This window comes from Thalassophryne amazonica, chromosome 2, assembly GCF_902500255.1.
Source record: "Thalassophryne amazonica chromosome 2, fThaAma1.1, whole genome shotgun sequence".
Classification (NCBI taxonomy): domain Eukaryota; kingdom Metazoa; phylum Chordata; class Actinopteri; order Batrachoidiformes; family Batrachoididae; genus Thalassophryne; species Thalassophryne amazonica.
The window spans coordinates 92,290,728-92,362,816 of NC_047104.1; the positions used below are offsets into that span (position 1 = coordinate 92,290,728).

Sequence of the window (72,089 nt, forward strand, 5' to 3'; positions counted from 1 at the left end):
TGCTGCTTCTGTAGTTGGTTATATGATTTATTCCCTGCCACATCCTTCTGGGGTCATTTACAGCGAAGTGGTCCTCTATCTTTTTCTTGTAGGTAGGCTTGGCCTCTCTGATGCCTCTTTTCAGATTGGACTTGGCCGCGCTGTACAGGGCCCTGTCCCCTGATTTAAAGGCGGTGTTGCGGCTTTTTAATAGGGACCGGACTGCACTGTTCATCCAGGGTTTCTGGTTTGGAAAAAGCCTGACCCTTTTGTTGACGATGACAGTGTCAACACAGTTCTTAATGTAAGCAAGTACGGTGTCAGTGAAGTCCTGCAGGTTGTGGCTGGAAAATAAATCCCATACAGTCCATGAGAAGCAGTCCTGTAGCTGGGAGAACGCTCCCTCAGGTCAGGTTTGGATAGTTTTTCATTGTGGCTTTGTTCGCCTCAGCAGGGGGGTGTAGGTGGGGGTGAGGGACAGGCAGAGATGGTCTGATCCAGCGAAATGGGGGAGGGGAGTGACTTTGTATGCATGTTTTATGTTTGAGTAGACATGGTCCAAAGTATTTTCCCCTCTGGTGACACACTTCACGTACTGGGCGAACTTAGGGAGCACAGTCTTTAAACATGCTTGGTTGAAGTCACCAGCAACAATACAAACACCATGCGGATGGGCCAGCTGCTGTTTATTTACACAAGCAAGCAAGAGGCTAAAGGGGCTTTTACAGTGGCGTATTCATGGAGCTGCTCATTACAGCGTATCATCTATGCTGTAATGAGCAGCTCTCCGCCCACTTCACGAGGAGTTTTTTTCTCGATACGTAGCAGTATGTTGAGGGCTACCCGCGTAGGATGGAAGAAATTAAACCTGTTTAATTTTCTTCGGCGTACAGCACAGCATGGAGCCTTCACGTGAGTACACGCAGCGCCGTGCTACTGTCCGCTATTGTGAGCCCGCCCACGCTTAAACACGGTACTGTGCGCCACTTCACATCTCCCTGTTGTTCTTCTGGAGCTATATAGATACAGATACTGCAAGATCGTTGCTTCACTTTATCATACTGGACTAATTATATAACTGTTTCACTGTGTCGCATCATTTCATAAAAGCGCTCTCTCTCACTCTCTCTCTCTCTCTCTCTCTCTCTCTCTCTGAGAGAGAGTGTAAAACTGCTCTCTCTCCTCTATCAGACTCCTTATAATATTTCGGGCATATTTAAATGAAACACAACGCTGCAATGAGCAGCTCTACGAATACGCCACTGTGAAAGCCCCTTAAGGGCGGTGCTAATGTTAGCATTGGGTGGGATGTAAACAGCAAACACAACGACTACTGTGAAGTCCCTTGGGAGATAAAAAGGTCTGCACGAGACTGCACCTCTAAATCAGGAGAATAGTGAGAGTCAATGACCCTGCTGCTACAGCACCACTCGCGGTTCACATAAACACAGAGCCCTCCACCTCTGCACTTACCCGAATCACTGGTTCTGTCCTGTTGGTGTAGCGTGCAGCCTGCTAGCTCAACTGCAGCATCAGGGATCAGCGGGTGAAGTCACGTCTCCGTGATGAAAATAACGCTGCAGTTCCGCGCAAAGCTGTTTGTGGCCATCTGTAACTCCAGTTCGTCCATTTTGTGGGTAATGGATCTGGCGTTTGAGAGGAAGAGGCTCGGTAATGCTGGCCTGTGAGGTTGTTTATGTAGCCTAGCATCGGAGCCGGACCGACATCCTCGCTTCTGCTTTCTGTCTCTACGCTGCCTTTTCCACCTGCTGGGCAGGCTGGTAATCCACAGAGAGCCCAGTGTTCTTGCTACGTCCTCTGGGATGTTGTGGTACTGGTGGAATTCACTCATAACTGTTGTGTGGGCCGCCAGAAGAGGAGGTACTGCTGGCCCACCACCAGAGGGCGCCCTTTCTGGAGTGCGGGCTCCAGGCACCAGAGGGCGCAGCCGCCTCACAGGAGCAGCCAGGGTGACAGCTGTCACACATCACCTGCAACAGCTGTTACCAATCACCTGATCAGCAGGGGTACATCAGCAGGACGACGTCTCCACCTCTTTGCCGAGATATCGTTCTACCTGGAAGGTAACGTACCTCAGCTGACTGTTTTGACAGTATCCTTTGTGACTTTGTGCATTATATTGTGGACTGCTTTTCCAACAAGAGGTGGAGGTAGCTTTCCTGCCGAACTGATTCCTGGGTGCAAACGCATCCTCAGTTAATTGCTTTTTTGTTCCTCGCCAGCAGTACCAGGTCCGACACGCGGAGGCAGTGGCCACCTGGGAGTTCGGGACTTGGCGGCTCCAGTATTCCCGGGGTCTGGTGGCGGAGGAAATCGTGTGGTTCCGGTTCTGCTTTGGACAGGCATCTCCTATCTTCGAGCCTGCCCACACGACACCTTTGTGAATTGACTCTTGTCTATTGTTGCAATCTGTTGTATTTGTTGTGCACATTCACAACAGTAAAGTGTTGTTATTTGACCTACTCCATTGTCCGTTCATTTGCGCCCCCTGTTGTGGGTCCGTGTACCTACACTTTCCCAACAGGATATCTTGGCCACCATGACGGACCCCGTGGGGTGTCAACCGGCTGTTGAACGGCCAATGGAAGAGCAGGGCGCACAGGCGTCTGCAGGAGGAATGATCGGTGAGTTGCAGCGAATCCTCACCGCTTTTACGGCTCAGCTGGATCTGATGACCGAGCAGAACATCCTCCTTAACCGCAGGGTGGAGGCTCTCGCCACGCAGGTGGAAGCGCGCCCTCAGGGCGCTGCTGCGGCTCCCCCTCCTGTCGATCCTGTGCGCAACAGTGACGTTCCACAGGTCGTTCAACGACCCCTCCCACCTTCCCCTGAAGCATACATAAGCCCTCCAGAGCCGTACGGGGGTTGTGTGGAGACATGCGTGGACTTTCTTATGCAGTGTTCGCTCGTCTTCGCACAACGTCCCGTCATGTACGCGACTGATGCTAGTAAGATAGCTTATGTAATTAATCTGCTTCGCGGCAAGGCACGCGCTTGGGCTACAGCGCTTTGGGAGCAAAATTCACGGCTCCTTCTGATATATGATGGGTTTGTGAGGGAGTTCAGAACAGTGTTCGATCACCCAAATAGAGGAGAGACCGCTTCAGCCGTGCTGCTGTCAATGAGACAGGGGCGCCGGAGCGCAGCTGTTTATGCAGTCGACTTCCACATCGCGGCTGCGAGGTCCGGCTGGAATAACACTGCCCTCCGTGCCGCCTTCGTAAACGGACTGTCGTTGGTCCTGAAGGAGCTCCTGGTGGCCAAGGACGAACCGCGGGATTTAGACGGGCTTATTGATCTCGTTATACGATTAGACAATCGGTTAGAAGAACGCCGTCGGGAACGAGACGAAGGGCGTGGCCGGGCACGCGCCGTCCCTCTCCCTTCCGGTTCTGACCGAGTTCCGCCCTCCCCACGCTCCACGGCCTCTACGCTCCGTGTGGTTACAGCTCCCCCTGCTGATGAAGCTATGGACACGAGCAGGGCCACATTTAGGGCACCAGATAAACAAGAGGAGGCTGGCCCGCGAAGCGTGCTTTGTTTGTGGCTCAATAGAGCATCAAGTGAGGGACTGCCCCGAGCGGTTAAAACACCAACGCCCGCCCCTAGAAACTGGGTTAGGGGTGGGTCAAAACATTCACGTGGGACATACCCATATTGCCACACGACTCCCAGTTACAATCCTTTATGAGGAGTTAACCCTGAAGGCCCCAGCACTGGTGGACACGGGCTCTGAAGGGAATCTGTTAGACAGCAGATGGGCCAGGGAGATAGGGCTCCCTCTGGTGGCGCTTACCTCGCCTGTGCAGGTGCTGGCACTAGATGGCTCCCTACTCCCTCCGATCACACATAAGACACCACCAGTAACTCTGGTGGTGTCAGGAAATCACCGGGAGGAGATCGAGTTTTTTGTGACTCCTACCACCTCCCGTGTGATTCTAGGGTTCCCCTGGATGTTAAAACACAATCCCCGGATCGATTGGCCGTCCGGGGTAGTGGTTCAGTGGAGCGAGACCTGCCATCGGGTATGTTTAGGTTCCTCGGTTCCTCCTGGTTCCCAGGCTAAGGAGGAGGTCAGAGTCCCGCCCAATCTAGGGACGGTGCCGGTGGAGTACCATGACCTTGTGGATGTGTTCAGTAAGGATCTGGCACTCACCCTTCCCCCCCACCGTCCGTACGATTGTGCCATTGATTTGGTTCCAGGAGTTGAGTTCCCGTCCAGCAGGCTGTACAACCTCTCACGACCTGAGCGCGAATCAATGGAGACCTACATCCGGGACTCTTTAGCCGCTGGGTTGATCCGGAATTCCACCTCCCCGATGGGTGCAGGTTTCTTTTTTGTGGGTAAAAAAGACGGCGGACTTCGTCCATGCATTGATTATAGGGGGCTGAACGAAATCACGGTTCGTAATCGATACCCGTTGCCCCTGTTGGATTCAGTGTTCACGCCCCTGCATGGAGCCCAAATATTCACTAAGCTAGATCTTAGAAATGCGTATCACCTGGTTCGGATCCAGAAGGGAGACGAGTGGAAGACGGCATTTAACACCCCCTTAGGTCACTTTGAGTACCTGGTCATGCCGTTTGGCCTCACAAACGCCCCCGCGACGTTCCAAGCATTAGTTAATGATGTCTTGCGGGATTTCCTGCACCGATTCGTCTTCGTATATCTAGACGATATACTCATCTTTTCTCCGGATCCTGAGACTCATGTCCGGCATGTACGTCAGGTCCTGCAGCGGTTGTTGGAGAACCGGCTGTTTGTGAAGGGCGAGAAGTGTGAGTTTCACCGCACATCTTTGTCCTTCCTGGGGTTTATCATCTCCCCCAATTCCGTCGCTCCTGATCCGGCCAAGGTTGCGGCGGTGAGAGACTGGCCCCAACCCACTAGCCGTAGGAAGCTGCAACAGTTCCTCGGCTTTGCAAATTTCTACAGGAGGTTCATTAAGGGCTACAGTCAGGTAGTTAGCCCCCTGACAGCCCTGACCTCACCAAAAGTCCCCTTCACCTGGTCGGATCGTTGCGATGCCGCGTTCAAGGAGTTGAAACGGCGCTTCTCGTCTGCACCCGTTCTGGTGCAGCCCGATCCTAGTCGCCAGTTAGTGGTTGAAGTGGACGCCTCGGACTCAGGGATAGGAGCTGTGCTTTCCCAGAGCGGGAAGACCGATAAGGTCCTTCACCCGTGTGCCTATTTTTCCCGCAGGTTGACCCCGGCCGAACGTAACTATGACGTCGGCAATCGAGAACTCCTTGCGGTGAAAGAGGCTCTTGAAGAGTGGAGACATCTGTTGGAGGGAACGTCCGTGCCATTCACGGTTTTCACTGACCACCGGAACCTGGAGTATATCAGGACCGCCAAGCGGCTGAACCCCAGGCAAGCCTGCTGGTCACTGTTCTTCGGCCATTTTGACTTCCGGATCACCTACCGTCCCGGGACCAAAAACCAGAGATCGGATGCCCTGTCCCGGGTACATGAAGATGAAGTCAAGGCGGAGTTGTCGGATCCACCGGAACCCATCATCCCGGAGTCCACTATCGTGGCCACCCTCACCTGGGACGTAGAGAGAACCATCCGGGAGGCCCTGGCACGAAGCCCGGACCCCGGAACTGGGCCGAAGAACAAACTATACGTCCCACCAGAAGCTAGGGCTGCAGTCCTGGACTTCTGTCACGGCTCCAAGCTCTCCTGTCATCCAGGGGTGCGAAGAACCGTGGCAGTTGTCCGGCAGCGCTTCTGGTGGGCGTCCCTAGAGGCCGACGTCCGGGATTATATCCAGGCCTGCACCACCTGCGCCAGGGGCAAGGCTGACCATCGCAGGGCATCAGGACTACTCCAGCCGCTGCCTGTGCCTCATCGCCCCTGGTCCCACATCGGCCTGGATTTTGTCACGGGCCTCCCACCGTCCCAGGGTAACACCACCATCCTCACGATAGTGGACCGATTCTCCAAGGCGGCCCACTTCGTGGCCCTCCCGAAGCTCCCAACAGCCCAGGAGACAGCGGAAACTGATCCGACACATTGAGATTATCATGACAGTATTACGGGTGTATTATGAATGCATCGCGCACGTGTTACGCGTGCACGGCATCTGCATTGCGGTCATAAAAGAAGCGCACTCGGGCCGTCGGCATCACTATTCATCACACCAACAATACAGCCTGTGGAGCATTTGCTGGACTTGGACAAGTTGATCACAGAGTGTTGTCATGCGAGGGTTAACTGTTCATGAGTTTGGGGAGCGGGAGTGGGGAAGCCGCTTGGGGTGTGAGATGGTGTTTTGTTTTTGTTTTTTTTTTTGTTTTTTTGAGTGAGTTGTGGGTAAACAGCAACTCTTCCTTTTGTTGGTGTTAAATAAAAGTCCTGGATTGCAGCAGCTATTACGTCTTTGTGGATTTACACAGCCGGACCGGCACTGACTGGCAGGTATGTCACTTTCTGTCACACTTTGGGTTTACGTGACGTGTTTGTTATGCATTCACAGATTGTCTGCAAATCAGCTGCAAAGCAGATGTAATAAAAACACTTTATTCGTGGCCAATTTGTATGTATTCGCTACAACATATTTTAGTTTGTGATGTGGACGTGTTAGGCACGATATATATCTGTTTTACACACTGCCCCAGTCCGCTGTCAAGTCACAAATCTCCGTCAGTTGCGGATATCAGTGGTTAACGGCAGATATGCAGCGCGTAGAGTGACACGGCGGCAACACGGAGTGACACTGCGGCAACACTTATTCATGGACAACCACTTGTAGTTCGTTCTCCTTTTACAGCACAAGATTTCCTGGATTACTTTGAGAAGAAAACAGAAGACATTAGGTTAAAGATATCCCAGCATGCCTTAACCCAGCTACTACACCCTGCTATTGAGGGCCCACCTCAATAGGTGGGCGCCATTACTGAGGTATTACCTAGATTTACAGAATTTGATAGTATCTCACTAGGCATGCTGACGAAACTCGTAACGTCAACAAAAAGCACAACCTGCTTATTTGATCCTATACCAACAAAACTGTTTAAGGACCTGTGGCCCACTCTTGGGCCGACTGTGCTGGAAATTATTAATCTTTCTTTAACTTCTCGATCTGTTCCTAAATATTTCAAATCTGCAGTGATTAAACCATTACTTAAGAAAACTAATCTTGACCCTAGTGTATTGAAAAACTAATAGCCGATATCAAATCTATCATTTTGCTCTAAAATTCTGGAAAAAGTGGTGTCACTGCAGCTCATGGACTATCTTACTGAGAAAAATCTCTTTGAGCCACTACAGTCTGCTTTTAGAAAATATCATTCCACAGGGACAGCTCTCAGTAAAGTGATGAATGATCTTCTGCTTACAATGGATTCGGACACCACTACGGTTCTGGTGCTGTTAGATCTCAGTGCTGCGTTTGATACCGTGGATCATCATATTCTACATGATAGGCTGGAACATCAGTTTGGGATTACTGGGAGTGCCCTTGCATGGCTGACGTCATACTTCTTTTCAAAATCTTTTTATTAAATTTCCCAAAGCGAACATATATATGTATACATATACATACACATACATACACACACTTACATATATATATATATATACGAGGACTGTCCGTAAAGTATAGGTCCTTTTTATTTTTTTCAAAAACTATATGGATTTCATTCATATGTTTTTACGTCAGACATGCTTGAACCCTCGTGCGCATGCGTGAGTTTTTCCATGCCTGTCGGTGACGTCATTCGCCTGTGAGCACTCCTTGTGGGAGGAGTCGTCCAGCCCCTTGTCGGAATTCCTTTGTCTGAGAAGTTGCTGAGAGACTGGCGCTTTGTTTGATCAAAATTTTTTCTAAACCTGTGAGACACATCGAAGTGGACATGGTTCGAAAAATTAAGCTGGTTTTAAGTGAAAAGTTTAACAGCTGATGAGAGATTTTGAGGTGATTCTGTCGCTTTAAGGACTTTTCACGGTGCGAGACGTCGCTCAGCGCTCTCAGGCAGCGTCATCAGCCTGTTTCAAGCTTAAAACCTCCACATTTCAGGCTCTATTGATCCAGGACATCGTGAGAGAACAGAGACGTTTCAGAAGAAGTCGGTTTCAGCATTTTATCCGGATATTCCACTGTTAAAGGAGATTTTTTTAATGAAAGACGTGCGGATGGGTCCGCGCGTCGGGATGCAGCCGACGCGGCGCGGCGGCACAGGAAAAACACCTCCGTGTTGATAACCATTTGTAAAATCCAGGCGGCTTTTGAGCTCTCTACTTTTAAGATTAGGCTTAAAACGTTCCTTTTGCTAAAGCTTATAGTTAGGGCTGGATCAGGTGACCCTGAACCATCCCTTAGTTATGCTGCTATAGACGTAGACTGCTGGGGGGTTCCCATGATGCACTGTTTCTTTCTCTTTTTGCTCTGTATGCACCACTCTGCATTTAATCATTAGTGATCGATCTCTGCTCCCCTCCACAGCATGTCTTTTTCCTGGTTCTCTCCCTCAGCCCCAACCAGTCCCAGCAGAAGACTGCCCCTCCCTGAGCCTGGTTCTGCTGGAGGTTTCTTCCTGTTAAAAGGGAGTTTTTCCTTCCCACTGTAGCCAAGTGCTTGCTCACAGGGGGTCGTTTTGACCGTTGGGGTTTTACATAATTATTGTATGGCCTTGCCTTACAATATAAAGCGCCTTGGGGCAACTGTTTGTTGTGATTTGGCGCTATATAAAAAAATTGATTGATTGATTGATTGAAAAAAATCTCCTTTAACAGTGGAATATCCGGATAAAATGCTGAAACCGACTTCTTCTGAAACTTCTCTGTTCTCTCACGACGTCCTGGATCAACAGAGCCTGAATTGTGGAGGTTTTAAGCTTGAAACAGGCTGATGACGCCGCCTGAGAGCGCTGCGCGATGTCTCGCACCGTGAAAAGTCCTTAAAGCGACAGAATCACCTCAAAATCTCTCATCAGCTGTTAAAATTTTCACTGAAGACCAGCTTAATTTTTCGAACCATGTCCACTTCGATGTGTCTCACAGGTTTAGAAAAAATTTTGATCAAACAAAGCGCCAGTCTCTCAGCAACTTCTCAGACAAAGGAATTCCGACGAGGGGCTGGACGACTCCTCCCACAAGGAGTGCTCACAGGCGAATGACGTCACCGACAGGCGTGGAAAAACTCACGCATGCGCACAAGGGTTCAAGCATGTCTGACGTAAAACATATGAATGAAATCCATATAGTTTTTGAAAAAAGTAAAAAGGACCTATACTTTACGGACAGCCCTCATATATATATATATATATATATATATATATATACACACATAAAAAAAAGGCAGCAGTTGCACCTTGGAACTGTATATTACAAATATAATAACAATAATAACAACAGAACATATCATTCCGGTATTAGGCAGGTACCAGTATGGAAAGTACAGTTATATGATCTACCCTCCCATATATTATGCAAACACCCGTGTAGGAAAGTATAACGACTCATCTTGATCATATCAAGATAGAGGTAGAACGTTGAACCTGCCCCCCCACCCCAAAGAAACACAGCTAAGGCACACACAGTAGTCAGCAGGCTTGTCGTTCTTCAGATCTTGAGCTACTCAAATGTCAGGGGCCTATTCCACAGTCGTATTTTACAACACGTGCAAGTCATGAAAGTAGGTCAGAAAGGATCCCCAAGTCTTATAGAATTTGCCCTCAGTGCCTTTAAATGAAAAACGCATCTTTTCTAGAGCAAGACAGCGCATAATGTCCCTCAGCCATTGAGTGTGTGTGGGCGAGGTCGCCTCCTTCCACCTAAACAGAATGGCCCGCTTGGCCAACAGGAGGGAGAAGGAGACCATGTGGCGCTCTGCAGAAGTCAGTCGGGGGTCGTCAGGTCCAAAGGTACCAAATAAGGCCATCATAGGATTTGGGTAGAGTTCACGCTTCAGGATATTTGAAAGAGTGTGAAAAATCTCACTCCAAAAGATTTGTAAGTGGGGGCATAACCAATACATGTGGAAGAGGGCAGCATCACCTAATTTACATTTGACACAGGTGGGGGTAACGTCGCGATATATGCTAGCTAATTCAGCCTTTGATCTGTGAGCTCTATGAACCACTTTAAATTGCATTAGGCAGTGTCTTACACACAGTGACGATTTATGAATCGAGTTTAGGATCAAGTCCCAGCGGTCGGCGGATATCGAGCATCCTAGGTCGTGTTCCCACACCTTTCTGGTCCTGTCTAGTGTCAAATGCGAGAGTGCGATAATGTTCCGGTACAGTTTAGAGAGTGTGCCCTTCAAGGTTGGATTAAAGGAGAGAAATGTGTCAATTGGATTAGCACCCGATTTATTGGGAAAGCATGATAAGGTACATCGCATAAAATCTCTGACCTGTAAATAACGAAAAAAGTGCGTTTTGGGCAAGTGGAATTTCTCAGAGAGTTCGTCAAAAGAAGAAAAACTGCTGCCCTTGAATAGATGTGAGAGTGAAATGATGCCCTTTTTATGCCAGTCCGTGAAGGAGGTATCACACTGAGATGGGGTAAAAAGGGGATTGGATGCAACAGGGCTGAGCATGGAAATTTCGGCAAGACTAAATGCCCTCCTAAACTGAGTCCACACCTTCAGAGCGGAGCGTACTACTGGATTTTTTATTTGTTTGGGTATTGGATAATTAAGTGGGGCACCAAGCAACGCAGAGAGTGATATGTTTTGGACTGAGTTCAACTCAACTGTTAACCATTCCGGGCCATTAGATCAAAGATTGTATTTATACCAAAAGGTGAGAGAACGAATATTTGCTGCCCAATAGTAGGAGCACATATTAGGTAGTCCCATGCCTCCGTTGATCTTCAAACATTGGAGCACAGCTTTGCTTACTCTGGGTTTCTTATTCTGCCAGATGTATGAAGAAATAGTCGAATCCAACAAAGTAAAAAAGGATTTGGGAACAAATATAGGTAGAGATTGGAATAAGTACATAAACTTAGGCAGTATGTTCATTTTTACGGAATTTATACAACCGGCTACTGTCAGTGAAAGGAGTGACCATTGTTGTAGAGACGTTCTCACCTGATTGTGGAGAGTTATGAAATTTTCACGGAATAGGTCCTTAAATTTACGGGTGATCTCTAATCCTAAATAAGTAAACTGCTGTTTCTCAATTTTAAGAGGGGTGCTACTGTAATCAGCAGCCAGGGCCTCGTCATTTATTGGAAAAAGCTTTGTCTTGTGGATGTTAATTTTGTAGCTGGACATATGTCCGAATTCTTCAAAAAGAGACAACACCGTGGCCAGAGAATTAATTGGGTCAGAGATATACAGCAAGAGATCGTCAGCGTAAAGAGAGACTTTATGCTCCACGCCGCACCTATGGATGCCTGGGATGTTAATGCTGTTTCTGAGCACGATTGCAAGTGGCTCTATTGCTAAATCAAATAGGATCGGGCTCAAAGGACAATGCTGTCTTGTTCCACGGCCTAATGCGAACGGTTGGGATGTTATGCCATTCGTCCACACAGTTGCAGTAGGGGCGGCGTAGAGCAACTGAATCCAGCCTACAAACATGGGACCAAAACCAAATTTACGTAATGCTGAAAACAGATATTTCCACTCGACACGATCGAATGCTTTCTCCGCATCAACAGAAACAATGCATTCCGGAGTTTTGTCTCGGGAGGGCGTATATAGCACATCAAGAAGGCGTCTGATATTAAAAAAAGCATGGCGGCTTTTGATAAAGCCAGTCTGATCAGTGGATATTATATGAGGGAGGGCCTCTTCTAATCTGAGAGCCAGGGCTTTTGCTAGAATTTTGGCATCCGTATTAGGGAGTGAAATAGGATGAAAGGAGGCGCAGTCAGCTGTGTCTTTTCCTTTCTTTGTGATAAATGATATGAAAGTCTCAGCTAGTGATGGTGGAAGTGAGCCATGCTGGTGTGATTCATGTAGGACCGTTGCAAATTGCGATGAAAGGGGTTTGGAAAACTGTTTAAAAAATTCAGTGGGAAAATCGTCAGGTCCCGGTGTCTTCCCAGACTGCATCAAAGAGATGGCCTGGGTTATTTCTGCTTGGGATATAGGAGCCTCTAGCTTCTCAATGAGGTCTACGGGAACAGAGGGAATAGGCAGTGAGTCGAGAAAAGTGCTAATACTAACCTCATCTCCATCAAATTCAGAGGAATATAAACTGGAGTAAAAATTTCTGAACGTAGTGTTGATCTCACTGGGGTTGGAAGTAATTTCCCCATTTTCAGAGTGGATGGCTGCTATGTGTTGTTTGGGTCTGCGTCCCCTTAGCAAGTTAGCGAGTAATTTCCCCGATTTCTCCCCGTGTTCATACAATGTGCAATTATTTTTCAGGAGAATGTTTTGTGTTTGGTAGGTTGTCAAGAGGTCAAATCTGGCTTTGAGTTCAATCTTTTTGTTATAAAGCTCAGGAGTTTGGTGTTTCGCATATTCCTTGTCAGTGTTATGGATTTCAGATAGGAGGTCCGATTGTTCTTTCCGGGATTTTCTTTTCAAGTTTGCTGTAAATGAAATAATTTGGCCTCTCAAATAGGCTTTGAGTGCTTCCCAGACTCAGAGTGCAGATATGTCAGGAGTGTTGTTAGTTTCAAGAAATAGAGAGATATGTTCCTCTATAAACTTGATAAAGCTATCATCTGAGAGTAGTGTAGAATTAAATCGCCAATGTCTTGAGGGGTTTGGGATCCCGGGGAAATTCACTGACATTGTTAAAGGAACATGGTCAGAGATAACTATACTCTGATAGTCACATGAGCTGACTTGGGGAACAATTTTGTCATCCACAAAAATGGTCTAGCCTGGTCAACATATTGTGCATGGGGGAGAAGAAGGAATATGCAGTGGTGGGCACAGATAACCAAAAAATTAACTTCGATAACAGATAATCAGATAACTGAAAAGTTATCTTTGATAAAGATAAACCACCCAAAAATGTATCAAAAGTTACAGATAACCGATAAATTCCAGTGTTGTTTCTGGTACATTTGCAACTACTAACAAGCTGAATTTGAGTTTTAACACCACGATCGCTTTTGGAAGCGATATAAGACTCAAACAATGAGTCAGCATTTCTATGTTTGAACATGCTGCCCCCTGCTGCAAGCTTCACAGCTGAAGCACCCTGAAAGCAGTCACAAAGTCACCTCTCTACCAATCACAATGCTCCGGTTAGGCGGAGGTCTTGAAAAATAAAGGCATCCTGACTTATGGTTTTGTGTGAATACTGATAGAATAATTCCATTAATGTCAATTTTGTCATTTGTACAAAGTTAAAATGTAACATATATCTTTTAATGTTGAATAATGCACTAATTCTGAGGTTTTGTAACACACACAGACAGATCGCAAAGGATTCTGGGTAAAATGTGCCTCTGCTAAACACTGATTGGTTCAATCATTCATTATGTGATTCATTATGTTAATCGCGCGTCCTGCATCGTGTAGTGTACATGGAGTAACAAGCTGCGTTTAACATCTGACGACCACCTCCTGATCGCCGATCGTATGGTCGAATGAAAATCAAACCTGTTTGATATTATTCTGGTCGGCCGTCGTGACGGTATCCTGCTGCTGCAGAGCTACCAGTGTCCAACCGCTCGCACTGTGCCTGTGCAAACACCGCAGAGCTGTCTTGTAATGTTTTTTTTGTTGTTGTTTTGTTTTTAAACTTAATTTGTAAAAAAAAAATACTGCCATGAACACCACTGGCCAGTAGATGGCAGTAGAGGCCTTGAAATCTTTCCAAAACAAAATCCCTGATAATCCGTCTACTACATTTAAGATGCGTGGAATTTAACAAACGCAAATACAATAACGTCTATAAACCCAGAGAATATATTCACGAGAGTTTTAGGCACTAGAGTTTAATGCTGCTGTCCGTCAAGCCTGAACAGAGTGTCTGAAATGCATTTGTCCTGTTGTGAACACCCTGTCCTATCCATAATGCACTGCTGGACTCAGCATGTGCTCACAAAACCTTAAAAATTAGCACATTATTTTAAAACTAAAACATATATCTGATATTTTCACTTTATAAAACTTCAGACATGACAGTAATTTTAAATAACTTAAATAAGTTAAAAATGTATGCCTCTGGATGACTTGGGTGATATTGCCAGCATACCAGTATGGTGTTAAAGGAAATGTTTTTTTTTTTTGTTTTTTTTTGTGAGACTAGTTCTCCTTTGCCTGCAGAGGTACAGTGTTTTTTCCTGGAAGTATCTCTCTACTGTTTGCAGAGGGTAGAAATTTTATACATCTGTTAGGAAACTTTTAACAGGTAGGTCTCAACTGATTTTAAAAATGTTGGCTGTTGTTTAGCTGGGTTTACTGTGTTATCGGTCTAAAAGTTATCGAAGGACAATTCATCGGAAGATAATTAGTCCGATAATGGTTTTTAAAGTTATCTAAAAAGATAATCCGATAACGAAAACATTATCTTCGATAATTATCTGTTATCGGATTATCGGAAGTGTGCCCACCACTGGGAATATGCCCTATCATCAGGATGAAGATGGCACCAAATGTTGGAGATTCCACCTTCTAACAGAAATGATTGTATGTACGAGGCTGACTTAGTCCTCGTAGTTGGCTTGGAGGAAGAGCGATCTAGTACTGGATCAAGCCAGCAATTGAAGTCCCTGCCCATGATTAGATAACGTGAGTCCAACTCGGGAAGCTTAGAAAAAATTTTTTCAAAGAAGGTAACATCATTTGCATTTGGAGCATAAATGTTAACTAGGACAACACTGGTATCAAAAAGTTTCCCAGAGACAATGAAAAGCCTGCCATCTCTGTCAGCCATGACGTGAGTTGGTTCAAACAGTACATCCCTAGACATAAGAATGGCCACCCCCCTTGCCCTAGCCTGGAAGGTAGAATGAAAACACAGCTCTGCCCATTTGGAAAAAATTTAGAGTGCTCAGTAGATTGCAAGTGGGTTTCCTGCAGAAACACAATTTCTGCCTTTAATTGTTTGAGATGGGTTAGTACCTTCTTCCTCTTAACAACATGGTTCAGACCCCTAACATTCCAGATCACCAAATTAACTTGTCTAGCCATTGCCATTTAAAGGAGAAAAAGAAAAGGAAGGAAAACTATATATATATATATATATATATATATATATATATATATATATATATATATATATATATATATATATATATATATATATACACTCAACAAAAATATAAACGCAACACTTTTGGTTTTGCTCCCATTTTGTATGAGATGAACTCAAAGATCTAAAACTTTTTCCACATACACAATATCACCATTTCCCTCAAATATTGTTCACAAACCAGTCTAAATCTGTGATAGTGAGCACTTCTCCGTTGCTGAGATAATCCATCCCACCTCACAGGTGTGCCATATCAGGATGCTGATTAGACACCATGATTAGTGCACAGGTGTGCCTTAGACTGCCCACAATAAAAGGCCACTCTGAAAGGTGCAGTTTTGTTTTATTGGGGGGGGATACCAGTCAGTATCTGGTGTGACCACCATTTGCCTCATGCAGTGCAACACATCTCCTTCGCATAGAGTTGATCAGATTGTCAATTGTGGCCTGTGGAATGTTGGTCCACTCCTCTTCAATGGCTGTGCGAAGTTGCTGGATATTGGCAGGAACTGGTACATGCTGTCATATACGCCGGTCCAGAGCATCCCAAACATGCTCAATGGGTGACATGTCCGGTGAGTATGCCGGCCATGCAAGAACTGGGACATTTTCAGCTTCCAAGAATTGTGTACAGATCCTTGCAACATGGGGCCGTGCATTATCCTGCTGCAACATGAGGTGATGTTCTTGGATGTATGGCACAACAATGGGCCTCAGGATCTCGTCACGGTATCTCTGTGCATTCAAAATGCCATAAATAAAATGCACCTGTGTTCTTCGTCCATAACAGATGCCTGCCCATACCATAACCCCACCGCCACCATGGGCCACTCGATCCACAACACTGACATCAGAAAACCGCTCACCCACATGACGCCACACACGCTGTCTGCCATCTGCCCTGGACAGTGTGAACTGGGATTCATCCGTGAAGAGAACACCTCTCCAACGTGCCAAACGCCAGTGAATGTGAGCATTTGCCCACTCAAGTCGGTTACGACGACGAACTGGAGTCACGTCGAGACCCCGATGGGACGATGAGCATGCAGATGAGCTTCCCTGAGACGGTTTCAGACAGTTTGTGCAGAAATTCTTTGGTTATGCAAACCGATTGTTTCAGCAGCTGTCTGAGTGGCTGGTCTCAGACGATCTTGGATGCCGGATGTGGAGGTCCTGGGTTGGTGTGGTTACACATGGTCTGCGGTTGTGAGGCTGTTTGGATGTACTGCCAAATTCTCTGAAACGCCTTTGGAGACGGCTTATGGTAGAGAAATGAACATCCAATACACGAGCAACAGCTCTGGCTGACATTCCTGCTGTCAGCATGCCAATTGCATGCTCCCTCAAATCTTGCGACATCTGTGGCATTGTGCTGTGTGATAAAACTGCACCTTTCAGAGTGGCCTTTTATTGTGGGCAGTCTAAGGCACACCTGTGCACTAATCATGGTGTCTAATCAGCATCTTGATATGGCACACCTGTGAGGTGGGATGGATTATCTCAGCAAAGGAGAAGTGCTCACTATCACAGATTTAGACTGGTTTGTGAACAATATTTGAGGGAAATGGTGATACTGTGTATGTGGAAAAAGTTTTAGATCTTTGAGTTTATCTCATACAAAATGGGAGCAAAACCAAAAGTGTTGCGTTTATATTTTTGTTGAGTGTAGATTACCTTGCATCAGTGAGATGTTGGATGTGTTGTGTGTTGGGGGGGCGTGGCTGGCTGTGTTGGTGTTCTTTTCTTTTCTTTGCTCTCCAGGTGGCATGTGGGCTGATTTGTCTGTGGAGAAAGTGCTGGCTGAAGAGTCCTCACCCTTATTAGCGTCATGTGGAACACCTGTGGCAGGGGCTCACGTGCGGCCTTGAAGACTTGCAGCTGAAGCAGATAATTGGATGGCGTTCTGCATATAAGTCATGTGTGATTTGAGCAGAACTGCCGGGAACTCGACCTTGTGATGTTCGTTTGTGAGACGCTGAGGACCGCGCCTGGGTTTGACATATCGAGCCCCTGAAGCAGGGAAGGGTGAGGACACATGCTGTCAGCACACGCTAAAGGTAATTAAGTGATTAAGTAAGTGTTGATAGTATCTTGGTGTTTTGTTACACAGTAAACTGAGATTGTGAAGAGAATTGTGCAGCTTGCTTCTCACTGCGGTGGCGTGCAGGATAAGTGATCCTCCACTTGTTGTGAGAGGCTGCTCATTTGCATAAAGTTAAAAAGAAACATTGACCTGAGTGTGTTGCTGATAGCGTGTGTTATGCGAAAGATAGAGTTGTATCTGCTGACTCACCTCACCTTCTCTTTGCTCCACAGAGAATCGGTTCGTCGTGTCCACCTGGGGGGTGTTTGGCGGTGGTAGTGAGTCCAGGAGCGCCGGGCTTTAATCTTTGCGGGCGCTGGTGAACGTGCCACTTATCACTCCACCAGAGGGACGCTTTTATGTTTTACATTTGTAAGCACAGGTGAAAAATAAATTGTTTCTGTTGGGAACCGCCTTCTGGTTATTTTTACCGCTGGGTTCTGTCAGACGCAGGTCCGCTCCTCAACCCGCGTCGACGCATAACAGTATGTCTAGAAACTTCCTACTTTTAAACTCTGATAAGACTGAAATCATGGTTCTTGCTCTAGTGAGACATCGGCATCAATTTGACCAGTTAACACTTAGCCTAGGCTTGTGTGTCATACATCACCCTGACAAAGTGAGGAACCTTGGGGTAATTTTTGATCCTACATTGTCCTTTGACCTCCACATTAGAAATATTACTAGTACTGCTTTCTTCCACGTGCGAAATATAGTGAAGATTTATCCCATCCTGTCTATGGCTGATGCTGAGACCCTGATCCATGCGTTTATCTCTTCTAGATTGGACTACTGCAATGTTCCATTTTCTGGTTTACCGCAGTCTAGCATTAGTGCTCTCCAATTGGTTCAAAATGTTGCAGCCAGACTTTTGACATAAAGCAGAAGGTTCGACCACATTACACCCATTTTGGCATCCCTTCACTGGCTTCCTGTCCCAGTGAGATTAGATTTTAAGGTTCTGCTACTAGTCTATAAAATTGTTCACGGACTGGCACCTCCCTACTTAGCTGACCTAATTAAACCTTATGTAAGGTCCCGGGCTTTGCCTTCTCAGGGTGCAGGACTACTTTGTGTCCCTAGGGTGAATAAGAAGTCTGCAGGTCATAGAGCTTTCTCTTATTGTGCCCCTGTTCTGTGGAATGATCTCCCTGCGTCAATAAAACAGTCAGATATTGTGGAGACTTTCAAGTCCAGACTTAAGATGCACTTATATTCCCTTTAGTATGGCTAGCATACTGGTATAGTTTTGTTTTACGCTTTTTACTCTTTTAATTCATTTTATTAGTAAACAGAGTGTGCTGTGGCTTCAACTTTACCTAAATTCTTTGTCTTTTAGTGAAGCTTAGGGCTAGTGGCCGGCGATCACCTTAATATTTCTTCTGTCTTTCTTGTTGATTAATGCTAGAAAATTATACAGTATTTCTTGTCTTTCTGATGCCTGATTCTGTTTTTTCTCTCTGTTTAACGTGCAGCTCCATCCAGAGATGTGAGTTATATTTGTGCTGGTGACCCTCCTGTCCTGTGTACCAACAGCATTTCCTGTATATTCATTCTGTGAATTGTTCTGTGAATTGTTCTATAATTTTTGTTTGTAGCATGGCCCAAGTAGAGGGTCACCTCTTTGAGTGTGGTCTGCTTGAGGTTTCTTCCTCAGAGGGGGTTTTTCCTTACCACTGTTGCTCTGGGGGTTAGTAAGGTTAGACCTTACTTGTGTGAAGTGCCTTGAGGCATCTGTGTTGTGATTTGGTGCTATATAAATGAAAATAAGTTGAACTTGACTGTTCTCAATACTTATTTACATAACAATCTCTGTTGTTGTTCAGCCCTTGCTTAAAAAGGAAAATTTGGACTCTGAAGTCCTTACAAATTATAGGCCAATTTCTAAGTTGCCTTTTCTGTCCAAAATATTGGAAAGTTTGTTTTTTAAACAAATTTAAACTTACTTGGAGGCTAATGGCATTTTTGAAAAATTTCAATCTGGTTTTAAGTTGCGCCATAGCACTGAAACTGCACTTTTAAGAGTTTTTAATGATTTAATTTTAACTGTTGATTTTGTTCATTCTATTGTTTTAATTCCTTTGGATTTAATGGCAGTGTTTGACACAGTTGACCATAAAATTCTGTTGTCGCGCCTTGAAAACCATGTTGGCATTAAAGGTACTGCCTTACATTGGTTTACACCCTATTTGGAAAATCGGTCGTTTGCTGTGCACCTTGGCCTTTATTCGTCTGATGTTGCCCCACTAAAATGCGGAGTACCACAGGGTTCCATTTTGGGCCATTTGTAGTTTTCTCTGTATATGTTGCCACTCGGGTCAGTTTTTAGAAAATATAATATTCCTTTTCACTGTTTTGCAGATGATCTGCAAATTTATCTTCCGCTGTACCCGGGCAGAGACAATTTTAAACTTTTGAATAATTGTTTTAAGGAAGTGAAGGACTGGTTGACCCATAATTGTCTTAATCTGAATGACTCTAAAACTGAGATTGTGGTATTTGGGAACTCATTTGATGCCACTGCTCTGGGCTCGCTGAGTAACCACTGCCACCCATCTGTAAGGAATCTTGGTGTTGTCTTTGACAGTTCTTTTAAATTTGAAAAGCAAATTAACTCTGTAATCAAGTCTAGCTTTTTTCAGCTTCGTCTCTTGGGTAAAGTTAAACCCTATTTGCCCCAGGCTGACTTGGAGAGAGTGATTCATGCTTTTGTCACCTGTTGTTTGGACTACTGTAACTCCCTGTATTGTGGGCTAGATCAAATGTCCATTCACCGTCTGCAATTGGTCCAAAACGCAGCAACGCAGTTGCTTACGGGCACCAGAAAGCGGGACCACATAACTCCTGTACTGGCCTCTCTGCACTGGCTTCCAGTCAGTTACAGGATTCATTTCAAATTGTTGCTGTTGGTTTTTAAATGTTTAAATGGATTGGCTCCCTCTTACCTCTTCGAGCTTCTGTCGGTTCATGCTCCAGGTCGAAATATGAGATCGGTCAATCAACTGACTCTGGAAGTGCCGAGATCCCGGCTGAAAACCAGGGGAGGCCGTGCATTTTCAGTGGCGGCTCCAAGACTCTGGAACAGGCTTCCTTTGAATGTCCGTATGGCCCCATCTTTAAACATCTTCAAGTCTTGGTTAAAAACTCATTTGTTTGCTCTGGCTTTCGACTCAAGCTAGCCTATTCCTGATTTGGTTGTGATTATCATTTTAGCCATTTTGTTCCTGCTGTGTTTTATTATTATTATTATTATTATTATTATTGTTATTATTTTTTGGGTGTGTGCAGCACTTTGGGCAGTTTTTCTGTATTAAATGTGCTATATAAATAAATTTGACATTGACATTGACACTGACATTGTGATTTGGCGCTATATAAATGAAAATAAGTTGAACTTGACTGTTCTCAATACTTATTTAGGTAACAACCTCTGTTGTCTTGAATTGAAAAATGGAAGCCTTAGGCAGCATGAAATGAGATTCTTCAGTGGATGGTGATGTCTGCATCATTTGTCAGGACTACACTAAAGAAATCTTGTTCAGGGTAGTGACAAAGGAAGGGCTACATTGCAGGATAGTGCAAGAGTCTGTGACAAGATCAAAGATATGGAGAACAAACTCACAACTGAGAGGATACTGAATTTTGATGAGACGTCTCTAAAATGGCACCAACAAGACAAATATTAGCAGACTAGAGAAAAGGTCAATGTCTCAAGACACCAAGGGACCCATTGCAGGTCTCTCCACTGGTCCTGGTCCAGCTGCAAGAGTCAGAAGTGCTTACAGTACTTTCAAATGGGCCCTTTGCTTTGTTTTGAAAAAGCCTCTGTTGTTGTTCCTGTCAATGAGTGCTTGGATATCAGCAACCTTGTTGATTCATCACTGATTTTTAGCTTGCATGTTTTACTTTGCAGAGTTGGTTTGCTTTGCTGGAGTCCAGAGCTCTTCCTATTGCAATGTCTGATCTTTGTTTTGGTCAATGATTAGGTGGAGGAACTGGTCATTCTCATCAAAACAGTCCTGGTGCTTCCTCTTCTGGTGTCTGAATGATTGTTGGTAGGCTGCCGTTATGGCTGTCTTGAGCTCCTCCCAATGCTTAGGAGCCAGTATGGAATACTTTGTGGGGAGTTCTTTTATCCGTTGCTGTTGAAACTCTGCTTTTGTTTTTGGGTCTTTGAAGCCCCTGACCAGCTATTTTCAGAGCCTTGGTGAGGAAGAATGCCCCAAGACTTTGTGGAAGTGTTTTGCAGAGGATGACACTGAAGTAGCTGAGATGTACTTCCAGTCACATTCTGAAGGTGTTCTCAGACTGCATTGAAGCACTTGAGGCCAAATCATTCAGCATAACCTCTGTGTTTAAAGTGATGACTGAACTGAAAGGGAAACTTGATAGGAGGCCGGGGGCAGAGTTAGCCTATTTTTAGGGGTGCTCAAACACCCCTATATATATATATATATATATATATATATATATATACTCAACAAAAATATAAACGCAACACTTTTGGTTTTGCTCCCATTTTGTATGAGATGAACTCAAAGATCTAAAACTTTTTCCACATACACAATATCACCATTTCCCTCAAATATTGTTGACAAACCAGTCTAAATCTGTGATAGTGAGCACTTCTCCTTTGCTGAGATAATCCATCCCACCTCACAGGTGTGCCATATCAAGATGCTGATTAGACACCATGATTAGTGCACAGGTGTGCCTTAGACTGCCCACAATAAAAGGCCACTCTGAAAGGTGCAGTTTTATCACACAGCACAATGCCACAGATGTCGCAAGATTTGAGGGAGCGTGCAGTTGGCATGCTGACAGCAGGAATGTCAACCAGAGCTGTTGATCGCGTATTGAATGTTCATGTCTCTACCATAAGCCGTCTCCAAAGTTGTTTCAGAGAATTTGGCAGTACATCCAACCAGCCTCACAACCGCAGACCACATGTAACCACACCAGCCCAGGACCTCCACATCCAGCATGTTCACTTCCAAGACGTCTGAGACCAGCCACTTGTACAGCTGCTGAAACAATCGGTTTGCATAACCAAAGAATTTCTGCACAAACTGTCAGAAACCGTCTCAGGGAAGCTCATCTGCATGCTCGTCGTCCTCATCGGGGTCTCGACCTGACTCCAGTTCGTCGTCGTAACCGACTTGAGTGGGCAAATGCTCACATTCGCTGGCGTTTGGCACGTTGGAGAGGTGTTCTCTTCACGGATGATGCGAAGGAGATGTGTTGCACTGCATGAGGCAAATGGTGGTCACACCAGATACTGCCTGGTATCCCCCCCCAATTAAACAAAATTGCACCTTTCAGAGTGGCCTTTTATTGTGGGCAGTCTAAGGCACACCTGTGCACTAATCATGGTGTCTAATCAGCATCTTGGTATGGCACACCTGTGAGGTGGGATGGATTATCTCAGCAAAGGAGAAGTGCTATCACAGATTTAGACGTGCTCACTATCACAGATTTAGACTGGTTTGTGAACAATATTTGAGAGAAATGGTGATATTGTGTATGTGGAAAAAGATTTAGATCTTTGAGTTCATCTCACGGATGATGCAAAGGAAATGTGTTGCACTGCATGAGGCAAATGGTGGTCACACCAGATACTGACTGGTATGTGGAAAAAGTTTTAGATCGTTGAGTTAATCTCATACAAAATGGGAGCAAAACCAAAAGTGTTGCGTTTATATTTTTGTTGAGTGTATATATGCTTCTATACTACTATTTCAAGCATTATGCCAAAATATGCATTACAAGAACACAATAATTTGATCATCTCCCCTTCTTGGGCAAATGGTTCAATCCACGACGCGCGCCTACATTCATCTCTCTCTGTCCGCAACTGCGTCTGCTCTGGCATGTGCTTGTGTCACGTGGTGCTGCTGCGGGTGGCGCTCATTTAGTTGAGGCGCTGTCCTGTGAGTGCTGGTGGTGGTAACCTCGCCCAGCTGCGCTGTCAAGTGATTGCCAGGCAACTGTCACATTTGCGAGGTATTTATTCACAGTTTATGTCTCTGAATGTGAAGAGCAAGTACAACTTTCTGAAAAGTGCTTATTTTACTCACCTGGCTACCTACAGTATATTGCTCTACAAATTAGTGTGCGCTGTGTGTGGTCAAATGTAACATTGATTCAGTGTTGTCTTTTTTTTCAACTACGAGGGCTGTCCGTAAAGTATAGGTCCTTTTTATTTTTTTCAAAAACTATATGGATTTCATTCATATGTTTTTATGTCAGACATGCTTGAACCCTCGTGCGCATGCGTGAGTTTTTCCACGCCTGTCGGTGACGTCATTCGCCTGTGAGCACTCCTTGTGGGAGGAGTCGTCCAGCCCCTCGTCGGAATTCCTTTGTCTGAGAAGTTGCTGAGAGACTGGCGCTTTGTTTGATCAAAATTTTTTCTAAACCTGTGAGACACATCGAAGTGGACATGGTTCGAAAAATTAAGCTGGTTTTCAGTGAAAATTTTAACAGCTGGTGAGAGATTTTGAGGTGATTCTGTCGCTTTAAGGACTTTTCACAGTGCGAGACGTCGCTCAGCGCTCTCAGGCAGCGTCATCAGCCTGTTTCAAGCTTAAAACCTCCACATTTCAGGCTCTATTGATCCAGGACGTCGTGAGAGAACAGAGAAGTTTCAGAAGAAGTCGGTTTCAGCATTTTATCCGGATATTCCACTGTTAAAGGCGATTTTTTTAATGAAAGACGTGACGTTCCGTCACAGGAAAAACACCTCTGCTGGAAGCCTTAAGGACAAGTTGGAACATCTCCAGCTGATAAACAATTTCTCATATACTCACTCCACTGAAAGCCATCAAAAGCCAACTGGATTTTAACAAATGGCTATCAACACGGAGGTGTTTTTCCTGTGCCGCCGCGCCGCTGAAACAGGCTGATGACGCTGCCTGAGAGCGCTGAGCGACGTCTCGCACTGTGAAAAGTCCTTAAAGCGACAGAATCACCTCAAAATCTCTCACCAGCTGTTAAAATTTTCACTGAAAACCAGCTTAATTTTTCGAACCATGTCCACTTCGATGTGTCTCACAGGTTTAGAAAAAATTTTGATCAAACAAAGCGCCAGTCTCTCAGCAACTTCTCAGACAAAGGAATTCCGACGAGGGGCTGGACGACGACTCCAACAAGGAGTGCTCACAGGCGAATGACGTCACCGACAGGCATGGAAAAACTCACGCATGCGCACGAGGGTTCAAGCATGTCTGACGTAAAAACACATGAATGAAATCCATATAGTTTTTGAAAAAAATAAAAAGGACCTATACTTTACGGACAGCCCTCGTAAATCCTCTTGTCAGCTACTAAATGGTGCTGACTCTTCAATCTGTGTAGCTTCCATTAACAAATCACTCTCCTGCATCAAATACCATGTACACAGATCTGACCTTAAATGCTTAGTTAAGGTCCTTAACTAAGCATTTCAGAATTAAGACGGTAAACTTTACCACAACGTTTAATGCACAGCATGATAATAAGTGAATAATTTAAATTCCTGCTAAAAAGGCATAAATCATAAAACTCATTTTGTATTTTTATTTGTTGGCAATAAGTGGCAAACCAAGCCTGCAGTGCAGTGATGGATATCAGAGCATTTTTTTTAAAGCAAAAAAGCTTCAGGTGAGGTTTGTGCACTCTATAGACCTTATGTGATAGTAGATATGGACATTGAGAATAGCAAAGGATGGAAAGTGAAGCTAAGTGGAAATTTGATATGTATCAAACTGTGGAGGTGTCTTACTTGTGTTACTGGTGTTTTGGCATGAATTCTGACTTTTAAGTCACACATTTTTATTTTTCTTACTTTTAAGGACTTCATTAGATCTTGTCTGTCCTTTCTATGCTTTGCTGTTAATTCAATAAATAATTCATATTCATATATTTCTTATCCTGAACCCATTTATGTGCAGTATACCATTTGTGTTCTCCATCCAGCCTTACAGTGGAGTGCTGCTGTAGCTGTGCTAAACCAGGTCCTCCTGCACACGGCACTAAACCTCACTGATCATAACAACTGCAACTACTGTATTTTTATGACTTACAACGTGGATGTTTGTGCTGCCAGAAAAACCGAGACATCAGTCAGTTTGTAGAATAAATAAATTAATAGCCAAAAATAAAACACAATCTAAGTAATGCCTAAAACTGTCTAAATGTAATTGAAAAATGATACCAGGGTGAGTGTTTTGTACTAAGTACTATGACATAATAATCTGTTAAGATGAAATAAAAAAATCTTCAATAACTATAGGCTCATAAGACTAATATAAAAACAAGGTTAATATACTTCACTCAGCCTCTGAATATTTCAGACCTGCTCCTAAGTTGCAATTACTATTTGCCCTCACCACATTAGGAGATTAAATTATTTGTTATATAAACTGCACCAGAATGCAGGAATTTTATGTATGGGCCGTTATCCATTGCTAATATGCATTTAAAAAAAAAAATCATTTTGACAATGAATGCAGCTTTTCCAAGCAATGTTTTCACTCTGAAATCATGGGAAACTGTATTTCTGGACATCTAGATTTTAAAAATTTTAAAAATGTGCTAAGCACCCCTAAAACTGCAAGTCTAAAATCGCCTCTGTGGGAGGCTGAAGGACAGTAATACCAAGACCCCCAGGAGTCGAGAACATAGCCTGCAGGATGTGTTCCATCTGGGCAGGTAGGATCCCCGGTCCTGACCTTCTTGTAGAAAAGATGGTGTCAATAGCGTTCAGAGACCAGCTGATCAATTCCATGGTTAATCCAGTAGTAGTCCAATAGAACCAGTATCCAATATAATTTGAGGAATTCACAGACTGGTGAAGTAGGGACTTGAAGGTTAAAGCAGAGAGCAGAGATAAGGAAGTGGAGGAGATGCGACCGCCCTCGTCAGAGTCCCAAGCTCTAACACTATATTAGAACGAAATCATGTGCGGAAGAGGAAACCGGAGCACCCAGAGGAAACCCACACAAACACAGGGAGAACATGCAAACTCCACACAGAAAGGCCACAGGTGGGAATTGATCCCATGACCTTCTTGCTGTGAGGCAACAGTGCTAACCACTAATCCACCATGCAGTTTTTCCATGATGCTAGGGTGCATCAGGTGTGTCTGTGTTTGTGTGTTGCATAGTGTGTTCTATACACACAGCTGTAGCATGTACAGTGCATGTTGCCACAGAGACATGCATGTTTTCTGGTAGACACGTCCTCCTTTCTCTTTGGAAAAAGAATGACTGTGGCTTAAGTCTCTTTCAGTAGCATCCACACATTTATTGAAAAATAAAATAATCGCGGGGGCCCTTGTTTATGATAGACAATGAGACATTCAGTAAGCCACAAACTGCTGTCTTGTGGGTCCTTGCGCTGCCAGTTTGGCACCTCTGTGTTATATATATATTTAAAAAAAATTCTCTTACTCTAACTGTAGTTTTATTTATCTGCCTTTGGAAAATGAAAAGGTGCTGATATAAGAACCCAACTGTGAAAGTAGGCTATAGGCCTGCAGAAAGGGGTTGTTTCAGCTGATGTATTCAACCCGTGCTCAGCCAACTGACAAATTAACCTCACAGCAAACACAAAGCCTGCAGGCTACCGTCTGTTGATCAACATGCATAAGAAGACAGGCACTCATGCTGAGGTTTAGCAGTTGGTCTGTCATGATTTAAAATACCTTGGTAAGTAGGTCTTCTGAAAATACATGAACATATTTATGTGTAGTACAAAGTAGAGAGAAGAATACTTTGCACTTTACATGCTGTGAGTTGGACTAAGAGTATGTTCTAAAAGCACGAATATTATTTTCAGATGAAAGCATGAACATTATGAAACCACGTAATTTAGGATCAAGTCACAGTGGAACATTCAAAGAGATTAAAATGCAATTCACTTTGATAGAAAACTTAAAGATATCAAGCATAGGAACATAAAAACAAACAGCTGAAACCTACTTATCATTGGATGGTAACATTGTATGTGTGCATTCAGGGTTTTTTAGCATCATTCTGGATTCTCAAATTCCACTGGTTTCACAAACCAGCTCCCTACAGGCTGATTCTGCTGTTATGACATTCCCTGGTTTGTGCAGTAGTCACAACAGCAGGACATAATGTCACATACGATGACGGTAGATATGGCAGTTTTGTTGAGGTGTAGGTACACGTTTAGACATTCCTGCTGCCTGTGTCATTGGATCAACTCCTCAACCTCCAAATAACAACACACAGACAAGCATCACATTTTTTTCTTCTTTTTCATTTGGCTGTAACTGTACCATCATTGGAGTTGTGTCAGGATGATGCAAACTGATGTACCCTTGATATTTATTAATCAAATGTCAAAAGGATTAGTTGACCAGCAACAAACAAATGTGAATAAATCACTACATTATCAGTAAGAACAGGTTTGGGAGCATATGTAGATGCCGTGTATCATCTCATCCACCACACCATGGAACCACTGGACAGTAACCACCCAGGAAGACAACCAGTCCATCTCCACCTCACAAAAGCAGGCATCTATCTTCCACAGCCATGTAATATGTTGGTCTCCCATTGCCAATTGTTTGGCCTCAATTACAAATTGAGGAAAAAATGAAATTTAAAATATCATAACATCTGAAAACTGTCTTCTGTTAAAAACCTGAACATGGTTTTTATGGGTTTCACGTTGTGGAGAAGGATCAGAGTCAGGCTTCTGCTCAGAGAAAGTTGGTTCCAATTATTGTATATTGTACCCACTTGTTCGCTTTCACATACTTTTGTACAGTTTTACTCCTGAGCAGCACCACTTAATTCCCTTGATTCATGTTATGTGAATCACGATTTAAGCAGAAGTCACAGATTTGTAAACCATGTTGTTCACAATGCTCTACAGTGCTACTTCTACGACTGACTATACCCCAGTTCAGGCATCAGTTGAGTTTACAATTGTTTTTTGTGACAAAAACAGTAGCTGGGTATGAAAAATTGGTAATGGGAGACTGCTCTTAGTCTCATTAGTTAAGAACAATAAAGTAATTCCACTTTTTCTGCATGTAATGAGCTTCCAAGAACAGAGGACTGCAGTGGTTACATAAATAAAAATGAAAGGAAAGAGACAAATTACGTTATTATACTGCAAGTCAAGTCTGGGAGCATGTGCTGGTACTGCTCTTCACGCACATGCATGACACCACAGAACCACCTTAGGTCTTGGATGGCAACAACTGCAAGTGAGAACATTATTTTCATGTAGCAGGATGCAGATGTAAGACAGGTTGAGTTAAATGTCAGACCTCTTAAGTGTGACCAGTAGATGCTTTGACATTCATGTCTCTGGAACCTTGACCTCTGAGACTGAGAGTCATGACGTTCCTGAACTCAGGTGTTTGGAGACGCTGATACCTTTTCAGAAGAACAAAGACTCAAGTCAATTAGGGTCCTGAAGGTTCTTGTCTTTCTGTATGTATGGTTGTGAGATTTCGATACGGCTTGCCTCTACTGGTGGTTGGCTCTCACTGCGGTATTGTATCACTTCCTGTTCTGGAGCACAGCGGTGTTTTTCTGTATCTGTTAGCTGTTTAATCTGCGCAGTTAGATTGATCTAGTTATCTAGATTACTGTTGTGTGTGGGCCGCCAGAAGAGGAGGTACTGCTGGCCCACCACCAGTGGGCACCCTGCCTGAAGTGAGGGCTTCAGGCACGAGAGGGCGCTGCCGCCATGGACACAGCCGGGGGTGACAGCTGTCGCTCATTACCTCTTGACAGCTGTCACCCATCTACTCAACATCATCTCACTCCATAAAGACCAGACGTCATCTCCACCTCGTTGCCGAGATATCATACTTCATTGGAGGTAATATCCTCAGCTGTTTTGCAATATTGTTTGTATATTGTGAGTGTTTGCAGGAGTACCGGTACCGCTGTCAGTGGAAGCTGAGAGAGCGCTAGAAGGCACTCTTTTCCCTGAGGAATCGTCAGTACTCTGCAAGTTATTGAGTGAGAGGTGGAGGTGGCATTCCCACCGTTGTTGTTACTGGGTGTACACACACCCACACTTGACTGTCTTTGTTCTTCGCCAGCAGTACCAGATCCGACAGTCGGGGACGGTGATCACCTGGGAATTCGGGACTTGGCGGCTCCAGTATTCACCGGTTCTGGGGTGGCGGAAATCGTGTGGTTTCCGGCTCTTCTCAGGACAGACGTCTTCTATCCTCGAGCCTGCCCACACGTCACCTTTGTGTATTGACTGTTATGATATTCTGAGATTGTCTGTATGTTCGTTGTGCACATTCACAACATTAAATTGTTATATTTTGGCTCATCTATTGACCGTTCATTTGCGCCCCCTGTTGTGGGTCCGTGTCACTACACTTTCCCAACAGATTACGATTTGTTTCCCAGTGTAATCTTTACGTGCCTTAACTAAAGCACTCCTTCTGCTGAATCACCTCTAAATTATTTACACATTATTCACTTTGCGTGTTTTTAGGAATCCGCTAGCTTAGCGTAGCTACTAGCTCTTAGCCGATTTAGCATGGCGGCTTCTCCTGTCTCTCCCGCACTTTTCTGCTCTGGGTGTGAAATGTTTAGTTATTCCTCGGCCTCCTTTAGCAGTAACGGTACTTGTAATAAGTATAGCTGATTCATAGCTTTGGAGGCCAGGCTGGGCGAATTGGAGACTCGGCTCCGCACCGTGGAAAATTCTACAGCTAGCCAGGCCCCTGTAGTCGGTGCGGACCAAGGTAGCTTAGCCGCCATTAGGTACCCCCTGGCAGATCCCGAGCAGCCGGGAAAGCAGGCCAACTGGGTGACTGTGAGGAGGAAGCGTAGCCCTAAACAGAAGCCCCGTGTACACCGCCAACCCGTTCACATCTCTAACCGTTTTTCCCCACTCGACGACACACCCGCCGAGGATCAAACTCTGGTTATTGGCGACTCTGTTTTGAGAAATGTGAAGTTAGCGACACCAGCAACCATAGTCAATTGTCTTCCGGGGGCCAGAGCAGGTGACATTGAAGGAAATTTGAAACTGCTGGCTAAGGCTAAGCGTAAATTTGGTAAGATTGTAATTCACGTCGGCAGTAATGACACCCCGTTACGCCAATCGGAGGTCACTAAAATTAACATTAAATCGGTGTAGTAGTGTAGTTTTCTCTGGGCCCCTCCCCAATCAGACCGGGAGTGACATGTTTAGCCGCATGTTCTCCTTGAATTGCTGGCTGTCTGAGTGGTGTCCAAAAAATGAGGTGGGCTTCATAGATAATTGGCAAAGCTTCTGGGGAAAACCTGGTCTTGTTAGGAGAGACGGCATCCATCCCCACTTTGGATGGAGCAGCTCTCATTTCTAGAAATCTGGCCATTTTCTTAAATCCTCCAAACCGTGACTATCCAGGGTTGGGACCAGGAAGCAGAGTTGTAGTCTTACACACCTCTCTGCAGCTTCTCTCCCCCTGCCATCCCCTCATTAACCCCATCCCCGTAGAGAAGGTGCCTGCTCCCAGACCACCAATACCAGCAAAAATCTATTTAAGCATAAAAATTCAAAAAGAAAAATAATATAGCACCTTCAACTGCACCACAGACTAAAACAGTTAAATGTGGTCTATTAAACATTAGGTCTCTCTCTTCTAAGTCCCTGTTGGTAAATGATATAATAATTGATCAACATATTGATTTATTCTGCCTTACAGAAACCTGGTTACAGCAGGATGAATATGTTAGTTTAAATGAGTCAACACCCCCGAGTCACACTAACTGTCAGAATGCTCGTAGCACGGGCCGGGGCGGAGGATTAGCAGCAATCTTCCATTCCAGCTTATTAATTAATCAAAAACCCAGACAGAGCTTTAATTCATTTGAAAGCTTGACTCTTAGTCTTGTCCATACCAAATTGGAAGTCCCAAAAACCAGTTTTATTTGTTATTATCTATCGTCCACCTGGTCGTTACTTGTGAGTTTCTCTGTAAATTTTCAGACCTTTTGTCTGACTTAGTGCTTAGCTCAGATAAGATAATTATAGTGGGGCGATTTTAACATCCACACAGATGCTGAGAATGACAGCCTCAACACTGCATTTAATCTATTATTAGACTCTATTGGCTTTGCTCAAAAAGTAAATGAGTCCACCCACCACTTTAATCATATCTTAGATCTTGTTCTGACTTATGGTATGGAAATAGAAGACTTAACAGTAGTCCCTGAAAACTCCCTTCTGTCTGATCATTTCTTAATAACATTTACATTTACTCTGATGGACTACCCAGCAGTGGGGAATAAGTTTCATTACACTAGAAGTCTTTCAGAAAGCGCTGTAACTAGGTTTAAGGATATGATTCCTTCTTTATGTTCTCTAATGCCATATACCAACACAGTGCAGAGTAGCTACCTAAACTCTGTAAGTAAGATAGAGTATCTCGTCAATAGTTTTACATCCTCATTGAAGACAACTTTGGATGCTGTAGCTCCTCTGAAAAAGAGAGCTTTAAATCAGAAGTGCCTGACTCCGTGGTATAACTCACAAACTCGTAGCTTAAAGCAGATACACCGTAAGTTGGAGAGGAATGGCGTCTCACTAATTTAGAAGATCTTCACTTAGCCTGGAAAAAGAGTCTGTTGCTCTATAAAAAAAGCCCTCCGTAAAGCTAGGACATCTTTCTACTCATCACTAATTGAAGAAAATAAGAACAACCCCAGGTTTCTTTTCAGCACTGTAGCCAGGCTGACAAAGAGTCAGAGCTCTATTGAGCTGAGTATTCCATTAACTTTAACTAGTAATGACTTCATGACTTTCTTTGTTAACAAAATTTAACTATTAGAGAAAAAATTACTCATACCATCCCAAAGACGTATCGTTATCTTTGGCTGCTTTCAGTGATGCCGGTATTTGGTTAGACTCTTTCTCTCCGATTGTTCTGTCTGAGTTATTTTCATTAGTTACTTCATCCAAACCATCAACATGTTATTAGACCCCATTCCTACCAGGCTGCTCAAGGAAGCCCTACCATTATTTATGCTTCGATCTTAAATATGATCAATCTATCTTTGTTAGTTGGCTATGTACCACAGGCTTTTAAGGTGGCAGTAATTAAACCATTACTTAAAAAGCCATCACTTGACCCAGCTATCTTAGCTAATTATAGGCCAATCTCCAACCTTCCTTTTCTCTCAAAAATTCTTGAAGGGTAGTTGTAAACAGCTAACTGATCATCTGCAGAGGAATGGTCTATTTGAAGAGTTTCAGTCAGGTTTTAGAATTCATCATAGTACAGAAACAGCATTAGTGAAGGTTACAAATGATCTTTTTATGGCCTCGGACAATGGACTCATCTCTGTGCTTGTTCTGTTAGACCTCAGTGCTGCTTTTGATACTGTTGACCATAAAATTTTATTACAGAGATTAGAGCATGCCATAGGTATTAAAGGCACTGCGCTGCGGTGGTTTGAATCATATTTGTCTAATAGATTACAATTTGTTCATGTAAATGGGGAATCTTCTTCACAGACTAAAGGTAATTATGGAGTTCCACAAGGTTCTGTGCTAGGACCAATTTTATTCACTTATACATGCTTCCCTTAGGCAGTATTATTAGACGTATTGCTTAAATTTTCATTGTTACGCAGATGATACCCAGCTTTATCTATCCATGAAGCCAGAGGACACACACCAATTAGCTAAACTGCAGGATTGTCTTACAGACATAAAGACATGGATGACCTCTAATTTCCTGCTTTTAAACTCAGATAAAACTGAAGTTATTGTACTTGGCCCCACAAATCTTAGAAACATGGTGTCTAACCAGATCCTTACTCTGGATGGCATTAACCCTGACCTCTAGTAATACTGTGAGAAATCTTGGAGTCATTTTTGATCAGGATATGTCATTCAAAGCGCATATTAAACAAATATGTAGGACCTGCTTTTTTGCATTTACGCAATATCTCTAAAATCAGAAAGGTCTTGTCTCAGAGTGATGCTGAAAAACTAATTCATGCATTTATTTCCTCTAGGCTGGACTATTGTAATTCATTATTATCAGGTTGTCCTAAAAGTTCCCTAAAAAGCCTTCAGTTAATTCAAAATGCTGCAGCTAGAGTACTGGCGGGGACTAGAAGGAGAGAGCATATCTCACCCATATTGGCCTCTCTTCATTGGCTTCCTGTTAATTCTAGAATAGAATTTAAAATTCTTCTTCTTACTTATAAGGTTTTGAATAATCAGGTCCCATCTTATCTTAGGGACCTCGTAGTACCATATCACCCCAATAGAGCGCTTCGCTCTCAGACTGCAGGCTTACCTGTAGTTCCTAGGGTTTGTAAGAGTAGAATGGGAGGCAGAGCCTTCAGCTTCAGGCTCCTCTCCTGTGGAACCAGCTCCCAATTCAGATCAGGGAGACAGACACCCTCTCTACTTTAAGATTAGGCTTAAAACTTTCCTTTTTGCTAAAGCTTATAGTTAGGGCTGGATCAGGTGACCCTGAACCATCCCTTAGTTATGCTGCTATAGACGTAGACTGCTGGGGGGTTCCCATGATGCATTGTTTCTTTCTCTTTTTGCTCTGTATGCACCACTCTGCATTTAATCATTAGTGATCGATCTCTGCTCCCCTCCACAGCATGTCTTTTTCCTGGTTCTCTCCCTCAGCCCCAACCAGTCCCAGCAGAAGACTGCCCCTCCCTGAGCCTGGTTCTGCTGGAGGTTTCTTCCTGTTAAAAGGGAGTTTTTCCTTCCCACTGTAGCCAAGTGCTTGCTCACAGGGGGTCGTTTTGACCGTTGGGGTTTTACATAATTATTGTATGGCCTTGCCTTACAATATAAAGCGCCTTGGGGCAACTGTTTGTTGTGATTTGGCGCTATATAAAAAAATTGATTGATTGATTGATTGATACTAACCAGTGACTTAAGGCCAGTGGTGGGCACACTTCCGATAATCCGATAACAGATAATTATTGAAGATAATGTTTTCCTTATCGGATTATCTTTTTAGATAACTTTAAAAACCATTATCGGACCAATTATCTTCTGATTAATCTTTGTCCGATAACTTTTAAACCGATAAACAAAATAAACAAAGCTGAACAGCGACAAGCATTTTTAAAATTAGTTTAGCACTCACCTGGTAAAAGTTTTGTAACAGACACACAGCCATAACCTTTACAAATAGAAGAGAGCCGCTTGTATAAAAAGCATCTCAATCATGTGCAGACAAAAGAGAAACAGCCCCAAAAGAAAAAAAACATTTCCTTTAACACCATACCAAAAGGCTGCCGATATCACCTAAGTCATCCAGAGGCATACGTTTTTAACTTATGGTTCAAATTTTAACCAAACAAATTTTGGACAAGTTATTTAAAATTACTGTCATGTCTGAGTTTTATTAAGTGAAAATATCAGATATATGTTTTAGTTTTAAAGTAATGTGCTAATTTTTAAGGTTTTTAAGGATCGCGCAGCCGGTTGACCATAATGCTGTGGTCGACAGTGTCGAAGGCTGCGGACAGGTCTAGCAGGACTAGGACCGTGCATCTTCCTGCGTCAGCGGCCATCATGATATCACTAGACACTCTCAGTAGTGCAGCCTCGGTGGAGTGGTGTTTCCAAAAGCCTGACTGAAAAGTGTCATAGATGTTGTGCATCTCAAGGAAAGACGTTAGTTGTTTTGCAACCACTTTTTCCAGTATTTTTGCTAGAAAGGGGAGCTTCGATATTGGCTGGAAATTTGTCAGTTACTTTGGGAAACTGATGCAGCCAGTCTGCTCTGTGTAAGCCTGATCCTGTCAGAGCTCAGAAGCTAAGCAGTGTGGGGCCTAGTTAGTACTTAGATGGGAGATCTTTTTGGAGCACCAGGGGCTGTGTGTTTCTCCAGGTAAAACTGGAGTTGTGTCAGTGTAAAACTTGTGCCAAATACCAATACGGTTCTGGTTGAATCCGCTGTGGCAACCCAGAACAAATGGAAGCAGCCAAAATGACAACAGCAACAGGTGTACTGCTTACATTGTGAGGGAATGTCAGCTATAACACTGCAGACGTGTGGTGTGTTTCTCTGTGCATGATCCAGTACACACGTGCTTTAGCGTTGCTGACCACAGAAAGTGGAAAAGACCAATGGGACAGATGAATGGCTTTCATTTGTCTGCCTGGGTGGCTGCGTGCAGCATCAGTGAATGCTTCCACACCTGACCTCACCTCATGAAATTATGGCTCATACAGGACACACGCAAGCATTAGGGATTGGTTCTTGTTTTAGGCCAAGTTGTCAGACACATTGCAGATTCTAGTGTTGATTAGCCAGACTGAATGTTCACCACAACCACCACCGTGGACCAACACCTGATGAAAATGAATATTCACAGCTTGACATGATAATCTTCTTTTTAAATGCACCACTGCACTGTTTTTCCCCACCAAGGAGCACTGCAGACATCTCATACATTATCCCAGACTGTCTTCTCCTTTACTATCTCCTTCTGTGCCTGTGACACCCCAGAACGCATCACCATGTCATCTTTTCCCCCCACCCTTCATGCTAACTGGAGCACCTGTGTGAAAACCTCATTATGTTCCGCAAACTCAATAGGACAGAAAACTGTGGACCACGTCTGATCTGGCAAGTTTGTACTGCATTTTTGTGCGAGTGTGGACACGTGTATTGGTCTTTTTGTGTGCTCAGCAGCCTGCCTATATTCGTGATCGGTTGTAAATGAATAAGGGAGAGCTCCATCAACGTGGCAGAACCCAGGTGGGGATATTTCCAAGCATTAGGTAACCGTGGCAGCAGTGTGAGTTGGACGGCAGGATGATAAGAGGCCTGCAGCCAGCTACACATTTCACAAGGCTTTAACTGGCACCTCATTCACTCTGCTCTGCTGCTGCCCCTGAGCTAATCTTAACACTCTCTCATTCAGTAAACACTATTTTTACAGCAACGTCTTTTCTCAGCATTTGGTGTGACTTCTTTTTGGGAGCTTTTCTTTTATGTCCGATAGTTTATTACCTTCTCCATGTTTCCACTCGCCTGTTTGTTTCTGCTGCATGTCAAGCAGGATTACTCAAAACTCAACCTGGTTTACACTGAGGTTGGTGAAATGCTTTTCTGGCTTGGAATCAATACATTCATTTAGTAATTTAAATAATTAAAAAGGTAGAAACGTGATATCTAGCATAAGCAGCATATTTTTATCTAGAGTTCAGCAGTCTGATGACCTGGAGGAAAACGCTCTTACAGAGAGCCTGGTGGTTCTGATGCAGAAGCTCTTTCCAGAGGTTAGCAGACTGAACAGTCCGTGATGGGAGTGCAAGGAGTCACTGGTGATGTTCCTGGCTCAAGACATGCAGCACTTAGGTGTGATGTCCTGAATGGAGGGAAGAGAAGTCCTGGTGATCTTCTCTGCTGTCCTCACCACTCTCCTCACATTCTTCTAGTCCACGCAAAAATAGCTGGTCAGAAGGTGCTTCTGTACAATGTAGTAAGGATGGGCGGGCCAAGTGGGCCCTCCTCATCCCCCCCAGGAAGTACAGACGCTGCTGTGCCCTCTTGATCAGTGACATGGTGTTCACAGACCAGGTGCGATCATTTGTAATGTGCACACCAAGGAGCCTGATGGTGCTGACCACCTTCACAGCTGCGTTTTTAATGAGAAGTGCAGTGTCTGGGTTGATTCTTCCTGAAGTCGACAATGATCTTGTTGGTTTTGTCTATGTTGAGGATCAAGTTGTTGTCTCTGCACCAGCTCACTAGCTGCTCCACCTCCTTTCTATTCACCTTTTTCAGCCCCGCCCACTTTTACAACAGAGGCATTTCCGTTTTGTCTTAGGACTTCTGGTGAGCGGTGTTTTCAGTATAGAACAATGGAAGATATTACATGAGTAGAAACAAAAACCTTTTTGAAAAGCTCAAAGGGATTGACCCTGGCTCACCCACAGGTTATACAGAGTGGGAAGACAACATGAAAAAGTGGCATTCGATTATTTTTAACTATTTTGTGTTCTCACTTGGCGTGGACGGTTTGGTTATGAGGAACTACAAGCTCCGTGCCGCGCAATGGTGCGGAGCTCGTATAAAAGCACAATCAAGTTAAAATACTACCCGACAAGTAGAACCACCAAAATGCCAAGATTACGTAACATTAATATACATATGGTGTTATTTTATTATCAAATGCCAGAAAATGAGTAAATAAGTTAGCAGCTAATGCTACAAACACAGCTTACCCCTTTATTTCACTAGCATCCGCCGTGGCTTCTTCAATGGAGCGTTATAGTCCAATAATTTCTCTGGGTAAAGATACAGTGGTGTGGGTTTTTTCTCCATAAAATAAAAAGAACAGACATAGCGACGTTTGGGTGGATTTTTCAAATTCAGCGCCTTTAGCGAGCACCGGAGCTCCTCGTTTTTCAATGGAGGAGGGAAAAGTTAAATGCTCATCCACAGCACTCAGATCTCTACTTTCCATGTTCAAAACATTGTTCTGAAAGTGATAGTTTCCTCTTCTTCCAGTTGTTGTGGCACCCACGAGCGTACTGTGTTCCCACGTAGCTAATCATCAGATGCAGTAGTAAACTGGAAGTTGCTTGACAAAATGGAGTGCCCACCCTGACTCCTGAATAAGGTGAATAGGCCAGGACAGTGTTGTCCCTGATGAGGCCCACTACTGTTGTGTCATCCACAAACTTCACAGTGTGGTTGGTGGTAGCCCTGGGGATGCAATCATGTGTTATCAGGGCGAACAGAAGAACACTCAGAACGCAGCCCTGAGGGGAGCCTGTGCTAAGGGTGATGACACTGGGGGAGGTCTGCCCAACCCAGGTTCTCATATTATGTTGTAAGATTTTGATATAGTTACTTTGTGCGATATATAGTTGTGCTGGTCAGACTTCACGTAGAAGGGGATGACGTCTTTACCATGTACATATTCCATGTTTTATGCTGTATTTTATGTGTAGGAATGTTTGTATTGCTAGTTTGTGCTATATCTAGTTGTGCCATATTGTTACCTGGTCAGACCTCAGGTGTATATCTATCTATGAGGTCTGTCCATAAAGTATCGTACCTTTTTATTTTTTTTTAAAACTATATGGATTTGATTCATATGTTTTCATGTCAGACAAGCTTGAACCCTTGTGCGCATGCGTGAGTTTTTCCATGCCTATCGGTGATGTCATTCGCCTGTGAGCACGCCTTGTGGAAGGAGTGGTCCCGCCCCGTCATCAGATTTTCATTGTCTGGAAATGGTGGAATGATTTGGGTTTTTTTTTCCATCAGAATTTTTTCAGAAGCTGTTAGAGACTGGCACCTGGAAACTATTCGAAAAATTTATCTGGCTTTCGGTGAAAATTTTACGGGCTTCACAGAGAATAAGGTCTGGTAGTACAGCTTTAAGGACCCCTTTAAGGACACTCAGCGCACCGTGCACCAAGCTTGTCTGATGTGAAAACGTTTAAAAAAAAATAAAAAGGTACGATACTTTATGGACAGACCTCGTATCTATCTATCTATCTATCTATCTATCTATCTATCTATCTATCTATCTATCTATCTATCTATCTATCTATCTATCTATCTATCTATCTATCTATCTATCTATCTATCTATCTATCTATCTATCTATCTATCTATCTATCTATCTATCTATCTATCTATCTATCTATCTATCTATCTATCTATCTATCTATCTATCTATCTATCTATCTATCTATCTATCTATCTATCTATCTATCTATCTATCTATCTATCTATCTATCTATCTATCTATCTATCTATCTATCTATCTATCTATCTATTATACAAATAATGGATGGTAAGGAGTCTAACATAGAGAAATATTGGATGAAGAAAAGTTATATTGGACGAGGCATATTATTTTGTTGTGAACAGCATATGAATGCTTCTAAAACATCAGTAGTGTGCTTGTCTACCATCTTAGTGTTTTTGGCATCCTTGGAGTTCAATATTTCCACGTTCCTCCTCTGTGAACTCAGCAAACCTCGCTGGCAGACGATTTTCTGCTGTTGTTGACATGTTTGTTGCCATTTTTTCAACCAGCATCTGTCAGCTAGTTCCTGACCTCCGCTATGTCATTAGTGATGTCATCTCATGAATAATTGTATGCCGCGCTCTGATTGGCTAGCTGTTGGCAGTAAGCTCTAATGCTAATGGTCAGTGGGAACCGATCCAATATAACTTTTGGTCCTAGCCTTTTTGGATCCCTTTGGATCCAACATAACTTTCTGGCGCCAAGCATGCCAAAATACAGGTAAATGATGGACAGAAAGGCTCATCTGTGATTGGCTATTGCAATCTGAGTGGAGAAAAAAAAAAAAAAAAAAAAAAAAAAAAAAAATATATATATATATATATATATATATATATATATATATATATATATATATAGTGGGGAAAATAACTCAACTTTACAACTCAACTTGAGTTCAACATAAAAAAACTTGTAAGAGCTCTTTATTTTAGAGCGCGGTAGCAAGTGGACATAACAATGAAACAGCATGTTTTAGAGTGGAATTTTTGAAATTTTATTCATATGGAGAAGGTTAAATAGTTTTTTTTTTATTTATGGTGACATTGAACAATTTATTCCAAAGAATTAGAAAACTGTTTAATAATAATAATAATTTGAGAGAGGCACTTGTAATTAATTTTGTATATCTTTGTCGTTCATTTTATTTTTTTTTTTAACAATTTTTAAGCTGTATTGCCCTAAATTTAATGCTGGAAGCTAGATTTTGCCTTCTAAAACTGTGACTATTATGAATTTTGGTGATATCATCTCGGGTCACGCCCCTAAAATGAATGTGAGACAAGGTAATTTTTTTATAGTGTGAAATCACTGCTTTTTGTGGACTTTTAGGTGAATACATCAAAATGGTTAAAATGTGTATTTTGCAAGGATGTAATCACATGACTAGTGTTGTTGTGGTTGACCCACGATCTGACGGATAGGGTATAGAATGTAAATACAACCTGAAGAATGGTTTTTACAGTTTATTTAGGTGAGAGAGAGGTGTTAATTTATGGAATAGCTGTGACAATGAATTAAAAAGGTGTACCTCATTTTCATTATTTAAAAACATGTTTAAAACTAAAATATTACAGAAATATATAAATCAAGTATGAAGAATGATAATGTAATTAATGTAATTTTTGGTTGTGTTATTATTATGAAATTGTATTTATTTATATATTAATTTTTCTAAAGTGCTTCAGGTTTTTTTCTTTTTTACTCTTATATTTCTTATTATTATCACTTTACCGGGGCGTTGCTAGGCCAGTATCGTAGATTTACGTCAACGCTACCTGGCTATACCTGCCCGTTGTGCATAAACAAATGACGTCATAGCGTGCGCAGCCCAAGAACTGTCTGCAGAGGGAAAGATGAAAAGGCAAGAAGTGTGTTTTGGTCCCAATATGGATATTCCGGATGATTTTCTCATGGATAGTACGACAGTGAACAGCAGCTAAAGCAGCCAGCTTGATAAAGGACGCACTGGCGAATTTGGAGAGCAGTGCTCGCTAGCCGACACGACAAAAGTTAATGTGAGCCAACTTTTTATGTACGCGTTACGTGTTATGTATCTCAGGGGTGGAAAATGATAAGACACACAAGGAAAGAGAAAGGCAAAGCCTAAACCCTAAAAAGTGTTGCTTATTAGGTTGAAAGATTTTCCAAAGATAATATTTTGAGAAGGAAAGTATGAGTTTTTTTTATAGTGCGTCTCGTACAAACAGCCCAAATGAAACCCAGCATAGCATGAGAATGTTCTTCAAGATATTATGCATCTAACTACAGATTTGATCCTTTCTTTCCGTGTGGCCAGGAGAAAATTCTTATTAACAAAGCTCGTTTCCTCTCTCGAGAGCTTGGAATTGGCCATGTTTGTGGTTTCCACCATGGTGTTGCGTCATGGTAAGCTAAGGTGTTACATGCAGGACACCGGCCAGCCTCACTGAGGAAGCTGCGTCTGTAATCACGGAGTCAGACGAGTGGCTGCTTTTACCAGGACAGCCGTGAGCAATGTCCCCGTCCTAAAAGATAATGAACACTCCATTACTAAGGAAAGTCAATTAGAATAAAGCCAGTTTGCAGTCTTTTTAAGGACTTCTGTCTTTTTGTTTCCACTTTAATAAATCGTGCACACAGTACTATCCTACTGCTGCCTGTGAACATGTGTTTTTATGTGAATTGCTGCACATTTTTATGTGTTTAATACAGTTGTTTATAAACTGCTGCAAGTAATAACAGTGAACCCGGTAGATGTTGCTAACAACAACAATGGCTGCCTACACTGCACTACAAACCGAGCAGTAAATTAAAACATTAATGTAACGTCTGCATCATTTGTCCTCTTCCATGAGGTCACTTTGCCCGACTGCATATTTTTGGAGCACTATACTCCAAAAACTTTAAGGCAACTTGTGGTGGTGTCTGGAAAGCGGAACACATTTAACTCAGGTGTGATGTCATTCCTAGTCACGATTTATGACTTCAGAGGTGAAAAGGAAGGCAGCATTAGTTTTGAATGAGTCAGGCTGTTGATCTCAGCATATATAACGGTAATAGAAAGAGAACATACACAGTGACTGTAAGTAGGAAACAAAAGGTTTTACTCAAAGTGCAGTGCGCGGAGAACACATATCAGTCAGGTTTTGAAGTGTAATTAACAGAGGTGTTTAATTACACTGTGAGATAGTAGGTGTGCAGACCTCAGCTAATTTTGCAATCTCACATCTTTTCTTCTCTGTGTCAATGCGCTGACTGCATGCATTGAAACAGACACAATGAAGAGTGCAGTTGAACTGACTTGCATTCTCAAACAGCCACATTCATCATCATCCGCACCCGGTCCTTCTGCCTGCTTCAGTCGAGACTGCCCAGCTGTGATAAAAGGTAGAGGAAAAAACTTATAACTATATGTTTCTGCACATCTGACAGCCTGCCAGAGATCAGAGTGGACACAAACACACAAAAGCTCAACAGATCAAAACGTCAGAGGAAACATGAAAAGGAGTTTGATTGAAAAGATGTAGTGATCAGATACAGATATCCAACTACAGCTCCTCCAGCTCCTCTCACTTTGGCCAGATAGACCTAATCTATAGAAATTGTCTTTCTCCCCACAGTTCTTCTGTATTAACAGAGTTTTTTTACACCCCCCCCCCCAAAAAAAATCCCCCCCCCCACACATACCCATTTACAACCATTATTTAAAAAAAAAAAAAAAAATACACCTGGAAGCTGCTCGTCTAAGACAGTCTCTTCACCCAAAGTCATCAAATGGACTAATGGGATTATTAACCATCAGATGATAAAGGTAAAACCTCTTAAATCATTCAAAAGTTAGTATTAAGCACAAATTAATCCGTTTTAAGCAGAAACGAGGCGATACTCTGTGACGCTTTGAAAAGACCAATGCACAGTTAACGCATCAGCTAGCAGCTCGTGCAGCCGCAGTGCTCTGATCGCTTCCTCCAGCTATTATGATGAAATGAATGATGAATTTATGTGGAAATGATTGTTGTACAAAATCTTCAGATATCTATCGCTGAGCTAGATGATGACTGGAGTGCAGTTTTAAGCAGAAACGGGGTGATAATCAGTGAACCGCGGCTAATGACGCATGTGCAGTGAAGGCAGGGCGGACCGATTTTTAGGGGGGACTGTTCGGTCGGCGACACCGGAGTGTGCACAGTAACATCTCCATAACATGTCTTGTAAATTTCATCAAAGGTGTTCTCTGGTTATTTCTCACTGCTGTTTACAAAATATATGAGAAACATAATAGATTTATATAGAAACAGAGATGTTTCAGAGCATATTGCGCCATGTTGGATTACTTTGTTTGAGCGAACAATGAGTTGATGTCATGCCACATATTCACTCTGATTGGCAGCCGCCATGTCACATTGTAGAGCATTTGCATAAAATAGACTTGTGGCCTGTGTTGGTCTTGCCTAGCTGGTGGCACAGCAACCATTGTCTCTTACTGCTGCAAAATGCCCATTTTGACTGAAAATGAATGGCAAGTCATCGCTTTTGACAGGCGGGTTGGTTAGGACACAAATGCAAGGCTCACAAACACAGCTCTGGTTGAAAAGCTTTAGTGGCGTGGTAAGCAAAGGTCGGTACATGGAAAGGAAGTCCAAAAAACACAGCAGCAGTAATATAATCATCAGGCTAAAGCGAGGTCAGAACAAACAGGTAGGAGGTCGTGAACATGATGAAGCAGGCAGGACTATGGAATACAAAACCGAGAGCTGGAAAAAAGGCACAGGGCGCATCAATCTGGCAAAGAAACAAAGTGGAATGAGCAGTATATATACACCCAAGCGATGAGCTGCAAATTGCGAGCAGGTCAATGTGGAAAGCACCAGAAGGAGGGCGTGACCAGGGAGACAGAGAGGGACACGCCCACCACCAAGAGAGATAGAAAGACCCAAGCAGGAAAAAGTCCAACAAGAAAATAAACAAATGGGAAGGCAACCAACAGACAAAAACAGATCAATGCAAAGAAATAAAAGTGGATCAAACACACCCACTGACAGCTTTGCCTCTGTCACTTGCTGTTGCTTGTAGCTAATGTGGCTACAGGGTCATTTTCCTTCTATTTGAGAGGATTAATCCTACCATTCATAGATTTGGATTGATGGCCTTTGACCCTGATTAACCATCTTTGATCATGATCACTTATCTATGATTCCTGATCTGTGATCATTATCAGTCATTGATTTTTATTGATTACCTTGATCCTGCCCTGTGACAGACTGGCATCCTGTCCAGGGTGTACGCCGCCTCACGCTCTATGACTGCAGGGATAGGCTCCTGTCCCCCACGACCCTAAATTGGAATAAGCGGTTGAAGATGAGTGAATGAGTGTGACCTTGATCTTGTTACCAATCTTTGATTTGGATTTGCGATCCTTGTCTCTCATCTTTGAATGTCCAGCAAGGGTGTGTTTATGTTGCCCTCTGTCTGTCTGTTTGTTTAACTTTTATCCTGTAATCACCTCAAAGAAATCAGGCTCAAAGGCTATTCCAGGAAAACAAATATGCAAACAGACAGATTATGACAAAAACATACAGATCCTGATCTTTAAACCTTTATTATGACCTTAAATCCTGATTGCTTTGACCCCATGTTATGATACAATACGGTACGATACGATATGATACGATACGATACCACATCACATGATACGATGTACTTTATTGTCCCCAAAGGGAAATTTGCCTTGGACTCAAATGCAGTGAGCCTAAATGCTTCAGTAAAACAACATATGAACAAAACACCACCTGTGCAAATCACAACAGTAAATTAATTGCACAATGCACACACCCAGTGGTAAAACACATTATACATATTGCACCCCCCCCCCCCCCCCCCCAAGTAAAACACCATGAAACTATTGCACAATACCTACAGCCCTCAAGCAGCACTGTTTCAAAGTTTGATAGAGGTAGGAATAAATGAGTTTTTCCAAATGGTTACGTTTTCAGTGGAGACTATCGTTTGCCAGAGGGCAAGAGCTGATATTCTGTGTGGAGGATATGTGATTGATCGGTCATTATCCTTAGGGCTTGCTTGAGAACAGACTGCTCAGATATCCAGTGAATGAGCTTATATTTTTCCCTCTCCATCACGTTCATGGCGGTGTGTACCAGATGACCAAGCTTAGTCTTTAGATATACAGTGAGGATGCCATATCATACTGACATCTCATATCTAGCTAAGCTCTCAGGAGCACAGAGGATTCAAGATCAAAGCTCAAAGAGTGAAGACTTGATCTCAACTTTGTTCAGGATCAATGGAGTCTTTTAAGTTCCACAGGTACCGAGTTACTGACAGTTGCTTGAGCATTAAGCAGTTACTGTTACTTTAACTCAGTTAGTTACTTTAAGGCACTCAGGTACAGATAGTCTGAATCCAGTGATGCAGGTAACGCGTTACTCTAATCTAACCACTTTTTTTAGTAACGAGTAATCTAATACGTTAATATTTCCAAATCAGTAATCAGATTAAAGTTACTTCTCCAAGTCATTGTGCGTTACTACTATTTTTGCATTGTGGGTCGAAAGCAGCATTAAACTTTGTTCCATGGGCAGGAGGTCGGGGTTCGACTGAACTGCCCACTTTAAGTGGGCTGTGAGCTTTTAATCCGCGGTTTTCTGCAACAGCTTGTCCTCACCTCTTAAAGTGTGGTGACAACAGCACACCTGCACTGAGCTTTACAAAGACATTTTTATGCTTTTTTCTCCTTTATTTAGAATTCTGAGCTGAGCCACTCCGTATCTGCTCGTTAAAAACAGCTGATCCTCCGCGACACCTTGGGGCAACTGTTTGTTGTGATTTGGCGCTATATAAATAAAATTGATTTGATTTGATTTGACTATTTTCCACTCAAATGCACCTAAACTCTCTCTCTGAGGACCACATGATGTGAAAACGCAGTAAAACTTTCTTACCTGTAAATCTGGTTATGTTTTCTGCAGAAATAAATGTTATCCATTCTTTGTGCTCAAACACCAAAGCAGGGGCGAATCCAGAGGGAATGGGGGTGTGGGGCAAGGATGTGCCCCCCCAACACCCCTAGATTAAAGGTCTAGTTTTGAAGTCCAGTTTTTACTACAACTACTAATACTACTTATAATAATTAGAATTTTGACAAGTAAAATGCTTAGAGAGAATTTAAATGTTAGAAAAATGTCAGAAAGAATTTAGTAGTTACATTTATAAACAATGTAGGTTAGAAATTGCAAGTTTTACTGGGGCAGTGCTGCCAACAGTTAAATATGAAGTAAAGAAAGAGGTCTTTATTTTACTTTTCATAAAACAAGTATTTATTTTCATTGAAGTCAAGAAGGGGTGACTATAAAGTGAGTTTTGGCAAAACAAGTAGCATTGTCTTGTTGAGGTGGCAGAGGGTTGTTGTCGACAGCTGGAGAAAGTAACTAAAAAGGTAACTAGTAATCTAACTTAGTTACTTTTACAACTGAGTAATCAGTAAAGTAATTAAGTTACTTTTTCAAGGAGTAATCAGTAATTGGATTACTTTTTCATAGTGACTGTGGCAACACTGAATCTGAAGTTACTCAGCTCACTCACCTTCAACCGTTTATTCCAATTATGGGTCACGGGGCGCTGGAGCCGATCCCAGCAGTCATAAGGCCTAAGGCGGGGTACACTGTGGACAGGACACTGGTGTGTCACAGTGCCATATATAGAACAAACAAACACATTTACACCCCCACACACACCTACAGACAATTTGAAGTTTCCAGTTCACCTAACCTGCATGTCTTTGGATGTGGGACGAAGCCAGGGCACCCAGAGGGAACCCACGCAAACACGGGGAGAACATGCAAACTCCACACAGAAAGGCCACATGTGCCATCTGATCCCATAACCTTCTTGCTGTGGGGCAACAGTGCTAACCACTAAAGCCTGGTTCATACGGCAAGATAATTAGGCCGATATTGTACCTGATCTTCCCCTTCCGACAATCTTAAGGATGCCCCAACAATTGTGATGACACTAAAGATAATCTTATCAGATATTCCTGCCGTGTGTGGTGTGTAAGAGCACTCTGATCTGCTCGGAAGGACGTCAGGAGCGCTCAGATCACAAATCGGGGATATTCAACATGTTGGATTGTCTTGGCCCGATATCGCAGTGTGTGTGATGTCTTCTGACCACAAACAAGCACGCAGCCTGCTGAATGTGATGTGTAGCCATTCAGAAAGCGAGGTGACGGACGCACGGAGTGAAATCTAAAATCAAAACAGCTGTTATGGCACACAAGAAGTCCGGTGGTCGCGCTGTCTCCACTCCTTTTAAAGAACACCTTTTCTTTTTCTTTTTATATCATTTTTTCCTCTGTAGTAAATAGTCCACAAAGTATCTCCATTTGTTTACTCTGAGGTCATGTTTAATCTCGAGAGATTTTGCAAGATTTCCTGTCTGACCGTTCGTGTGTGAAATCTGTTCGTGTGTGGTGTTGTTGTCCTTACTGTGTGGCTGCACACCACACACTGTGCCATCCGCCCCAAGTTACCCAGCTGTTGTACTTTATTAAAGGTTGTTTCTCACTGGACTGCAACTGTTGGAGAGTAGCTAGAGACACACATTTGTGACAAAACATGAGATTTAGCAACAATTTTTACTTGGAATCACACAGAAATGATGGTATGTTTGAAGACAAAGTACTCAGGACGGTTGTAGGCTGCTATTATGTGAAAAGAGGCTGTGGAAATACCCTAGACTGTAACCATGGAAGGCAAAGAAAACAAAATAAATAATAAAATAATAATGAATAATAATGATTATTAATTTAAAAAAGCCTAGTATGGCTCCATGGAGGAGAAGAAAAAAGGCTAGAAAAATATAGATGTTATTTGTGGTGGCAGCACACTCACCAACTTGTAGAATGATGTCCAGCAGAGTGACAGATCCTCTGCTGGCCTGGCTCTGGGATCCTCTCAAAGCGCTCTTCAAAACGCACAGGACTGGCCACTTCTGTATGATGCGCAGTCTTGCGATATCTAGCAGATTGACACTGCAGGAAAGGCAGCTGTCTCTCCTCATTAATGTCCCCACTAGATCCACTCTCCTCTCCTCCAGTATATGATCTGCCGCTGGCCTGGCTCCGGGATCCTCTCAAACACTCCTTGACAAGCTGGAAGATCCACTTCTCCCTGTGAGTGGTGATGTCCAGCAGTGCTTTGAGGGTGTGCATCTTTTGATTTGATTTATTAATCAATAACATACATGTACATAAAATAAACAATACAATAAAGAAAACTGCAAAGGATAACACAAAACAAAGAATTACACTTATTTCCATTGTGGTCCTCAAAAAAAAAAAAAAAGCTCCTAAGCCTCCTCATCCTCTTGCTGCTCCTACCTGCACGCCAGGTTGTAGCTGGGCCAGTCGCTTAGCTGGAGGCTGCTGAACTGGCACCGCTTTTATAAGCACGATTCCTCTCTAATCATGTAAAAGGTAGAGTGTGTCTTTAACCCCTCACAAGTTGTTTCACATGTGCAATTTCTGACTCATGGAAACAACTTTCAGAAAGGCCTTTGATGCCTGCCATGACTCTGTGACTGTACAGAGACAATGTGTTGAGCGAATTGTATGTTATGTTCAAAATCAACTAACATGAGAGCAGTGGTGGGCACAGATAACCAAAAAATTAACTTTGATAACAGATAATCAGATAACTTAAAAGTTACCTTTGATAAAGATAAACCACCCAAAAATGTATCGGACGTTACAGATAACCGATAAATTCCAGTATTGTCTCTTGTACACTTGCAACTACTAACAAGCTGATTTTGAGTTTTAACACCATGATGACTTTTGGAAGCATTAAAAGGGACAATAGACCCAAACAATGAGTCAGCACTTCTGTCTTTGAGCATCCTGCCCCCTGCTGGAAGCTCCCGTTTACTACATGGCTTCCAGCACAGACGCAAGCTGAGGAGAGCTATGAAGCTCACCTCTCTGCTCAATCACAACGATGCCGTGAGGCGGAGGAGGTCTTGGAAAATAAAGCAATGCTGAGTTATGGTTTGGTGTATAAATAAAATGAATACTGATAGAATAACTGTTAATTCTGTCATTTGTACAAAGTTAAAATATAACATATATCTTTTAATGTTGAATAATGCACTAATTCTGAAGTTTTGTAACAAACACAGACAGATCACAAAGGATTCTGGGTAAAATGCGCCTCGGCTAACACTGATTGGTTTGACTCATACATTATGTAAACCAACACGTTAATGTGAGGTGTGTCGTGTGTTGGTGTGTGTTGGTTTGCCAATCCAAATCCGGATCACCTCCAAAATTCAGGGGAGTTTCCCATGCCCTAATACCTATCTGCGGTGCAAATTTGGTGAGAATCCGTGAAGTAGTTTTCATGTAATCCTTCAAAGCCTATAACGAGAAAGCTTGATCCAGAACATGCCCTAACATGCCCTAATATATTTCTTTGGTGAAAAGTTCGTCAAAATCCATGCAGTAGTTTTAACGTAATCCTGCTAATAGACAGACAAATAAATAAATAAATAAACACCAATGATTTTATTACATCCTTGATGGATGTAATAAATAAATGTAATATTGTCCTCTGTCCAGTCACAGTAGCTGAAGCTCGTAACTCGTACAGACTTGACTAGAATTTGTTGGAGTTTCCTTCATTTGTCTCCATTGTGCACAGTCACAGTTTTTGAGGATGGTCTTGTCTGTGCTAAACCATTGGGATGTGGCTAACTGGAGTCACACTACCGTGTTATGTGGGCCGGGTCGGGCGCCAGGAGGTGCCCGTTGAGGGGGGGTCCTGTTGTGTGGGCCACTGAAGAGGAGGTACTGCTGGCCCACCACCAGAGGGCGCCCTGCCTGAAGTGCGGGCTTCAGGCACGAGGGGGCGCAACCGCCTCGTAGGAGCAACCGGGAGTGACAGCTGTCACTCATCATCTACACCGGCTGTCACTCATCACCACCATCTCCATAAAAGCCGGGTAGCAACTCCACCTCACTGCCGAGATATCTTCTTACCTCAGGTAAAACTCTCAGCCGTTTTTGGTGCTGAACGCACATTTTGTTCTCCTGAATATTTTTGCAGGCATACCTGTTTGACTACTCGCAGCTGGGAGCTGGGTTTGTGGATTGTGGAGGAGTCGACGCTCTTCACTCCTCACACCAAACCTGATAAGTAGTTCATTCAGGCTCTGCACGTATATTGTTCCTGTTTCGGAGGTGGAGGTATTTTTCCCACCCATTAACAGAGAGACTGCTGCTGATTGTTCTACTGGGTGTGTGCACACACACCCACCATTAACTGTTTCTGCCTCCTGCCAGCAGTACCAGGTCTGACAGCTGGAGACGGTGGCCACCTGGGGACTCAGGACTTGGCGGCTCCGGTGTGCTTCAGATCTGTTGGCAGTGGAAATCATGTGGGGCCCGGCTCTTCTCTGGACAGACGTCTTCTATCCTCGAGCCTGCCCACACGTCACCTTTGTATATTGACTGAAGTCAAAACCTGTGATTTTCTGTATTTCGTTGTGCACATTCACAACATTAAATTGTGATCTTTTTGGCTCATCCATTGTCCGTTCATTTACGCCCCCTGTTGTGGGTCCGTGTCACTACACTTTCCCAACAGAATATCTTGGCCAAAGTGTTGGGAAAGTGTCGGTACACGGACCCACAACAGGGGGCGCAAAGGAACGGACAATGGAGTAGGTCAAATAACAACACTTTACTGTTGTGAATGTGCACAACAAATACAACAGATTACAACAATAGATCAGAATCAATCCACAAAGGTGTCGTGTGGGCAGGCTCGAAGATAGGAGACACCTGTCCAAAGCAGAACCGGAACCACACGATTTCCTCCGCCACCAGACCCCGGGAATACTGGAGCCGCCAAGTCCCGAACTCCCAGGTGGCCACTGCCTCCGCGTGTCGGACCTGGTACTGCTGGCGAGGAACAAAAACACAATTAAAGGTGGGCGCGTTTGCACCCAGTAATCCACACGGCAGGAAAGCTACCTCCACCTCTCGTTGGAAAAAAGGTCTGTTATCACTCACAAAAGTCACAAAAGGTTACTGTCAAGCAGTCAGCTGAGAATATTACCTTCCAGGTAGAACGATATCTCGGCAAAGAGGTGGAGACGTCGTCCTGCTGATGTACCCCTGCTGATTGGTAACAGCTGTTGCAGGTGATGCATGACAGCTGTCACCCTAGCTGCTCCTGTGAGGAGGCTGCGCCCTCTGGTGCCTGGAGCCCGCACTCCAGGCAGGGCGCCCTCTGGTGGTGGGCCAGCAGTACCTCCTCTTCTGGCGGCCCACACAACAGGACCCCCCCCCTCAACGGGCGCCTCCTGGTGCCCGACCAGGCTTGTCCGGGTGGCGGCGGTAGAAATCGGCCAGGAGGGCCGGGTCCAGGATGAAGCCCCTCTTCACCCAGGAGCGTTCTTCGGGGCCGTACCCCTCCCAGTCCACCAAATACTGGAAGCCCCGGCCCATCCTACGGACATCCAAAAGCCGGCGTACAGTCCAAGCCAGCTCGCCATCGATGATCCGGGCAGGAGGCAGCGCCGGACCCGGAGTACAGAGGGGTGAGGAGTGATGAGGTTTAATCCGGGACACATGAAACACAGGATGGATCCGCAGTGAGGCTTCGGCTGCCGGCCTCACTGCGGCTGGACTGATGACCTTCAGGATCTTGAATGGGCCGATGTAACGGTCCGGTAACTTGGGGGAGTGCACTTGGAGGGGGATGTCCTTTGTGGATAACCACACCTCCTGCCCAGGCCGATACGCAGGGGCCGGGGTCCGCCGACGGTCTGCATGGGCTTTTGCCCTCGTCCGGGCCTTTAGCAAAGCAGAACGGGCGGCACGCCACACCCGACGGCACTTCCGCAGGTGGGCCTGGACCGAGGGCACACCGACCTCTCCCTCAACCACCGGAAACAACGGGGGCTGATACCCCAGACATACCTCAAAAGGGGAGAGGCCGGTGGCTGAAGACACCTGGCTGTTATGGGCATACTCGATCCAGGCCAAATGGGTACTCCAGGCCGCCGGGTGTGCGGCAGTCATGCAGCGCAAGGCCTGCTCCATCTCCTGGTTTACCCGTTCTGCTTGCCCGTTGGTCTGAGGGTGGTACCCGGAAGAGAGACTCACCGTGGCCCCCAGTTCCCGGCAGAAGCTCCTCCAGACTTGCGAGGAGAACTGGGGACCGCGATCGGAGACGATGTCTGTTGGAATCCCATGCAGCCGGACGACGTGGTGGACCAGGAGGTCCTCTGTCTCCTGGGCTGTTGGGAGCTTCGGGAGGGCCACGAAGTGGGCCGCCTTGGAGAATCGGTCCACTATCGTGAGGATGGTGGTGTTACCCTGGGACGGCGGGAGGCCCGTGACAAAATCCAGGCCGATGTGGGACCAGGGGCGATGAGGCACGGGCAGCGGCTGGAGTAAACCTGATGCCCGGCGATGGTCAGCCTTGCCCCTGGCGCAGGTGGTGCAGGCCTGGATATAATCCCGGACGTTGGCCTCTAGGGACGCCCACCAGAAGCGCTGCCGGACAACTGCCACGGTTCTTCGCACCCCTGGATGACAGGAGAGCTTGGAGCCGTGACAGAAGTCCAGGACTGCAGCCCTAGCTTCTGGTGGGACGTATAGTTTGTTCTTCGGCCCAGTTCCGGGGTCCGGGCTTCGTGCCAGGGCCTCCCGGACGGTTCTCTCTACGTCCCAGGTGAGGGTGGCCACGATAGTGGACTCCGGGATGATGGGTTCCGGTGGATCCGACAACTCCGCTTTGACTTCATCTTCATGTACCCGGGACAAGGCATCCGATCTCTGGTTCTTGGTCCCGGGACGGTAGGTGATCCGGAAGTCAAAACGGCCGAAGAACAGTGACCAGCAGGCTTGCCTGGGGTTCAGCCGCTTGGCGGTCCTGATATACTCCAGGTTCCGGTGGTCAGTGAAAACCGTGAATGGCACGGACGTTCCCTCCAACAGATGTCTCCACTCTTCAAGAGCCTCTTTCACCGCAAGGAGTTCTCGATTGCCGACGTCATAGTTCCGTTCGGCCGGGGTCAACCTGCGGGAAAAATAGGCACACGGGTGAAGGACCTTATCGGTCTTCCCGCTCTGGGAAAGCACGGCTCCTATCCCTGAGTCCGAGGCATCCACTTCAACCACTAACTGGCGACTAGGATCGGGCTGCACCAGAACGGGTGCAGACGAGAAGCGCCGTTTCAACTCCTTGAACGCGGCATCGCAACGATCCGACCAGGTGAAGGGGACTTTTGGTGAGGTCAGGGCTGTCAGGGGGCTAACTACCTGACTGTAGCCCTTAATGAACCTCCTGTAGAAATTTGCAAAGCCGAGGAACTGTTGCAGCTTCCTACGGCTAGTGGGTTGGGGCCAGTCTCTCACCGCCGCAACCTTGGCCGGATAAGGAGCGACGGAGTTGGGGGAGATGATAAACCCCAGGAAGGACAAAGATGTGCGGTGAAACTCACACTTCTCGCCCTTCACAAACAGCCGGTTCTCCAACAACCGCTGCAGGACCTGACGTACATGCCGGACATGAGTCTCAGGATCCGGAGAAAAGATGAGTATATTGTCCAGATATACGAAGACGAATCGGTGCAGGAAATCCCGCAAGACATCATTAACCAATGCTTGGAACGTCGCGGGGGCGTTTGTGAGGCCGAACGGCATGACCAGGTACTCAAAGTGACCTAATGGGGTGTTGAATGCCGTCTTCCATTCGTCTCCCTTCCGGATCCGAACCAGGTGATACGCATTTCTAAGATCCAGCTTAGTAAAGATTTTGGCTCCATGCAGGGGGGTGAACACGGAATCTAATAATGGCAACGGGTATCGGTTGCGAACCGTAATCTCATTCAGCCCCCTGTAATCAATACATGGACGAAGTCCGCCATCTTTCTTGCCCACAAAAAAGAAACCTGCCTCCATCGGGGAGGTGGAGTTCCGGATCAGCCCGGCAGCTAATGAGTCCCGGATGTAGGTCTCCATTGATTCGCGCTCAGGTCGTGAGAGGTTGTACAGCCTGCTGGACGGGAACTCAGCGCCTGGAACCAAATCAATGGCACAATCGTACGGACGGTGCGGGGGAAGGGTGAGTGCCAGATCCTTGCTGAAGACATCAGCAAGATCGTGGTACTCAACCGGCACTGCCGTCAGATTGGGAGGGACTTTGACCTCCTCCTTAGCCTGGGAACCGGGAGGAACCGAGGATCCTAAACACACCCGATGGCAGGTTTCGCTCCACTGAACCACCACCCCAGATGGCCAATCGATCCGGGGATTGTGCTTTAACATCCATGGGATGCCCAAAATCACGCGGGAGGTAGAAGAAGTTACAAAAAACTCAATCTCCTCCCGGTGGTTTCCAGACACCACCAGAGTTACTGGTTGTGTCTTGTGTGTGAGTAAAGGGAGGGGGGTGCCATCTAGTGCCCGCACCTGCAATGGCGAAGGAAGCGCCACCAGAGGGAGCCCTACCTCCTTTGCCCATCTGCTGTCTAGCAGATTCCCTTCTGACCCCGTGTCCACCAGTGCTCGGGCTTGAAGGGTTAAATCCCCGCTCAGGATTGTGACTGGGAGTCGTGTGGCAATTTGTGTGTGTCTCACTTGAATGTCTTGCCCCCCCCTTAGCTCAGTCTCTAAGGGTGAGTGTTGACGTTTTGGCCGTTTGGGGCAGTCTCTCTGTGGGTGCTCTGTTGAGCTGCAGAGAAAACACTCTCCACGGATCAGCCTCCCCATTTTGGCCCTGTGCGTTTCCCTAACAACGTCACCAGGGGGAGCTGTTGCCCCACAAAGCGCTGCGGCTGTGGAGCGTGGGGAGGGCGGCCCCTTTTCGAACCCGGAAGGGAGAGGGGCGGCGCGTATCCGCTCACGTCCTTCGCCTCGCTCCCGACGGCGTTCCTCTAACCGATTGTCTAATCGTATAACGAGATCAATAAGCCCGTCTAAATCCCGCGGTTCGTCCTTGGCCACCAGGAGCTCCTTCAGGACCAACGACAGTCCGTTTACGAAGGCGGCGCGGAGGGCAGTGTTATTCCAGCCGGACCTCTCAGCCGCGATGCGGAAGTCGACTGCATAAACAGCTGCGCTCCGGCGCCCCTGTCTCATTGACAGCAGCACGGCTGAAGCGGTCTCTCCTCTATTTGGGTGATCGAACACTGTTCTGAACTCCCTCACAAACCCATCATATATCAGAAGGAGCCGTGAATTTTGCTCCCAGAGCGCTGTAGCCCAAGCGCGTGCCTTGCCGCGAAGCAGATTAATGACATAAGCTATCTTACTAGCATCAGTCGCGTACATGATGGGACATTGTGCGAAGACGAGCGAACACTGCATAAGAAAGTCCGCGCACGTCTCCACACAACCCCCGTACGGCTCTGGAGGGCTTATGTATGCTTCCGGGGAAGGTGGGAGGGGTCGTTGAACGACCTGTGGAACGTCACTGTTATGCACAGGATCGACAGGAGGGAGAGCCGCAGCAGCGCCCTGAGGGCGCGCTTCCACCTGCGCGGCGAGAGCCTCTACCCTGCGGTTAAGGAGGACGTTCTGCTCGGTCATTAAATCCAACCAAGCCGTGAAAGCGGTGAGGATCCGCTGCAACTCACCGATCATTCCTCCTGCGGACGCCGGTGCGCCCTGTTCTTCCATTGGCCGTTCAACAGCCGGTTGACGCCCCTCGGGATCCATGACGCTGGCCGAGATATCCTGTTGGGAAAGTGTCGGTACACGGACCCACAACAGGGGGCGCAAAGGAACGGACAATGGAGTACGTCAAATAACAACACTTTACTGTTGTGAATGTGCACAACAAATACAACAGATTACAACAATAGATCAGAATCAATCCACAAAGGTGTCGTGTGGGCAGGCTCGAATATAGGAGACACCTGTCCAAAGCAGAACCGGAACCACACGATTTCCTCTGCCACCAGACCCCGGGAATACTGGAGCCGCCAAGTCCCGAACTCCCAGGTGGCCACTGCCTCCGCGTGTCGGACCTGGTACTGCTGGCGAGGAACAAAAACACAATTAAAGGTGGGCGCGTTTGCACCCAGTAATCCACACGGCAGGAAAGCTACCTCCACCTCTCGTTGGAAAAAAGGTCTGTTATCACTCACAAAAGTCACAAAAGGTTACTGTCAAGCAGTCAGCTGAGAATATTACCTTCCAGGTAGAACGATATCTCGGCAAAGAGGTGGAGACGTCGTCCTGCTGATGTACCCCTGCTGATTGGTAACAGCTGTTGCAGGTGATGCGTGACAGCTGTCACCCTAGCTGCTCCTGTGAGGCGGCTGCGCCCTCTGGTGCCTGGAGCCCGCACTCCAGGCAGGGCGCCCTCTGGTGGTGGGCCAGCAGTACCTCCTCTTCTGGTGGCCCACACAACACAAAGTCATGGATTCCAAGGGGCGTCAACCATCGGCTGAACAACCAATGGAAGAGCAGGGTGCACGGGCACCAGTAGGAGACGTGGTAGGTGAGTTGCAGCAAATCCTCACCGCCTTCACTGCTCGGTTGGATTTAATGACCGAGCAGAACGTATGTGAAACAGAATACATTATACGGGTGATTCTTAGACTACAGGCACTTATTATGTCCTTTGATCATATTGTATGAAAAACAGAAAAAAGGGGAAATTTCACACTTTTATAGTTATCTTTACAATGAAAGTGTGTTAAGAAATTTGTTCTAGTAGTCTATGATGACTTTTTCACCTTTTTTCAGCATCATTATATGCAAATATTGCCGTTTTGTGCTTGTCCCACACCCAGACTTTTGATCTTCAATGATAAAAATGAATGGTAAAGAAACGTTTTTTCTAATGTTTTAAAATATCTCTGAATAAAATATCAGTAAAATAATCATAACATAATTGGGGTATTCAATGTCATACAACTGTTGTGATTTTTTTAAACAAAATGTAGTTGTCCCACACTATTGCCGTAATTTCCACCACAACACTTTAATGTCCCTAAACAGTTTGTATGAAAGATTGTTTGGGTAGTTTCTATGGAGATAAACAGTGACATCAGAGCACATGTATATAGCGCCAAATCACAACAAACAGTTGCCCCAAGGCGCTTTATATTGTAAGGCAATGGTGTGGTGGAAATTACATTTACAAGGCCAATAGTGCCCGTAGTTAAAGAATCACCCATACATGAAAGCTGTCACCAGGCCAAACTTGGTTGAAATGAAGAAACTTAAAAAGACATATTGTAGTGTATTAAAATCTTTCTCAAATTTGGCACTAATAATATTTTTGTCAAGTTAATTTGTTTAAGATATATGAAACCATTCCTGATGAATTCCCCTGTTACTGCCAATATAGAATTTATAGGACTAAAGTAAAAATCTATATGTTTAATTTATATCCAATAATAGCATTAATGACTAAAAACAAAATCAAAGAGAAAAAAAAAAACAGAGTAAGATGTGCAGGTAACTGCTATACAATACAGCCCAAATGCATTATATATTTACACTTGGAAAGTCAAAGTAATTGCTGGTGATTGCTACAAACATAACTTATCAGTAATATGATTGTTCTGACACATTACCCGCTGGTCTGAGTCGTGTGTACTGAGCTCAACCTAAAATTCCAATTTTGCTTAACAGGAATGTAGTAGCCGAGTGGTAAAGCTACACAAAACACAATCAGTATGCTCCCCAAAATAAAATCTGACCTCAAACCAGATATGCAAAATGGCATTTAAAATAGCTACCAAATTTCTGATCTTCTATTATTAGTAATTCCATGATTAGAATAGAATAGAATAGAATAGAAATACTTTATTCATCCCAGGCTGGGAAATTTCTTTGCAGTAGCAGCATTTACACTTAAACAGTGCACCCTTGTTCCCACTATTAATAGTAATAAAAGAAATAAAATAGAAATGAAATATCTAAAATTAAAATTCGAAATAAAGAAAAAATAAATAAATATGTACAGCAAAGTGTGCAGTAATAATGTACAGTAACAGTATATTAGAGCCGATATATTTATTAGCAGTATACACCAGATTTCATGAGGTGTCTCAATATACTGATAAAGGGTGGATCAGCTTTTATTATACAATGTGATAGCATATGGCAGGAAAGATTTCCTGTATCTGTCCCTCCGACAGCAGAGCTGAAGCAGCCTATGTGAGAAGCTGCTCCGCTGTCCGACCACTGTACGGTGGAGAGAGTGCTGTTCATTATCCATGATGGACAACAACTTCCTCAGTGTCCTCCTCTCCACCACCATCTCCAGCGACTCCAGCCCTTGACCAAGTGCAGAGCCAGCTCTCTTAATGATCTTGTTCAGTCTATCTGAATCCCTGGCTCTAATGCTGCTGCCCCAACACACAGCAGCAAAGAAAATGGCACGGCAACAACACTATTGTAGAACATCTCCAACATCTTGCTGCACACATTGAAGGATCTCAGCTTCCTCAGAAAATAGAGTCTACTCATCCCCTTCTTGCACACAGCATCAGTATTAGATGCCCAGTCTAGTCTGTTGCCGATCACCACTCCCAAGTATTTGTAGTCCTCCACCTCCTCCACCACCTCCCCCCGATCCTAAGTGGCTGTAAAGTCGTCTTCTTCCTCCTGAAATCAATCACCATCTCTCTGGTCTTACTCACATTCAGCCTCAGGTGATTTCTTTCAGACCACTCCACAAAGTTGTCCACCAATGTCCTGTACTCCCCCCCCCCCCCCCCCCCCACACACACACACACCCAACAACAGCTGAGTCATCAGAAAATTTCTGTAGATGACATGACTCAGAGTTGTACTGAAAATCAGTGGTGTAAAAGGTAAAGACTAAAGGGGAAAGCACAGTTCCCTGAGGAGCTCCTATGTCACTGACCACCACATCAGACAGGACACTGCCCAGACGGACAAACTGTGGCCTGCCCGTCAAGTAATCAGTGACCCAGGAGACCACTGAGTCATGGACACCCATCCCCCGCAGCTTCACACCCAATAGCAAAGGCTGAATGATATTGAAGGCACTCGAGAAATCAAAGAATGTGATTCTCACTGTGTCTCCTCCACCATCCAGGTGCATGTGGGCTCGCTGCAACAGGTAGATAACGGCATCCTCGACTTCTAAATGGGGCTGGTAGGCAAATTGCAAAGGGTCCAGAGATGACATCACCTGTGGCATCAGCTGGGCTAGGACCAGTCTCTCCAAGACCTTCATCACATCAGCGGTTTGAACAGTTTGAGACAGTGTAGGTGTGTGGGGGGATGGGAGTGTCAGGAGGGTGGTAGGAGTTGAGCTAAACCTATTAAAAAACAGGTTGAACTGGTTTGCCCTATCCAGGCTCCCCGGAGTCTGCCTGTCTCTCCCCTTGATCCCCGTGATGTGCTTTATTCCTGTCCACACCTCTCTCACACTGTTCTACTGGAGTTTGAACTCCAGCTTCCTCCTGTAATTGTCCTTGCATGACCTCAGAGTCTCTCTGAGTTCACGCTGCACTCCCCTCTGCTCTTCTCTGTCTCCCGACCTGAACGCCATCTTCTTTTTATTTAGAAGGGCCTTCAGGTCACTTGTAATCCAGGGCTTGTTGTTCTATAAGCAGTGCACAGTCCGGGCTGGCATGATAGTGTCCTCACAGAATCTAATGTAGTCTGTGATGCAGTCAGTCATATCGTCGATATCCCCCATGTGGCTCACAGAGCACCTCCCAGTCCGTTGACCCAAAGCAGTCCTGCAGTGCCTCAGCCGCCCCCTGTGTCCACCTCCTCACCGTCCTGGTGTACGCGGGCTGCTTCCTCACAAGGGGGACATACTTAGGAGTCATCATGACTAAGTTGTGGTCTGACCTGCCAAGGAGGGGAAGGGCTGTGACATTGTATGCATCAATGACATTAGCATACAGTAAGTCCAACGTTTTGTTTTCCCTAGTGGGGCAATCAACATACTGGTGGAAGTTATTTAACGTTTTGTCCAGTGAGGCATGATTAAAGTCACCTGTAATGCTAACTGATCATCTGCAGAGGAATGGTCTATTTGAAGATTTTCAGTCAGGGTTTAGAATTCATCATAGTACAGAAACAGCATTAGTGAAGGTTACAAATGATCTTCTTATGGCCTCAGACAGTGGACTCATCTCTGTGCTTGTTCTGTTAGACCTCAGTGCTGCTTTTGATACTGTTGACCATAAAATTTTATTACAGAGATTAGAGCATGCCATAGGTATTAAAGGCACTGCGCTGCGGTGGTTTGAATCATATTTATCTAATAGATTACAATTTGTTCATGTAAATGGGGAATCTTCTTCACAGACTAAGGTTAATTATGGAGTTCCACAAGGTTCTGTGTTAGGACCAATTTTATTCACTTTATACATGCTTCCCTTAGGCAGTATTATTAGACAGCATTGCTTAAATTTTCATTGTTACGCAGATGATACCCAGCTTTATCTATCCATGAAGCCAGAGGACACACACCAATTAGCTAAACTGCAGGATTGTCTTACAGACATAAAGACATGGATGACCTCTAATTTCCTGTTTTTAAACTCAGATAAAACTGAAGTTATTGTACTTGGCCCCACAAATCTTAGAAACATGGTGTCTAACCAGATCCTTACTCTGGATGGCATTACCCTGACCTCTAGTAATACTGTCAGAAATCTTGGAGTCATTTTTGATCAGGATATGTCATTCAATGCGCATATTAAACAAATATGTAGGACTGCTTTTTTGCATTTGCGCAATATCTCTAAAATTAGAAAGGTCTTGTCTCAGAGTGATGCTGAAAAACTAATTCATGCATTTATTTCCTCGAGGCTGGACTACTGTAATTCATTATTATCAGGTTGTCCTAAAAGTTCCCTGAAAAGCCTTCAGTTAATTCAAAATGCTGCAGCTAGAGTACTGACAGGGACTAGAAGGAGAGAGCATATCTCACCCATACTGGCCTCTTTTCATTGGCTTCCTGTTAATTCTAGAATATAATTTAAAATTCTTCTTCTTACTTATAAGGTTTTGAATAATCAGGTCCCATCTTATCTTAGGGACCTCATAGTACCATATCACCCCAATAGAGCGCTTCGCTCTCAGACTGCAGGCTTAATTGTAGTTCCTAGGGTTTGTAAGAGTAGAATGGGAGGCAGAGCCTTCAGCTTTCAGGCTCCTCTCCTCTGGAACCAGCTCCCAATTCGGATCAGGGAGACAGACACCCTCTCTACTTTTAAGATTAGGCTTAAAACTTTCCTTTTTGCTAAAGCTTATAGTTAGGGCTGGATCAGGTGACCCTGAACCATCCCTTAGTTATGCTGCTATAGACTTAGACTGCTGGGGGGTTCCCATGATGCACTGAGTGTTTCTTTCTCTTTTTGCTCTGTATGCACCACTCTGCATTTAATCATTAGTGATTGATCTCTGCTCCCCTCCACAGCATGTCTTTTTCTTGGTTCTTTCCCTCAGCCCCAACCAGTCCCAGCAGAAGACTGTCCCTCCCTGAGCCTGGTTCTGCTGGAGGTTTCTTCCTGTTAAAAGGGAGTTTTTCCTTCCCACTGTCACCAAGTGCTTGCTCACAGGGGGTCGTTTTGACCGTTGGGGTTTTTCCGTAATTATTGTATGGCTGCTTTTTTGCAATTATTGCTTGAGCTGCTGCCCCCGCGACCCGACTCCGGATAAAGCGGAAGAAAATGGATGGATGGATATTGTATGGCTTTGCCTTACAATATAAAGCGCCTTGGGGCAACTGTTTGTTGTGATTTGGTGCTATATAAATAAAATTGATTTGAATTGATTTGATTTAATGATCATGAATGCGTCCGGGTGTTCAGTCTGCAGTTTAGCAGCGGCTGCGCTAATGACCTCACAGGCCGCCTCTGCCTCAGCTGACGGGGGGATGTAAACAGCGATCATAATGGCAGACGTGAACTCCCTCGGTAGATAATACGGACGCATCCCCACAGCCAGTAGCTCAATGTCCGGGGTGCAGATACGTTCCTTCACATTCACATGAGCAGGATTGCACCACCTCTTGCTCACATAAAGTGCAATCCCGCCAACCTTCTTCTTCCGACTCTTGGAAAAGTCCCTGTCTCCCCGCACCAAACTGTATCCAGGGACCTCCACGCTGTAGTCCGGAATCAGCGAGTGCAGCCAGGTTTCCGTGAAGCAAAAAATGCTGCACTCCTGGTATTCCCTCTGGGTCTTCACCAGCGCTGTGAGTTCGTCCATCTTATTCCCCAAGGACCTCACATTTCCCATAATAATCGCCGGTACCGCTGGTTTGTGCCGTCTCCTCTTCTCCCTCCGTTTTACAACAGACCTGCAACCCCGACGTCTCCTCCGTAGCTCCACTGGGACCACAGGCCTGTCTCCAGGCAGCAGCACCGGCCCACACAACGCAATCAGCTGTTCACGTGTGTAAACAATGCTGCTACTCCTATTGGCAAGGTTCTCCGTTACAAAGAGTAAAAAAAGTAACAGAAGAACGCGGAGAAGAGCGACAAAACATAGTCCAGCCATTTTCCCAACTTTTACTCGCCGTTTAAGGTAATTTCTACGAGCACATACAAATTAACAATTACAAAAAAACACAGTTTAACAAACACTACGGGAGCTGCGTCTGCAAGCGGCCAGCTGAGCCAGCGCCATATTTGAACTTGAACTTTGATTGTTGATATTGTGCCTTTTGGGGACATTCTGATAAAAAGCAGTCATTTGGCAGCTATTGCTTTTATGCCCATTTACCATATCTGCATGTCGGCATGCCCAAGACCAATGATCAGCCCTCAACCTTTTCTGAAGAAAGTTCATTAAATGCCCACCCACAATTAAATAATTTTGTGACCCCAACACATAGTAATAAGCAATAAATAACAAGCTTTCCTCATCACAACTGTGGCGTCGTGAGTATGTGTGCAGCAGCTAGCGCTCTCTCTGCTTCTGTGTTGTTGACTACTCCCACTCACGATGTGGACTCATGATCATGGGAGGTGGACGCTCTAACCAGAAGACTGACACCCAGGCTTTGGTCCTGTACCCAAAGAGTCCTATTAGCTGTTGAGGAGTGAGGTTTACTGACTACTATTGCACAGTGACTCCTGCTGGCCTCGGTCACGTGCTGGTAGTGGAACTGAAATGTGTTCTTATTTTGCAAAACGTGTGCAAGAAAACAGGTGTGTTACGATACAATGGCTAGCTTTGTGAAGGTTAAAATGGAATCCTGCTGTCATGGTTTTTCTGCTGCTGAAGTGAGAAAGCAGCTTAACAGACTGGATGTGCACTGCTGAGCTATGAACAAGTACAGAACAAAACAACCATCTGGAAAGTTCTCTGCCTGATGCCCACTCAAAGATTTGAGCTTTCTGACTGACTCACCAGACATCAACTGACATCAGCTGACAAGGAACACATTTAATGAATTAAACAATGGATTTGTACAGAGCACAAATGGGTGAGTTATTTGTGATTTAATTTTATTTGTGATAAATCAGACATTTTATTTAAAAGGGCATTCTTGCAAACGATCGCTGGCTGTGTTTGTGGCCTATCCCCTCTTGAGGCAGAATTTTACGCACAGTGTCCTGGGCCCTCTAACGAAAAGAGTGTATTTACAACATGAATGATATTATCTAGGCAGAAATGTATTTACTGTGACCTAAAAATGTCTTTTCATGGAATTATTATTTTTTTAATCAAGTCCTTTATATGCCTTGAATGAGTTTCATTGGAAATAACAGGTGACCTCTTTCGCATGTCAACTTGGGCATTTGGTTTGAAGCCAGTTTTTATTTTAGGGAACATTGTGATTGTCTTTTGTGGTCATCTAAGAAGCACAAAAAGTTGCATTGGTTGAGTTCTTGGGGTAGGGGTAGCATGCAAAGGTTGTAGTCCTAGTTCACCTACTATAAAGTTGATAGATTAAACATAATAGATAATTTACAAAAGGCTGTCATTCTGTGTCAATAAATATACACAAACATTGCAGAAGACAACAGATGTGTTGGGAAAGTGTAGTGACACGGACCCACAACAGGGGGCGCAAATGATCGGACAATGAAAGAGTCGAATATGAACACTTTACTGTTGTGAAAGAGCACAACAAAAACACAGAGGATTACAGAATTTGAGCAAACAGTCAATCCACAAAGGTGACGTGTGGGCAGGCTCGAGGATAGAAGACGTCTGTCCTGAGAAGAACCGGAACCACACGATTTCCTCCGCCACTGAACCTGGAGAATACTGGAGCCGCCAAGTTCCGGGTCCCCAGGTGGCCACCGTCTCCGAGTGTCGGATCTGGTACTGCTGGCGAGGAGCAAAAACAGTCATATGTGGGTGCGTGCACACCCAGTAACAACAATGGTGGGAATTCCACCTCCACCTCTAACACACACTCGTGCAGCTCCTGTCTAACCACTTATCTGGTTGGGGTGTGAAGCGAAGCCGTCGCTGATCACACCAAACGCCAATCTCTCAGATAGGGAACACCACAGGAATGCGGCTGCAAAAAGAGTTCAGACTAAGACACAGTTAAGGCTGAGAATATTACCTTCACAGGTAGATGATATCTTGGCAACGAGGTGGAGATGACGTCCGGTTTTTATGGAGTGGAATGATGAAGTGTAGATGGATGACAGCTGTCATGAGATAATGAGTGACCCCCGGCTGTGTCCGTAGCGGCAGCGCCCTCTCGTGCCTGAAGCCCGCACTTCAGGCAGGGCGCCCTCTGGTGGTGGGCCAGCAGTACCTCCTCTTCTGGCGGCCCACACAACAAGATGATCACATTACAAGTGAAGAAATAACCGCTGCCCAACTTCGTTGGCAGAGGTAAAAATGTGTGACATCAGTGATGGACACCTGATCAGTCATCCTGCTTTCTTAGCTTGTCAAGAAGAAAAAGGAAATATCAGGTTTGGCTGTGTTAGTCTGGAAACCATTAACAACTGAGTTTCGTCTCTCTCTCTATCATTTGCCACTGTTCATTCCCTTTGCGTTCAGTGATACATTCCCTCTCCTGTCAGGCTGCATCACTCTTTGAAGTTAATGAGTCAAAACTATCAGTCGTTTCGCTTTTAATTAGAAAAGGAACAGAATGATTACATTTTTAATTGAAGCTGTCATTTTCAATTAAGATATGACATCCTTCAGAAGCCCTCTCCAATCTCAACTCCTTATTTATTCATTTATCAGCACCCTTCTCAAGATGTTCCACTCATTTGCCTCCTCATCTCTCTCCTATGGCTCTTCAAGGCAGTTCTTATCACTGGAAGACCATGAAGGCCCTTCTGTTGTAAAGCACGTTTGCTGCTATATTCACTCGCTTTAATGCTCCTTTTTCTCATAGCTACACCATCGTTTGTTCATCACATTTATCTTTTCTTTTATGGTCTTCTTAGATCCATTTTTCTTTTTGTTGTTTCCTTCCTAAATGGTCCTTCCTTTCATTTTGCCTGTTCTTCTCTTTTTTCAGGAAATCGTGTGTACCAGCAAAATGAGTTTTCATTTCTCCACAGAAGTCTTATTTGAAGCCATTAACTGTGAAGTTTGACTGACTTGTTTAATTCAGATACAATGGGACTGACATAACAACTTATGAGTGAATTAAATATTTGAAAAAGCAAAATAAATAAAATAAAAATACATCTTGAAAATATGATAGAATTTTTTTTATGTTAATTAATTTAGAAGAAACAAAATGTGACTAAAAATGGTACCCAGGCTCTAGAGATGAGAAGGTTATAGGGCAGTGTTTTAACTCATTAAAAAACAAAGCAAAACAAGCAAACAAAACTCTTATTTTTGTGTTTGTGTGCCTCAAATGTACTCAGTTGCATGTACAAAAATACACACATAGCAGCAGCTTTCTTTTTCCTGTCATCTTTGAGGACAACACCAATATGGCTTCAAGCATAACAAATTTCATCCAATCACAGACTCCTATACACACATAGTAACAGAATTCAACCAATCAGCACTGTCAAATCTGAACTCAAATTGTTGATACATACCATTTTGCTGCATAGAGAACCCCCTTGTAAGCTCAGAATGACGAGACATAAAAAAAAAAATCCCTACTTCTAGAAAAAGTGCATTCATTAGATGACCTTGGAGACAAGTATTTAGCCTATCACTCCAGAGCTAGGCTAATGTTATCTTTTAGGCTAAATAAAATTGTCAAAAATGTTTCTGCTGCTGTGTGGTGCTGCTGTCTTACCTGTACATATAAATATATCACATAAAGCAGTAAGCTCTTGTTAAAATGTCATTTTAAAGATGCATTTTCAACATTAGTAATGTTGTTTAACCAGTCACAAACAGCTGCCATTAGGGATGTGAATTGTACAACAACTCATGATTCAATTCGATTCCGATTCTTGGGGTGATGATTCGATTCAGAATCAATTTTCGATTCAAAGAGCTCTGAGAAATAGTTACATTACTTAAAAAATGTTTATGTTTAAGAAAATGCAGCTTTACAAGGTTAATCAAGTGATTTTAGATGTAAATTTACTTATCTGCTTTGCTCGTTCAGAGTTGGCTGGCAGTTTAGCGAAGCGTTCATCAGTACTCGGCAAAGACTGCTGCTCCACTCTTTTAGCTCCAGGTGATGGCGTAGCATGTGGGCTTGCCGATTTGATGTGTTTCCGAAGTACTTGACTTTCATTTTGCAGATTTTGCACACTGCATAAGTCATGTCAAGCTCCTTCTTACGCAGAAAATAATAAAATCCAAAAAGCGCCCAAACATTTGCCTTCAGCAAAGACGGTGCTGGCTGAATTAGCTCTTTGTCCACCATGCTAAGCTGCAGCCACTGAACTCTGCAGCTCACGAGTGTTTGAAGCACACCGGACCGGTATTTAGTCAGCCCCTGATTGTACAAGTTCTCCTACTTAGAAAGATGAGAGAGGTCTGTAATTTTCAACATAGCTACACTTCAATTATGAGAGACAAAATGAGAAAAAATCCAGAAAATCACATTGTAGGATTTTTAAAGAATTTATTTGTAAATTATGGTGGAAACTAAGTATTTAGTGAATAACAAAAATTCAACTCAGTACTTTGTAACATAATGTTTGTTGGCAATGACAGAGGTCAAACATTTCCTGTAAGTCTTCACCAGGTTTGCACACACTGTAGCTGGTATTTTGGCCCATTCCTCCTTGCAGATCTCCTCTAGAGCAATGATGATTTGGGGCTGTCGCTGGGCAACATGGACTTTCCGCTCCCTCCACAAATTTTCTATGGGGTTGAGGTCTGGAGACTGGCTTGGCCACTCCAGCACCTTGAAGTACTTTTTACGGAGCCACACCTTTGTTGTCTGAACAGTGTATTTGGGATCATTGTTATGCTGGAAGGCCCAGCTATGTTGCATCTTCAATGCTCTCACTGATGGAAGGAGGTTTTGGCTTAAAATCTCACAATACTTTGGCCACGTTCATTCTTCCCTTAACATGGATCAGTCGTCCTGTCCCCTTTGCAGAAAAACAGCCCAAAAGCATGATGTTTCCACCCCCATGCTTCACAGTAGGTATGGTGTTCTTGGAATGCAACTCAGCATTCTTCTTCCTCCAAACATGACTAGTTGAGTTTTTACTAAAAAGTTCTATTTTGGTTTCATCTGACCACATGAAAATTCAGTAAGGTATGTCTTCTAGAATATATTCCATTACTAAGGTTGAACTCTACTAGTGTATACGAAGGTATATCTAAATATCTAATAAAAAAAGAAGAGTAGAACAGAGGAGTAGAATAAAGTAGAGCCACTTACGTGCCTGGTCTTGAGAACTAGGGATGGTAGGTTGAAAAGCTTTTTTATCCCATGGGAACTCTCCCTGCTCACCCAAGCAAATGGACATATCATAATCTTAAACATGATATTCTCCCAATCCTCTTCTGGATCATTCATTTACTCTCTGGCAAATTTAAGACGGGCCTGGACACGTACTGGCTTAAGCAGGGGGACACGCCTGGAACTGCAGGATTTGAGTCCCTCTCTACGTAGTGTGTAGCTTTTGTTACTTTGGTCCCAGCTCTCTGCAGGTTATTCATCAGGTCCCTCCGTGTAGTTCTGGGATTTTTGTTCACCGTTCTCATGATCATTTTGACCACACAGGATGGCATCTTGCATGGAGCCCCAGATTGAGGGAGATTATCAGTGGTCTTGTATGTCTTCCATTTTCTTACAATTGCTCCCACAATTGAATTATTCACACCAACCTGCTTGACTATTGTAGATTCACTCTTCCCAGCTTGGTGCAGGTCTACAATTTTCTTCCTGGTGTCCTTTGATAGCTCTTTGGTCTTGGCCATGGTTGAGTTTGGAGTCTGACTGTTTGAGGCTGTGGATAGGTGTCTTTTATAGAGATAACGAGTTCCACCAGGTGCCATTAATACAGGTAACAGGTGGAGGACAGAAGAGCTTCTTAAAGAAGAAGTTACACGTCTGTGAGAGCCAGAAATCTTGCTTGTTTGTGGGTGACCAAATACTGTATAATAAGTGTACCTATGCTGAAAATTACAGACCTCTCTCATCTTCCTAAGTTTGAGAACTTGCTCAATCAGGGGCTGACTAAATACTTTTTGGCCCCACTGTATTTAACTGAATACACCACAAAGACAAGATATTCACTGCTCACACTGATAGACTTTTTTGCTCATTTCGAAATGGATGCCTGCAACAAAGAACACCGGCTTTGAACATTCCACAGGTGAACAGGTTAATTGTAAACAGGTGAGTGTCATGATTAAGTATAAAAGGAGTACCCCCAAAAGGCTGAGCCGTTCACAAGCAAAAATGGGACGAGGATCACCACTTTGTGAACAACTGTGTGAAAAAATAGTCCAACAGTTTAAGAACAATGTTTTTCAATGTTCAATTGCAAGGAATTTATGGATTCCATCATCTACAGCCAATAATATAATCAGAAGATTAAGAGAATCTGGAGAACTTTGTACAAGTAAGCGGCAAGGCCGAAAACCAACACTGAATGCCTGTGACCTTCGATCCCTCAGGCAGCACTGTATTAAAAACCAACATAATTGTGTAAAGAATCTTACTGCGTGGGTTCAGGAACACTTCAGAGAACCATTGTCAGTTAACACAGTTCGTCGCTACATATACAAGTGCAAGTTAAAACTCTACCATGCAAAGTGAAAGCCACACATCAGCACTTTTCCGGCACATTAAGACAGACATGCAGAGGAGTTCCACGCGTCGCGATGCAGCCGCTCGGCACAAAGCAACGCCGTGATGAAGCCTCACGGGACATGTTCTGGCATGTCCAGCTCATGCACAATCACAATCGGATATTCACACAACTGAAAAGCAACCGGAATCCATCTGAAATCCACCTGAAAGCTGTCCTGAGAGACCAACACCGAGATGGTTTTGTCCCGTGTAATGAACGGCTCTGTGGTGCGTCCCTCCGCTTTTCTTTCCATGAAATAAACTCCTGTAATGGTGGAATGTGCTAGAAAAAGTGCTGATGTCCATGTCTTTTCACAATTCCTGTGCTAGTCAGATGACATACCGGATCCACACAGCGTCCAGTTTAAAAATGAACGGCACATTTCACTGTTACAGGAGCTTTTGTCATGGAAAGAGAAGCTGCTCCACCGCGCGTCGCAGTGCAGCCGCTCGGTGCAAAGCAACGCCGTGATGAAGCCTCACGGGACATGTTCTGGCATGTCCAGCTCATGCACAATCACAATCGGATATTCACACGACTGGAAAGCAACCGGAATCCGTCTGAAATCCACCTGAAAGCTGTCCTGAGAGACCAACACCGAGGTGGTTTTGTCCCGCGTAATGAACGGAGCCGTGGCGCGTCCCTCTGCTTTTCTTTCCATGAAAAAAACTCCTGTAATGGTGGAATGTGCCGGAAAAAGTGCTGATGTCCACATCTTCTGCCTTTTTGTGAAAGTCAGATGAGGTCCCGGATCAACAAAGCTTTCATGTTGGAAATGATCTGGTCTCTCACAGTTTCTGAAAAAAAATTGATGCAGCAAAGCTCCAAATCTTTCAGACATTTATTCGCAATAAAAAATAGATGAGAGGGGTGGACCACACCTCAAAGCCTGCTCACAGGCGAATGACGCAACAGACAGGCATGAAAAAACTCACGCATGCGCACGAGGGTTCAAGCTTGTCTGACGCAATCACACGTGATTCAAATCCATATGGTTTTTAAAAAAAATAATAAGGTTGGATACTTTTCTAACAGACCTCATATGTTGTCTTTGTGGTGTATTCAATTGAATATAGGTTGAAGAGGATTTGCAAATTATTGTATTCTGTTTTTATTTACATTTTACACTACGTCCCAGCTTCATTGGAATTGGGGTTGTATTTTAATTCTGGTTTCTTTACAATTTAAGATATGTAACTTCTTAGGGAAGCGCAGGGGTGATGGCCAAGTGGTTAGTGCACTTGGTTTTGGTGCGGCAGGTTCCCAGTTCAAATCCCAGCCCTGCCACATTTCTCCATGTCATGTGGAGTTGCATCAGGAAGGGCATCCGGCGTAAAACATGTGCCAATTCAACACGCAGATCCTCCTTGGATTTGCTGTGGTGACCCCGAGTGCAAACAATGGCGCAGCCGAAGGGACTTACTAACTTCTTGGGGAAGCCTAAATGTAACCTTTTTTAAAATTTCATTTAAAACACTGACTAATGAAAGTGAAGTGAAAAATCAGGAGCAATTGAAAGCATGTTAATATATATTGCATTTAACTGCCTATCCTTGCAGGGGAACGTGATGCTTCAAAGTGACGAAACACTTTTGATGAAGTGTATGATGCAAGAGGATAGGAGTCTGTTAATTCTTGTTGTTCGAGAGCTGTCACTTGTCTTGTAGGTTCTAGTTCAAAGCATCTCAGGTGCTCACTGTACCATGAATGGAGACACTTCACAGCAAATGCAGGTTTGCCATGCACACTGATGATAACACTTAATTCAACAAAATGTGGAAGACCTCCAGTGGATCCATAGGGAAAGATCATTCCCACTGAGTAACTGGTGCCATAACAAGTCACATGGTCAGTTGAACACAGGTCTCTCCAGGAAACTTTCTTTGCATTACTTCCTGTATGTTTTCCTTAAGGACATCCACAGGCACCATAGAGAGACTGGAGACACTGAGGGCAGGTTTGAGGAGGTCACTGCCATGCAGATGGTAAGCCAGCATGAACTGATGCAGCAAGAGACAATAAGATGTTGCGAAAACAGCTGGTATGTCGGACGATATGTTGTGTGTCATCCTGGTTCCTGCCCCCCCCCCCTCTCTCTCTCTGTCTCTCTCTCTCTCTCTCTCTTTTCCCAGGTGGCATCCCTTGTGGAGCTGATGAGCACACCTGCTTGCAATCTACATGCCTCCATATAAGCCCTGGTTTTTCAGCTCATCGGTGCCAGAGACTCAGTGTTCACAACCTGGTACCTGGCCTCTCAATTTCCATATTGAGCCTGTCTGTCTGCGTTCCGCTGCAGTGTTCTTTGATTCACTGTTTTCTGCATTCCATACATCTCTAGTCATCTGTAGTTCTGGTTTGAGTGATTGTAGCAGCCCTCTCATTGCCTTCTCTTCCTCCACAGTGACCTCATCCTCCATCAGCTCCCCAGGGAGCCACCTGGACCACGGATCACTCAGCTCCCCATCTTGGACTGCCACCTGTACTCCAGTGCTACATGGGCTGCGACCACCTGAGTCCACCACAACGTGGGCCAGGTTTCCACTCTGCCTACCTCCAAAACTGTATTCACTATTTATGCAACATTTGTGCTGTGACACCTTCCTGGTTCATTAAATCCTATTGTTTTTTCATTCAGTCTCCCTGCTTTGGGGTCTGAGCCTGGTTTTCGGGTCAGAACCGTAACAGAAGTCTCTGGCCAACATCACGGACTCTGCAGGGTCAGACCAACTTCAACAAGCCCTGTCCGCCCAGGGAGCCTTCCTGGGTCAGCAACAGCAACAACTTTCCGCACTCTCTGATCTGGTCCAGGACCTCACCTGACAGGTTTCACACACACACACACACACACACACACACACACACACACACACACACACACACACACACACACACACACACACACACACACACACACACACACACACACACACACACACACACACACACTGCACTGTCTTCTCTTACAGCTAAAATAGATAAACTCACCTTAGTTTCACCCCCGGCCCAGGATTCCACTCCGGAACAGCTTTTGCAGGCCTCCATGTCTCCCAATCCAGTCCCAGAACCATTTATCTGCCACCCAGAACCATATGCCGGTGATGTAAACACATGCTCCTCTTTTCTCATGCACTGTTCCTTCGTTTTCTCCCAGTGTCTGTCACAATATTCCACCG

General features: G+C 44.4%; 2 long non-coding RNA genes across 2 annotated transcripts in view; one reads left to right on the forward strand and one right to left on the reverse strand.

Annotated features, from left to right (window-relative positions):
- Nucleotides 1–20,094: 20,094 nt before the first annotated feature.
- LOC117502579 lies at nucleotides 20,095–46,463 on the forward strand. The gene is made up of 3 exons (XR_004558360.1): nucleotides 20,095–20,105; nucleotides 26,543–26,549; nucleotides 46,300–46,463. It is a non-coding gene; the product is annotated as an uncharacterized LOC117502579 (long non-coding RNA).
- Nucleotides 46,464–71,598: 25,135 nt separating this feature from the next.
- LOC117502583 overlaps nucleotides 71,599–72,089 on the reverse strand; it is a 10,800-nt gene continuing 10,309 nt past the window's right edge. Inside the window, exon 3 of the long non-coding RNA XR_004558361.1 lies at nucleotides 71,599–71,732. This is a non-coding gene — a long non-coding RNA (uncharacterized LOC117502583). The remainder of the gene's footprint in view (nucleotides 71,733–72,089) is intronic.